The sequence below is a fragment of the Somniosus microcephalus genome, chromosome 15 (genome assembly GCF_052327205.1).
Source record: "Somniosus microcephalus isolate GS21.2 chromosome 15, FLI_Smic_1.0, whole genome shotgun sequence".
Classification (NCBI taxonomy): Eukaryota; Metazoa; Chordata; class Chondrichthyes; order Squaliformes; family Somniosidae; genus Somniosus; species Somniosus microcephalus.
In genome coordinates, this window is record NC_141001.1 from 449,209 (window position 1) to 521,297 (window position 72,089).

A 72,089-nucleotide genomic window follows, 5' to 3' on the forward strand; every position below is an offset into this window, starting at 1 on the left:
CATTCACATTGGGGACGGAATTCTGGATGGGAATGTATTCGGCCGCCTTACCGCGGCTTGGGGTGCTCCATTCCCGGATGGGGAACCGAGTTGGGGTCGTCAAATGGCCTTTGTGCAGTTACTGAAACACTGGTTACTGAGTTGTCGAGGTCAGAGCGACAAATGAATAACCAAGCCAGCAACTGATTAACTGAAAACTTGTCATTCACATTTGGGACGGAATTCTGGATGGTAATGTATTCGGCCGCCTTACCGGGGTTGGGGTGCTCCATTCCCGCTTGGGAAACCGAGTTGGGGTTGTCAAATGGCCTTTGTGCAGTTTCTGAAACACTGGTTAATGAGTTGTCGAGGTCAGAGCGACAAATGATCAACCAAGCAGGCAACTGATTAACCGAATACTTGTCATTCACATTGGGGACGGAATTCTGTATGGGAATGTATTCGGCCACCTTACCGGGGCTTGGGGTGCTCCATTCCCGCTTGGGGAACCGAGTTGTGGTCGTCAAATGGCCTTTGTGCAGTTTCTGAAACACTGGTGAATGAGTTGTCGAGGTCAGAGCGACAAATGATTAAACAAGGAGGCAAATGATTAACTGAATACTTCTCATTCACATTGGGGACGGAATTGTGGATGGGAATGTATTCGGCCGCCTTATCGGGGCTTGGGGTGCTCCATTCCCGCTTGGGGAACCGAGTTGTGGTCGTCATGGCCTTTGTGCAGTTTCTGAAACACTGGTTAATAATTTGTCGAGGTGAGAGCGACTATAGAAAAACCAAGGAGGCAACTGATTAACTGAATACTTGTCATTCACATTGGGGATGGAATTCTGGATGGGAATGTATTCGACCACCTTACCGGGGCTTGGGGTGCTCCACTCCCGCTTGGGGAACCGAGTTGTGGTCGTCAAATGGCCTTTGTGCAGTTTCTGAAACACTGGTTTATGAGTTGTCGAGGTCAGAGCGACAAATGAATAACCAAGCAGGCAACTGATCAACTGAATACTTGTCATTCACATTGAGGACGGAATTCTGAATGGGAATGTATTCGGCCGCCTTACCGGGGCTTGGGGTGCTCCAGTCCCGCTTGGGGAACCGAGTTGGGGTCGTCAAATGGCCTTTGTACAGTTTCTGAAACACTGGTTAATGAGTTGTCGAGGTCAGAGCGACAAATGATTCACCAAGCAGGCAACTGATCAACTGAATACTTGTCATTCACATTGGGGACAGTATTCTGGATGGGAATGTATTCGGCCGCCTTACCGGGGCTTGGGGTGCTCCATTCCCGCTTGGGGAACCGAGTTGGGGTCGTCAATTGGCCTTTGTGCAGTTTCTGAAACACTGGTTACTGAGTTGTCGAGGTCAGAGCGACAAATGAGTAACCAAGCAGGCAACTGATTAACTGAAAACTTGTCATTCACAGTTGGGACGGAATTCTGCATGGGAATGTATTCGGCCACCTTACCGGGGCTTGGGGTGCTCCATTCCCGCTTGGGGAACCGAGTTGGGGTCGTCAAATGGCCTTTGTGCAGTTTCTGAAACACTGGTTAATGAGTTGTCGAGGTCAGAGCGACAAATGACTAACCAAGCAGGCAACTGACTAACTGAAAACTTGTCATTCACATTTGGGACGGAATTCTGGATGGGAATGTATTCGGCCGCCTTACCGGGGCTTGGGGTGCTCCATTCCCGCTTGGGTAACCGAGTTGGTGTCGTCAAATGGCCTTTGTGCAGTTTCTGAAACACTGGTAAATGAGTTGTCGAGGTCAGAGCGACAAATGATTCACCAAGCAGGCAACTGATTAACTGAAAAGTTGTCATTCACATTGGGGACGGAATTCTGGATGGGAATGCACTGGGCCGCCATACCGGGGCTTGGGGTGCTCCATTCCTGGATGGGGAACCGAGTTGGGGTCGTCAAATGGCCTTTGTGCAGTTTCTGACACACTGGTTACTGAGTTCTCGAGGTCAGAGCGACAAATGAGTAACCAAGGAGGCAACTGAGTAACTGAATACATGTCATTCACATTGGGGACGGAATTCTGGATGGGAATGTATTCGGCCGCCTTACCGGGGCTTGGGGTGCTCCATTCCCGCTTGGGGAATCGAGTTGTGGTCGTCAAATGGCCTTTGTGCAGTTTCTGAAACACTGGTTACTGAGTTGTCGAGGTCAGAGCGACAAATGACAAACCAAGGAGGCAACTGATTAACTGAATACTTGTCATTCACATTGGGGACGGAATTCTGGATGGGAATGTATTCGGCCGCCTTACCGGGGCTTGGGGTGCTCCCTTCCCGCTTGGGGAACCGAGTTGTGGTCGTCATGGCCTTTGTGCAGTTTCTGAAACACTGGTTAATAATTTGTCGAGGTGAGAGCGACTAATGAAAAACCAAGGAGGCAACTGATTAACTGAATACTTGTCATTCACATTGGGGACGGAATTCTGGATGGGAATGTATTCGGCCACCTTACCGGGGCTTGGGGTGCTCCATTCCCGCTTGGTGAACCGAGTTGGGGTCGTCAAATGGCCTTTGTGCAGTTTCTGAAACACTGGTTACTGAGTTGTCGAGGTCAGAGTGACAAATGATCAACCAAGCAGGCAACTGAGTAACTGAAAACTTTTCATTCACATTTGGGACGGAATTCTGGATGGGAATGTATTCGGCCCCCTTACCGGGTCTTGGGGTGCTCCATTCCCGCTTGGGGAACCGAGTTGTGGTCGTCAAATGGCCGTTGTGCTGTTTCTGAAACACTGGTTAATGAGTTGTCGAGGTCAGAGCGACAAATGTGTAACCAAGGAGGCAACTGAGTAACTGAATACTTGTCATTCACATTGGGGATGGAATTCTGGATGGGAATGTATTCGGCCGCCTTACCGGGGCTGGGGGTGCTCCATTCCCGCTTGGGGAATCGAGTTTTGGTCGTCAAACGGCCATTGTGCAGTTTCTGAAACACTGGTTGATGAGTTGTCGAGGTCAGAGCGACAAATGGGTAACCAAGCAGGCAACTGATTAACTGAATACTTGTCATTCACATTGGGGACGGAATTCTGGATGGGAATGTATTCGGCCGCCTTACCGGGGCTTGGGGTGCTCCATTCCCGCTTGGGGAACCGAGTTGTGGTCGTCAAATGGCCTTTGTGCAGTTTCTGAAAAATTGGTTTGTGAGTTGTCGAGGTCAGAGCGACAAATGATAAACCAAGGAGGCAACTGATTAACTGAATACTTGTCATTCACATTGGGGACGGAATTCTGGATGGGAATGTATTCGGCCGCCTTACCAGGGCTTGGGGTGCTCCATTCCCGCTTGGGGAACCGAGTTGTGGTCGTCATGGCCTTTGTGCAGTTTCTGAAACACTGGTTAATAATTTGTCGAGGTGAGAGCGACTAATGAAAAACCAAGGAGGCAACTGATTAACTGAATACTTGTCATTCACATTGGGGATGGAATTCTGGATGGGAATGTATTCGACCGCCTTACCGGAGCTTGGGGTGCTCCACTCCCGCTTGGGGAACCGAGTTGTGGTCGTCAAATGGCCTTTGTGCAGTTTCTGAAACACTGGTTTATGAGTTGTCGAGGTCAGAGCGACAAATGATTAAACAAGCAGGCAACTGATTCACTGAAAACTTGTCATTCACATTTGGGACGGAGTTCTGGATGGGAATGTAATCGGCCGCCTTACCGGGGCTTGGGGTGCTCCATTCCCACTTGGGGAACCGAGTTGGGGTCGTCAAATGGCCTTTGTGCAGTTTCTGAAACATTCGTTAATGAGTTGTCGAGGTCAGAGCGACAAATGATTAACCAAGCAGGCAACTGATCAACTGAATACTTGTCATTCACATTGAGGACGGAATTCTGAATGGGAATGTATTCGGCCGCCTTACCGGGGCTTGGGGTGCTCCAGGCCCGCTTGGGGAACCGAGTTGGGGTCGTCAAATGGCCTTTGTACAGTTTCTGAAACACTGGTTAATGAGTTGTCGAGGTCAGAGCGACAAATGATTCACCAAGCAGGCAACTGATCAACTGAATACTTGTCATTCACATTGGGGACAGTATTCTGGATGGGAATGTATTCGGCCGCCTTACCGGGGCTTGGGGTGCTCCATTCCTGCTTGGGGAACCGAGTTGGGGTCGTCAATTGGCCTTTGTGCAGTTTGTGAAACACTGGTTACTGAGTTGTCGAGGTCAGAGCGACAAATGAGTAACCAAGCAGGCAACTGATTAACTGAAAACTTGTCATTCACATTTGGGACGGAATTCTGGATGGGAATGTATTCGGCCGCCTTACCAGGGCTTGGGGTGCTCCATTCCCGCTTGGGGAACCGAGTTGGGGTCGTCAAATGGCCTTTGTGCAGTTTCTGAAACACTGGTAAATGAGTTGTCGAGGTCAGAGCGACAAATGATGAACCAAGCAGGCAACTGATTAACTGAAAACTTGTCATTCACATTGGGGACGGAATTCTGGATGGGAATGTACTCGGCCGCCATACCGGGGCTTGGGGTGCTCCATTCCCGGATGGGGAACCGAGTTGGGGTCGTCAAATGGCCTTTGTGCAGTTTCTGACACACTGCTTACTGAGTTGTCGAGGTCAGAGCGACAAATGATGAAACAAGCAGGCAACTGAGTAACTGAATACTTGTCATTCACATTGGGGATGGAATTCTGGATGGGAATGTATTCGGCCGCCTTACCGGAGCTGGGGGTGCTCCATTCCCGCTTGGGGAATCGAGTTGTGGTCGTCAAACGGCCATTGTGCAGTTTCTGAAACACTGGTTGATGAGTTGTCGAGGTCAGAGCGACAAATGGGTAACCAAGCAGGCAACTGATTAACTGAAAACTTGTCATTCACATTTGGGATGGAATTCTGGATGGGAATGTATTCGGCCGCCTTACCGGGGCTTGGGGTGCTCCATTCCCGCTTGGGGAACCGAGTTGTGGTCGTCAAATGGCCTTTGTGCAGTTTCTGAAACACTGGTTTATGAGTTGTCAAGGTCAGAGCGACAAATGAGTAACCAAGCAGGCAACTGATTAACTGAAAACTTGTCATTCACATTTGGGACGGAATTCTGGATGGGAATGTATTCGGCCGCCTTACCGGGGCTTGGGGTGCTCCATTCCCGCTTGAGGAACCGAGTTGGGGTCGTCAAATGGCCTTTGTGCAGTTTCTGAAACACTGGTTCATGAGTTGTCGAGGTCAGAGCGACAAATGATTTACCAAGCAGGCAACTGATTAACTGAATACTTGTCATTCACATTGGGGACGGAATTCTGGATGGGAATGTATTCGGTCACCTTACCGGGGCTTGGGGTGCTCCATTCCCGCTTGGGGAACCGAGTTGGGGTCGTCAAATGGCATTTGTGCAGTTTCTGAAACACTGGTTAATGAGTTGTCGAGGTCAGAGCGACAAATGAGTAACCAAGCAGGCAACTGATTAACTGAAAATTTGTCATTCACATTTGGGATGGAATTCTGGATGGGAATGTATTCGGCCTCCTTACCGGGGCTTGGGGTGCTCCATTCCCGCTTGGGAAACCGAGTTGGGGTCGTCAAATGGCCTTTGTGCAGTTTCTGAAACAGTGGTTGATGAGTTGTCGAGGTCAGAGCGACAAATGTTTAACCAAGCAGGCAACTGATTAACTGAATACTTGACATTCACATTGGGGACGGAATTCTGGATGGAAATTTATTCGGCCGCCTTACCGGGGCTTGGGGTGCTCCATTCCCGCTTAGGGAACCGAGTTGTGGTCGTCAATTGGCCATTGTGCAGTTTCTGGAACACTGGTTGATGAGTTGTCGAGGTCAGAGCGACAAATGATTAACCAAGGAGGCAACTGAATAACTGAATATTTGTCATTCACATTGGGGACGGAATTCTGGATGGGAATGTATTCGGCCGCCTTACCGGGGCTTGGTGTGCTCCATTCCCGCTTGGGGAACTGAGTTGTTGTCGTCAAATGGCCTTTGTGCAGTTTCTGAAACACTGGTTACTGAGTTGTCGAGGTCAGAGCGACAAATGACTAACCAAGGAGGCAACTGATAAACTGAATACTTGTCATTCACATTGGGGACGGAATTCTGGATGGGAATGTATTCGGCCACCTTACCGGGGCTTGGGGAGCTCCATTCCCGCTTGGGGAACCGAGTTGGGGTCGTCAAATGGCCTTTGTGCAGTTTCTGAAACACTGGTTAATGAGTTGTCGAGGTCAGAGCGACAAATGATTAATCAAGCAGGCAACTGAGTAACTGAAAACTTTTCATTCACATTTGGGACAAATTCTGGATGGGTATGTATTCGGCCGCCTTACCGGGGATGGGGTGATCCATTCCCGCTTGGGGAGCCGAGTTGGGGTCGTCAAATGGCCTTTGTGCAGTTTGTGAAACACTGGTTAATGAGTTGTCGAGGTCAGAGCGACAAATGATTAACCAAGCAGGCAACTGATTAACTGAATACTTGTCATTCACATTGGGGACGGAATTCTGGATGGGAATGTATTCGGCCCCCTTACCGGGTCTTGCGGTGCTCCATTCCCGCTTGGGGAACCGAGTTGTGGTCGTCAAATGGCCGTTGTGCTGTTTCTGAAACACTGGTTAATGAGTTGTCGAGGTCAGAGCGACAAATGAGTAACCAAGGAGGCAACTGAGTAACTGAATACCTGTCATTCACATTGGGGACGGAATTCTGGATGGGAATGTATTCGGCCGCCTTACCGGGGCTTGGGGTGCTCCATTCCCGCTTGGGGAACTGAGTTGTGGTCGTCAAATGGCCTTTGTGCAGTTTCTGAAACACTGGTTACTGAGTTGTCGAGGTCAGAGCGACAAATGATAAACCAAGGAGGCAACTGATCAACTGAATACTTGTCCTTCACATTGGGGACGGAATTCTGGATGGGAATGTATTCGGCCGCCTTACCGGGGCTTGGGGTGCTCCATTCCCGCTTGGGGAACCGAGTTGTGGTCGTCATGGCCTTTGTGCAGTTTCTAAAACACTGGTTAATAATTTGTCGAGGTGAGAGCGACTAATGAAAAACCAAGGAGGCAACTGATTAACTGAATACTTGTCATTCACATTGGGGATGTAATTCTGGATGGGAATGTATTCGACCGCCTTACCGGGGCTTGGGGTGCTCCACTCCCGCTTGGCGAACCGAGTTGTGGTCGTCAAATGGCCTTTGTGCAGTTTCTGAAACACTGGTTTATGAGTTGTCGAGGTCAGAGCGACAAATGATTAAACAAGCAGGCAACTGATTAACTGAAAACTTGTCATTCACATTTGGGACGGAGTTCTGGATGGGAATGTATTCGGCCGCCTTACCGGGGCTTGGGGTGCTCCATTCCCACTTGGGGAACCGAGTTGGGGTCGTCAAATGGCCTTTGTGCAGTTTCTGAAACATTCGTTAATGAGTTGTCGAGGTCAGAGCGACAAATGAGTAACCAAGCAGGCAACTGATTAACTGAAAACTTGTCATTCAAATTTGGGACGGAATTCTGGATGGGAATGTATTCGGCCGCCTTACCGGGGCTTGGGGTGCTCCATTCCCGCTTGGGGAACCGAGTTGGGGTCGTCAAATGGCCATTGTGCAGTTTCTGAAACACTGGTTAATGAGTTGTCGAGGTCAGAGCGACAAATGACTAACCAAGCAGGCAACTGACTAACTGAAAACTTGTCATTCATATTTGGGACGGAATTCTGGATGGGAATGTATTCGGTCGCCTTACCGGGGCTTGGGGTGCTCCATTCCCGCTTGGGTAACCGAGTTGGGGTCGTCAAATGGCCTTTGTGCAGTTTCTGAAACACTGGTAAATGAGTTGTCGATGTCAGAGCGACAAATGATTAACCAAGCAGGCAACTGATTAACTGAAAACTTGTCATTCACATTGGGGACGGAATTCTGGATGGGAATGTACTCGGCCGCCATACCGGGGCTTGGGGTGCTCCATTCCCGGATGGGGAACCGAGTTGGGGTCGTCAAATGGCCTTTGTGCAGTTTCTGACTCACTGCTTACTGAGTTGTCGAGGTCAGAGCGACAAATGATTAAACAAGCAGGCAACTGAGTAACTGAATACTTGTCATTCACATTGGGGACGGAATTCTGGATGGGAATGTATTCGGCCGCCTTACCGGGGCTGGGGGTGCTCCATTCCCGCTTGGGGAATCGAGTTGTGGTCGTCAAACGGCCATTGTGCAGTTTCTGAAACACTGGTTGATGAGTTGTCGAGGTCAGAGCGACAAATGGTTAACCAAGCAGGCAACTGATTAACTGAATACTTGTCATTCACATTGGGGACGGAATTCTGGATGGGAATTTATTCGGCAGCCTTACCGGGGCTTGGGGTGCTCCATTCCCGCTTGGGGAACCGAGTTGTGGTCGTCAAATGGCCTTTGTGCAGTTTCTGAAAAATTGGTTTGTGAGTTGTCGAGGTCAGAGCGACAAATGATTAACCAAGCAGGCAACTGATTAACTGAAAACTTGTCATTCACATTTGGGACGGAATTCTGGATGGGAATGTATTCGGCCGCCTTACCGGGGCTTGGGGAGCTCCATTCCCGCTTGGGGAACCGAGTTGGGGTCGTCAAATGGCCTTTGTGCAGTTTCTGAAACACTGGTTAATAATTTGTCGAGGTGAGAGCGACTAATGAAAAACCAAGGAGGCAACTGATTAACTGAATACTTGTCATTCACATTGGGGATGTAATTCTGGATGGGAATGTATTCGACCGCCTTACCGGGGCTTGGGGTGCTCCACTCCCGCTTGGCGAACCGAGTTGTGGTCGTCAAATGGCCTTTGTGCAGTTTCTGAAACACTGGTTTATGAGTTGTCGAGGTCAGAGCGACAAATGATTAAACAAGCAGGCAACTGATTAACTGAAAACTTGTCATTCACATTTGGGACGGAGTTCTGGATGGGAATGTATTCGGCCGCCTTACCGGGACTTGGGGTGCTCCATTCCCACTTGGGGAACCGAGTTGGGGTCGTCAAATGGCCTTTGTGCAGTTTCTGAAACATTCGTTAATGAGTTGTCGAGGTCAGAGCGACAAATGAGTAACCAAGCAGGCAACTGATTAACTGAAAACTTGTCATTCAAATTTGGGACGGAATTCTGGATGGGAATGTATTCGGCCGCCTTACCGGGGCTTGGGGTGCTCCATTCCCGCTTGGGGAACCGAGTTGGGGTCGTCAAATGGCCATTGTGCAGTTTCTGAAACACTGGTTAATGAGTTGTCGAGGTCAGAGCGACAAATGACGAACCAAGCAGGCAACTGACTAACTGAAAACTTGTCATTCACATTTGGGACGGAATTCTGGATGGGAATGTATTCGGTCGCCTTACCGGGGCTTGGGGTGCTCCATTCCCGCTTGGGTAACCGAGTTGGGGTCGTCAAATGGCCTTTGTGCAGTTTCTGAAACACTGGTAAATGAGTTGTCGATGTCAGAGCGACAAATGATTAACCAAGCAGGCAACTGATTAACTGAAAACTTGTCATTCACATTGGGGACGGAATTCTGGATGGGAATGTACTCGGCCGCCATACCGGGGCTTGGGGTGCTCCATTCCCGGATGGGGAACCGAGTTGGGGTCGTCAAATGGCCTTTGTGCAGTTTCTGACTCACTGCTTACTGAGTTGTCGAGGTCAGAGCGACAAATGATGAATCAAGCAGGCAACTGATTAACTGAATACTTGTCATTCACATTGGGGACGCAATTCTGGATGGGAATGTATTCGGCCGCCTTACCGGGGCTTGGGGTGCTCCATTCCCGCTTGGGGAACCGAGTTGGGGTCGTCAAATGGCCTTTGTGCAGTTTCTGAAACACTGGTTTATGAGTTGTCAAGGTCAGAGCGACAAATGATTAACCAAGCAGGCAACTGATTAACTGAATACTTGTCATTCACATTGGGGAAGGAATTCTGGATGGCAATGTATTCGGCCGCCTTACCGGGGCTTGGGGTGCTCCATTCCCGCTTGGGGAACCGAGTTGGGGTCGTCAAATGGCATTTGTGCAGTTTCTGAAACACTGGTTAATGAGTTGTCGAGGTCAGAGCGACAAATGAGTAACCAAGCAGGCAACTGATTAACTGAAAATTTGTCATTCACATTTGGGATGGAATTCTGGATGGGAATGTATTCGGCCGCCTTACCGGGGCTTGGGGTGCTCCATTCCCGCTTGGGAAACCGAGTTGGGGTCGTCAAATGGCCTTTGTGCAGTTTCTGAAACAGTGGTTGATGAGTTGTCGAGGTCAGAGCGACAAATGTTTAACCAAGCAGGCAACTGATTAACTGAATACTTGACATTCACATTGGGGACGGAATTCTGGATGGGAATTTATTCGGCCGCCTTACCGGGGCTTGGGGTGCTCCATTCCCGCTTGGGGAACCGAGTTGTGGTCGTCAAATGGCCATTGTGCAGTTTCTGAAACACTGGTTGATGAGTTGTCGTGGTCAGAGCGACAAATGATTAACCAAGGAGGCAACTGAATAACTGAATATTTGTCATTCACATTGGGGACGGAATTCTGGATGGGAATGTATTCGGCCGCCTTACCGGGGCTTGGTGTGCTCCATTCCCGCTTGGGGAACTGAGTTGTTGTCGTCAAATGGCCTTTGTGCAGTTTCTGAAACACTGGTTACTGAGTTGTCGAGGTCAGAGCGACAAATGTCTAACCAAGGAGGCAACTGATAAACTGAATACTTGTCATTCACATTGGGGACGGAATTCTGGATGGGAATGTATTCGGCCACCTTACCGGGGCTTGGGGTGCTCCATTCCCGCTTGGGGAACCGAGTTGGGGTCGTCAAATGGCCTTTGTGCAGTTTCTGAAACACTGGTTAACGAGTTGTCGAGGTCAGAGCGACAAATGATTAATCAAGCAGGCAACTGAGTAACTGAAAACTTTTCATTCACATTTGGGACGGAATTCTGGATGGGTATCTATTCGGCCGCCTTACCGGGGATGGGGTGCTCCATTCCCGCTTGGGGAACCGAGTTGGGGTCGTCAAATGGCCTTTGTGCAGTTTGTGAAACACTGGTTAATGAGTTGTCGAGGTCAGAGCGACAAATGATTAACCAAGCAGGCAACTGATTAACTGAATACTTGTCATTCACATTGGGGACGGAATTCTGGATGGGAATGTATTCGGCCCCCTTACCGGGTCTTGGGGTGCTCCATTCCCGCTTGGGGAACCGAGTTGTGTTCGTCAAATGGCCGTTGTACTGTTTCTGAAACACTGGTTAATGAGTTGCCGAGGTCAGAGCGACAAATGAGTAACCAAGGAGGCAACTGAGTAACTGAATACTTGTCATTCACATTGGGGACGGAATTCTGGATGGGAATGTATTCGGCCGCCTTACCGGGGCTTGGGGTGCTCCATTCCCGCTTGGGGAACCGAGTAGTGGTCGTCAAATGGCCTTTGTGCAGTTTCTGAAACACTGGTTACTGAGTTGTCGAGGTCAGAGCGACAAATGATAAACCAAGGAGGCAACTGATTAACTGAATACTTGTCATTCACATTGGGGATGGAATTCTGGATGGGAATGTATTCGACCGCCTTACCAGGGCTTGGGGTGCTCCATTCCCACTTGGGGAACCGAGTTGTGGTCGTCAAATGGCCTTTGTGCAGTTTCTGAAACACTGGTTTATGAGTTGTCGATGTCAGAGCGACAAATGATTAAACAAGCAGGCAACTGATTAACTGAAAACTTGTCATTCACATTTGGGACGGAGTTCTGGATGGGAATGTATTCGGCCGCCTTACCGGGGCTTGGGGTGCTCCATTCCCGCTTGGGGAACCGAGTTGGGGTCGTCAAATGGCCTTTGTGCAGTTTCTGAAACATTCGTTAATGAGTTGTCGAGGTCAGAGCGACAAATGATTAACCAAGCAGGCAACTGATCAACTGAATACTTGTCATTCACATTGAGGACGGAATTCTGAATGGGAATGTATTCGGCCGCCTTCCCGGGGCTTGGGGTGCTCCATTCCCGCTTGGGGAACCGAGTTGGGGTCGTCAAATGGCCATTGTGCAGTTTCTGAAACACTGGTTACTGAGTTGTCGAGGTCAGAGTGACAAATGAGTAACCAAGCAGGCAACTGATTAACTGAAAACTTGTCATTCACATTTGGGACGGAATTCTGGATGGGAATGTATTCGGCCGCCTTACCGGGGCTTGGGGTGCTCCATTCCCGCTTGGGGAATCGAGTTGGGGTCGTCAAATGGCCTTTGTGCAGTTTCTGAAACACTGGTTAATGAGTTGTCGAGGTCAGAGCGACAAATGACTAACCAAGCAGGCAACTGACTAACTGAAAACTTGTCATTCTCATTTGGGACGGAATTCTGGATGGGAATGTATTCGGCCGCCTTACCGGGGCTTGGGGTGCTCCATTCCCGCTTGGGTAACCGAGTTGGTGTCGTCAAATGGCCTTTGTGCTGTTTCTGAAATATTGGTAAATGAGTTGTCGAGGTCAGAGCGACAAATGATTAACCAAGCAGGCAACTGATTAACTGAAAATTTGTCATTCACATTGGGGACGGAATTCTGGATGGGAATGTACTCGGCCGCCTTACCGGGGCTTGGGGTGCTCCATTCCCGGATGGGGAACCGAGTTGTGGTCGTCAAATGGCCTTTGTGCAGTTTCTGAAACACTGGTTGATGAGTTGTCGAGGTCAGAGCGACAAATGATTAAACAAGCAGGCAACTGATGAACTGAATACTTGTCATTCACATTGGGGTCGGAATTCTGGATGGGAATTTATTCGGCCGCCTTACCGGGGCTTGGGGTGCTCCATTCCCGCTTGGGGAACCGAGTTGTGGTCGTCAAATGGCCTTTGTGCAGTTTCTGAAAAATTGGTTTGTGAGTTGTCGAGGTCAGAGCGACAAATGATTAACCAAGCAGGCAACTGAATAACTGAAAACTTGTCATTCACATTTGGGACGGAATTCTGGATGGGAATGTATTCGGCCGCCTTACCGGGGCTTGGGGAGCTCCACTCCCGCTTGGGGAACCGAGTTGGGGTCGTCAAATGGCCTTTGTGCAGTTTCTGAAACATTGGTTCATGAGTTGTCGAGGTCAGAGCGACAAATGATGAACCAAGCAGGCAACTGATTAACTGAATACTTGTCATTCACATTGGGGACGGAATTCTGGATGGGAATGTATTGGGCCGCCTTACCGGGGCTTGGGGTGCTCCTTTCCCGCTTGGGGAACCGAGTTGGGGTCGTCAAATGGCCTTTGTGCAGTTTCTGAAACACTGGTTACTGAGTTGTCGAGGTCAGAGCGACAAATGAGTAACCAAGCAGGCAACTGATGAACTGAAAATTTGTCATTCACATTTGGGACGGAATTCTGGATGGGAATGTATTCGGCCGCATTACCGGGGCTTGGGGTGCTCCATTCCCGCTTGGGGAACCGAGTTGGGGTCGTCAAATGGCCTTTGTGCAGTTTCTGAAACACTGGTGAATGAGTTGTCGAGGTCAGAGCGACAAATGATTAACCAAGCAGGCAAATGAATAACTGAATACTTGTCATTCACATTGGGGATGGAATTCTGGATGGGAATGTATTCGGCCGCCTTACCAGGGCTTGGGGTGCTCCATTCCCGGATGGGGAACCGAGTTGGGATCGTCAAATGGCCTTTGTGCAGTTACTGAAACACTGGTTAATGAGTTGTCGAGGTCAGAGCGACAAATGAATAACCAAGCAGGCAACTGATGAACTGAAAACTTGTTATTCACATTTGGGACGGAATTCTGGATGGTAATGTATTCGGCCGCCTTACCGGGGCTTGGGGTGCTCCATTCCCGCTTGGGAGACCGAGTTGTTGTCGTCAAATGGCCTTTGTGCAGTTTCTGAAACACTGGTTAATGAGTTGTCGAGGTCAGAGCGACAAATGATTAACCAAGCAACAACTGATTAACTGAATACTTGTCATTCACATTGGGGACGGAATTCTGGATGGGAATTTATTCGGCCGCCTTACCGGGGCTTGGGGTGCTCCATTCCCGATTGGGGAACCGAGTTGTGGTCGTCAAATGGCCTTTGTGTCGTTTCTGAAACACTGGTTAATGAGCTGTCGAGGTCAGAGCGACAAATGATTAACCAAGCAGGCAACTGATTAACTGAATACTTATCCTTCACATTGGGGACGGAATTCTGGATGGGAATGTATTCGGCAGCCTTACCGGTGCTTGGGGTGCTCCATTCTCGCTTGGGAAACCGAGTTGGGGTCGTCAAATGGCCTTTGTGCAGTTTCTGAAACAGTGGTTAATGAGTTGTCGAGGTCAGAGCGACAAATGATTTACCAAGCAGGCAACTGATTAACTGAATACTTGTCATTCACATTGGGGACGGAATTCTGGATGGGAATTTATTCCGCCACCTTACCGGGGCTTGGGGTGCTCCATTCCCGCTTGGGGAACCGAGTTGTGGTCGTCAAATGGCCTTTGTGCAGTTTCTGAAACACTGGTTATTGAGTTGTCGAGGTCAGAGCGACAAATGATTAACCAAGGAGGCAACTGATGAACTGAATACTTGTCATTCACTTTGGGGACGGAATTCTGGATGGGAATGTATTCCGCCCCCTTACCGGGTCTTGGGGTGCTCCATTCCCGCTTGGCGAACTGAGTTGTGGTCGTCAAATGGCCTTTGTGCTGTTTCTGAAACACTGGTTAATGAGTTGTCGAGGTCAGAGCGACAAATGATTAACCAAGGAGGCAACTGAGTAACTGAATCCTTGTCATTCACATTGGGGACGGAATTCTGGATGGGAATGTATTCGGCCGCCTTACCGGGGCTTGGGGTGTTCCATTCCCGCTTGGGGAACCGAGTTGTGGTCGTCAAATGGCCTTTGTGCAGTTTCTGAAACATTGGTTAATGAGTTGTCGAGGTCAGAGTGACAAATGAGTAACCAAGCAGGCAACTGATGAACTGAAAATTTGTCATTCACATTTGGGACGGAATTCAGGATGGGAATGTATTCGGCCGCCTTACCGGGGCTTGGGCTGCTCCATTCCCGCTTGGGGAACCGAGTTGGGATCGTCAAATGGCCTTTGTGCAGTTTCTGAAACACTGGTAAATGAGTTGTCGAGGTCAGAGCGACAAATGATTAACCAAGCAGGCAAATGAATAACTGAATACTTGTCATTCACATTGGGGACGGAATTCTGGATGGGAATGTATTCGGCCGCCTTACCGGGGCTTGGGGTGCTCCATTCCCGGATGGGGAACCGAGTTGGGGTCATCAAATGGCCTTTGTGCAGTTACTGAAACACTGGTTAATGAGTTGTCGAGGTCAGAGCGACAAATGAATAACCAAGCAGGCAACTGATGAACTGAAAACCTGTGATTCACATTTGGGACGGAATTCTGGATGGTAATGTATTCGGCCGCCTTACTGGGGCTTGGGGTGCTCCATTCCAGCTTGGGAGACCGAGTTGGTGTCGTCAAATGGCCTTTGTGCAGTTTCTGAAACACTGGTTAATGAGTTGTCGAGGTCAGAGCGACAAATGATTCACCAAGCAACAACTGATTAACTGAATACTTGTCATTCACATTGGGGACGGAATTCTGGATGGGAATTTATTCGGCCGCCTTAACGGGGCTTGGGGTGCTCCATTCCCGCTTGTGGAACCGAGTTGTGGTCGTCAAATGGCCTTTGTGTAGTTTCTGAAACACTGGTTAATGAGCTGTCGAGGTCAGAGCGACAAATGATTAACCAAGCAGGCAACTGATTAACTGAATACTTGTCATTCACATTGGGGACGGAATTCTGGATGGGAATGTATTCGGCCGCCTTACCGGGGCTTGGGGTGCTCCATTCTTGCTTGGGAAACCGAGTTGGTATCGTCAAATGGCCTTTGTGCAGTTTCTGAAACACTGGTTAATGAGTTGTCGAGGTCAGAGCGACAAATGATTTACCAAGCAGGCAACTGATTAACTGAATACTTGTCATTCACATTGGGGACGGAATTCTGGATGTGAATTTATTCGGCCGCCTTACCGGGGCTTGGGGTGCTCCATTCCCGCTTGGGGAACCGAGTTGTAGTCGTCAAATTGCCTTTGTGCAGTTTCTGAAACACTGGTTATTGAGTTGTCGAGGTCAGAGCGACAAATGATTAACCAAGGAGGCAACTGAGGAACTGAATACTTGTCATTCACTTTGGGGACGGAATTCTGGATGGGAATGTATTCCGCCCCCTTAGCGGGTCTTGGGGTGCTCCATTCCCGCTTGGCGAACCGAGTTGTGGTCGTCAAATGGCCTTTGTGCTGTTTCTGAAACACTGGTTAATGAGTTGTCGAGGTCAGAGCGACAAATGATTAACCAAGGAGGCAACTGAGTAACTGAATACTTGTCATTCACATTGGGGACGGAATTCTGGATGGGAATGTATTCGGCCGCCTTACCGGGGCTTGGAGTGCTCCATTCCCGCTTGGGGAACCGAGTTGTGGTCGTCAAATGGCCTTTGTGCAGTTTCTGAAACACTGGTGAATGAGTTGTCGAGGTGAGAGCGACAAATGATAAACCAAGGAGGCAACTGAATAACTGAATACTTGTCATTCACATTGGGGACGGAATTCTGGATGGGAATGTATTCGGCCGCCTTACCGGGGCTTGGGGTGCTCCATTCTCGCTTGGGAAACCGAGTTGGGGTCGTCAAATGGCCTTTGTGCAGTTTCTGAAACAGTGGTTAATGAGTTGTCGAGGTCAGAGCGACAAATGATTTACCAAGCAGGCAACTGATTAACTGAATACCTGTCATTCACATTGGGGACGGAATTCTGGATGGGAATTTATTCCGCCGCCTTACCGGGGCTTGGGGTGCTCCATTCCCGCTTGGGGAACCGAGTTGTGGTCGTCAAATGGCCTTTGTGCAGTTTCTGAAACACTGGTTAATGAGTTGTCGAGGTCAGAGCGACAAATGATTAACCAAGGAGGCAACTGAGTAACTGAATCCTTGTCATTCACATTGGGGACGGAATACTGGATGGGAATGTATTCGGCCGCCTTACCGGGGCTTGGGGTGTTCCATTCCCGCTTGGGGAACCGAGTTGTGGTCGTCAAATGGCCTTTGTGCAGTTTCTGAAACATTGGTTAATGAGTTGTCGAGGTCAGAGTGACAAATGAGTAACCAAGCAGGCAACTGATGAACTGAAAATTTGTCATTCACATTTGGGACGGAATTCAGGATGGGAATGTATTCGGCCGCCTTACCGGGGCTTGGGCTGCTCCATTCCCGCTTGGGGAACCGAGTTGGGATCGTCAAATGGCCTTTGTGCAGTTTCTGAAACACTGGTAAATGAGTTGTCGAGGTCAGAGCGACAAATGATTAACCAAGCAGGCAAATGAATAACTGAATACTTGTCATTCACATTGGGGACGGAATTCTGGATGGGAATGTTTTCGGCCGCCTTACCGGGGCTTGGGGTGCTCCATTCCCGGATGGGGAACCGAGTTGGGGTCATCAAATGGCCTTTGTGCAGTTACTGAAACACTGGTTAATGAGTTGTCGAGGTCAGAGCGACAAATGAATAACCAAGCAGGCAACTGATGAACTGAAAACTTGTGATTCACATTTGGGACGGAATTCTGGATGGTAATGTATTCGGCCGCCTTACTGGGGCTTGGGGTGCTCCATTCCAGCTTGGGAGACCGAGTTGGTGTCGTCAAATGGCCTTTGTGCAGTTTCTGAAACACTGGTTAATGAGTTGTCGAGGTCAGAGCGACAAATGATTCACCAAGCAACAACTGATTAACTGAATACTTGTCATTCACATTGGGGACGGAATTCTGGATGGGAATTTATTCGGCCGCCTTAACGGGGCTTGGGGTGCTCCATTCCCGCTTGTGGAACCGAGTTGTGGTCGTCAAATGGCCTTTGTGTAGTTTCTGAAACACTGGTTAATGAGCTGTCGAGGTCAGAGCGACAAATGATTAACCAAGCAGGCAACTGATTAACTGAATACTTGTCATTCACATTGGGGACGGAATTCTGGATGGGAATGTATTCGGCCGCCTTACCGGGGCTTGGGGTGCTCCATTCTTGCTTGGGAAACCGAGTTGGTATCGTCAAATGGCCTTTGTGCAGTTTCTGAAACACTGGTTAATGAGTTGTCGAGGTCAGAGCGACAAATGATTTACCAAGCAGGCAACTGATTAACTGAATACTTGTCATTCACATTGGGGACGGAATTCTGGATGTGAATTTATTCGGCCGCCTTACCGGGGCTTGGGGTGCTCCATTCCCGCTTGGGGAACCGAGTTGTGGTCGTCAAATTGCCTTTGTGCAGTTTCTGAAACACTGGTTATTGAGTTGTCGAGGTCAGAGCGACAAATGATTAACCAAGGAGGCAACTGAGGAACTGAATACTTGTCATTCACTTTGGGGACGGAATTCTGGATGGGAATGTATTCCGCCCCCTTAGCGGGTCTTGGGGTGCTCCATTCCCGCTTGGCGAACCGAGTTGTGGTCGTCAAATGGCCTTTGTGCTGTTTCTGAAACACTGGTTAATGAGTTGTCGAGGTCAGAGCGACAAATGATTAACCAAGGAGGCAACTGAGTAACTGAATACTTGTCATTCACATTGGGGACGGAATTCTGGATGGGAATGTATTCGGCCGCCTTACCGGGGCTTGGAGTGCTCCATTCCCGCTTGGGGAACCGAGTTGTGGTCGTCAAATGGCCTTTGTGCAGTTTCTGAAACACTGGTGAATGAGTTGTCGAGGTGAGAGCGACAAATGATAAACCAAGGAGGCAACTGAATAACTGAATACTTGTCATTCACATTGGGGACGGAATTCTGGATGGGAATGTATTCGGCCGCCTTACCGGGGCTTGGGGTGCTCCATTCTCGCTTGGGAAACCGAGTTGGGGTCGTCAAATGGCCTTTGTGCAGTTTCTGAAACAGTGGTTAATGAGTTGTCGAGGTCAGAGCGACAAATGATTTACCAAGCAGGCAACTGATTAACTGAATACTTGTCATTCACATTGGGGACGGAATTCTGGATGGGAATTTATTCCGCCGCCTTATCGGGGCTTGGGGTGCTCCATTCCCGCTTGGGGAACCGAGTTGTGGTCGTCAAATGGCCTTTGTGCAGTTTCTGAAACACTGGTTATTGAGTTGTCGAGGTCAGAGCGACAAATGATTAACCAAGGAGGCAACTGATGAACTGAATACTTGTCATTCACTTTGGGGACGGAATTCTGGATGGGAATGTATTCCGCCCCCTTACCGGGTCTTGGGGTGCTCCATTCCCGCTTGGCGAACTGAGTTGTGGTCGTCAAATGGCCTTTGTGCTGTTTCTGAAACACTGGTTACTGAGTTGTCGAGGTCAGAGCGACAAATGATTAACCAAGGAGGCAACTGAGTAACTGAATCCTTGTCATTCACATTGGGGACGGATTTCTGGATGGGAATGTATTCGGCCGCCTTACCGGGGCTTGGGGTGTTCCATTCCCGCTTGGGGATCCGAGTTGTGGTCGTCAAATGGCCTTTGTGCAGTTTCTGAAACATTGGTTAATGAGTTGTCGAGGTCAGAGTGACAAATGAGTAAGCAAGCAGCAACTGATGAACTGAAAATTTGTCATTCACATTTGGGACGGAATTCAGGATGGGAATGTATTCGGCCGCCTTACCGGGGCTTGGGCTGCTCCATTCCCGCTTGGGGATCCGAGTTGGGATCGTCAAATGGCCTTTGTGCAGTTTCTGAAACACTGGTAAATGAGTTGTCGAGGTCAGAGCGACAAATGATTAACCAAGCAGGCAAATGAATAACTGAATACTTGTCATTCACATTGGCGACGGAATTCTGGATGGGAATGTATTCGGCCGCCTTACCGGGGCTTGGGGTGCTCCATTCCCGGATGGGGAACCGAGTTGGGGTCATCAAATGGCCTTTGTGCAGTTACTGAAACACTGGTTAATGAGTTGTCGAGGTCAGAGCGACAAATGAATAACCAAGCAGGCAACTGATGAACTGAAAACTTGTGATTCACATTTGGGACGGAATTCTGGATGGTAATGTATTCGGCCGCCTTACTGGGGCTTGGGGTGCTCCATTCCAGCTTGGGAGACCGAGTTGGTGTCGTCAAATGGCCTTTGTGCAGTTTCTGAAACACTGGTTAATGAGTTGTCGAGGTCAGAGCGACAAATGATTCACCAAGCAACAACTGATTAACTGAATACTTGTCATTCACATTGGGGACGGAATTCTGGATGGGAATTTATTCGGCCGCCTTAACGGGGCTTGGGGTGCTCCATTCCCGCTTGTGGAACCGAGTTGTGGTCGTCAAATGGCCTTTGTGTAGTTTCTGAAACACTGGTTAATGAGCTGTCGAGGTCAGAGCGACAAATGATTAACCAAGCAGGCAACTGATTAACTGAATACTTGTCATTCACATTGGGGACGGATTTCTGGATGGGAATGTATTCGGCCGCCTTACCGGGGCTTGGGGTGCTCCATTCTTGCTTGGGAAACCGAGTTGGTATCGTCAAATGGCCTTTGTGCAGTTTCTGAAACACTGGTTAATGAGTTGTCGAGGTCAGAGCGACAAATGATTTACCAAGCAGGCAACTGATTAACTGAATACTTGTCATTCACATTGGGGACGGAATTCTGGATGTGAATTTATTCGGCCGCCTTACCGGGGCTTGGGGTGCTCCATTCCCACTTGGGGAACCGAGTTGTAGTCGTCAAATTGCCTTTGTGCAGTTTCTGAAACAGTGGTTATTGAGTTGTCGAGGTCAGAGCGACAAATGATTAACCAAGGAGGCAACTGAGGAACTGAATACTTGTCATTCACATTGGGGACGGAATTCTGGATGGGAATGTATTCGGCCGCCTTACCGGGGCTTGGAGTGCTCCATTCCCGCTTGGGGAACCGAGTTGTGGTCGTCAAATGGCCTTTGTGCAGTTTCTGAAACACTGGTGAATGAGTTGTCGAGGTGAGAGCGACAAATGATAAACCAAGGAGGCAACTGAATAACTGAATACTTGTCATTCACATTGGGGACGGAATTCTGGATGGGAATGTATTCGGCCGCCTTACCGGGGCTTGGGGTGCTCCATTCCCGGAAGGGGAACCGAGTTGGGGTCGTCAAATGGCCTTTGTGCAGTTACTGAAACACTGGTTAATGAGTTGTCGAGGTCAGAGCGACAAATGAATAACCAAGCAGGCAACTGATGAACTGAAAACTTGTCATTCACATTTGGGACAGAATTCTGGATGGTAATGTATTCGGCCACCTTACCGGGGCTTGGGTTGCTCCATTCCAGCTTGGGAGACCGAGTTGGTGTCGTCAAATGGCCTTTGTGCAGTTTCTGAAACAGTGGTTAATGAGTTGTCGAGGTCAGAGCGACAAATGATTAACCAAGCAACAACTGATTAACTGAATACTTGTCATTCACATTGGGGACGGAATTCTGGATCGGAATTTATTCGGCCGCCTTACCGGGGCTTGGGGTGCTCCATTCCCGCTTGGGGAACCGAGTTGTGGTCGTCAAATGGCCTTTGTGTAGTTTCTGAAACACTGGTTAATGAGCTGTCGAGGTCAGAGCGACAATTGAGTAACCAAGCAGGCAACTGATTAACTGAATACTTGTCATTCACATTGGGGACGGAATTCTGGATGGGAATGTATTCGGCCGCCTTACCGGGGCTTGGGGTGCTCCATTCTCGCTTGGGAAACCGAGCTGGGGTCGTCAAATGGCCTTTGTGCAGTTTCTGAAACACTGGTTACTGAGTTGTCGAGGTCAGAGCGACAAATGATTTACCAAGCAGGCAACTGATTAACTGAATACTTGTCATTCACATTGGGGATGGAATTCTGGATGGGAATGTATTCGGCCGCCTTACCGGGGCTTGGGGTGCTCCATTCCCGGATGGGGAACCGAGTTGGGATCGTCAAATGGCCTTTGTGCAGTTACTGAAACACTGGTTAATGAGTTGTCGAGGTCAGAGCGACAAATGAATAACCAAGCAGGCAACTGATGAACTGAAAACTTGTTATTCACATTTGGGACGGAATTCTGGATGGTAATGTATTCGGCCGCCTTACCGGGGCTTGGGGTGCTCCATTCCCGCTTGGGAGACCGAGTTGTTGTCGTCAAATGGCCTTTGTGCAGTTTCTGAAACACTGGTTAATGAGTTGTCGAGGTCAGAGCGACAAATGATTAACCAAGCAACAACTGATTAACTGAATACTTGTCATTCACATTGGGGACGGAATTCTGGATGGGAATTCATTCGGCCGCCTTACCGGGGCTTGGGGTGCTCCATTCCCGATTGGGGAACCGAGTTGTGGTCGTCAAATGGCCTTTGTGTCGTTTCTGAAACACTGGTTAATGAGCTGTCGAGGTCAGAGCGACAAATGATTAACCAAGCAGGCAACTGATTAACTGAATACTTATCATTCACATTGGGGACGGAATTCTGGATGGGAATGTATTCGGCCGCCTTACCGGTGCTTGGGGTGCTCCATTCTCGCTTGGGAAACCGAGTTGGGGTCGTCAAATGGCCTTTGTGCAGTTTCTGAAACAGTGGTTAATGAGTTGTCGAGGTCAGAGCGACAAATGATTTACCAAGCAGGCAACTGATTAACTGAATACTTGTCATTCACATTGGGGACGGAATTCTGGATGGGAATTTATTCCGCCGCCTTACCGGGGCTTGGGGTGCTCCATTCCCGCTTGGGGAACCGAGTTGTGGTCGTCAAATGGCCTTTGTGCAGTTTCTGAAACACTGGTTATTGAGTTGTCGAGGTCAGAGCGACAAATGATTAACCAAGGAGGCAACTGATGAACTGAATACTTGTCATTCACTTTGGGGACGGAATTCTGGATGGGAATGTATTCCGCCCCCTTACCGGGTCTTGGGGTGCTCCATTCCCGCTTGGCGAACTGAGTTGTGGTCGTCAAATGGCCTTTGTGCTGTTTCTGAAACACTGGTTAATGAGTTGTCGAGGTCAGAGCGACAAATGATTAACCAAGGAGGCAACTGAGTAACTGAATACTTGTCATTCACATTGGGGACGGAATTCTGGATGGGAATGTATTCGGCCGCCTTACCGGGGCTTGGGGTGTTCCATTCCCGCTTGGGGAACCGAGTTGTGGTCGTCAAATGGCCTTTGTGCAGTTTCTGAAACATTGGTTAATGCGTTGTCGAGGTCAGAGTGACAAATGAGTAACCAAGCCGGCAACTGATGAACTGAAAATTTGTCATTCACATTTGGGACGGAATTCAGGATGGGAATGTATTCGGCCGCCTTACCGGGGCTTGGGCTGCTCCATTCCCGCTTGGGGAACCGAGTTGGGGTCGTCAAATGGCCTTTGTGCAGTTTCTGAAACACTGGTAAATGAGTTGTCGAGGTCAGAGCGACAAATGATTAACCAAGCAGGCAAATGAATAACTGAATACTTGTCATTCACATTGGGGACGGAATTCTGGATGGGAATGTATTCGGCCGCCTTACCGGGGCTTGGGGTGCTCCATTCCCGGATGGGGAACCGAGTTGGGGTCATCAAATGGCCTTGGTGCAGTTACTGAAACACTGGTTAATGAGTTGTCGAGGTCAGAGCGACAAATGAATAACCAAGCAGGCAACTGATGAACTGAAAACCTGTGATTCACATTTGGGACGGAATTCTGGATGGTAATGTATTCGGCCGCCTTACTGGGGCTTGGGGTGCTCCATTCCAGCTTGGGAGACCGAGTTGGTGTCGTCAAATGGCCTTTGTGCAGTTTCTGAAACACTGGTTAATGAGTTGTCGAGGTCAGAGCGACAAATGATTCACCAAGCAACAACTGATTAACTGAATACTTGTCATTCACATTGGGGACGGAATTCTGGATGGGAATTTATTCGGCCGCCTTAACGGGGCTTGGGGTGCTCCATTCCCGCTTGTGGAACCGAGTTGTGGTCGTCAAATGGCCTTTGTGTAGTTTCTGAAACACTGGTTAATGAGCTGTCGAGGTCAGAGCGACAAATGATTAACCAAGCAGGCAACTGATTAACTGAATACTTGTCATTCACATTGGGGACGGAATTCTGGATGGGAATGTATTCGGCCGCCTTACCGGGGCTTGGGGTGCTCCATTCTTGCTTGGGAAACCGAGTTGGTATCGTCAAATGGCCTTTGTGCAGTTTCTGAAACACTGGTTAATGAGTTGTCGAGGTCAGAGCGACAAATGATTTACCAAGCAGGCAACTGATTAACTGATTACTTGTCATTCACATTGGGGACGGAATTCTGGATGGGAATTTATTCGGCCGCCTTACTGGGGCTTGGGGTGCTCCATTCCCGCTTGGGGAACCGAGTTGTAGTCGTCAAATTGCCTTTGTGCAGTTTCTGAAACACTGGTTATTGAGTTGTCGAGGTCAGAGCGACAAATGATTAACCAAGGAGGCAACTGAGGAACTGAATACTTGTCATTCACTTTGGGGACGGAATTCTGGATGGGAATGTATTCCGCCCCCTTAGCGGGTCTTGGGGTGCTCCATTCCCGCTTGGCGAACCGAGTTGTGGTCGTCAAATGGCCTTTGTGCTGTTTCTGAAACACTGGTTAATGAGTTGTCGAGGTCAGAGCGACAAATGATTAACCAAGGAGGCAACTGAGTAACTGAATACTTGTCATTCACATTGGGGACGGAATTCTGGATGGGAATGTATTCGGCCGCCTTACCGGGGCTTGGAGTGCTCCATTCCCGCTTGGGGAACCGAGTTGTGGTCGTCAAATGGCCTTTGTGCAGTTTCTGAAACACTGGTGAATGAGTTGTCGAGGTGAGAGCGACAAATGATAAACCAAGGAGGCAACTGAATAACTGAATACTTGTCATTCACATTGGGGACGGAATTCTGGATGGGAATGTATTCGGCCGCCTTACCGGGGCTTGGGGTGCTCCATTCCCGGAAGGGGAACCGAGTTGGGGTCGTCAAATGGCCTTTGTGCAGTTACTGAAACACTGGTTAATGAGTTGTCGAGGTCAGAGCGACAAATGATTAACCAAGCAGGCAACTGATTAACTGAATACTTATCATTCACATTGGGGACGGAATTCTGGATGGGAATGTATTCGGCCGCCTTACCGGTGCTTGGGGTGCTCCATTCTCGCTTGGGAAACCGAGTTGGGGTCGTCAAATGGCCTTTGTGCAGTTTCTGAAACAGTGGTTAATGAGTTGTCGAGGTCAGAGCGACAAATGATTTACCAAGCAGGCAACTGATTAACTGAATACTTGTCATTCACATTGGGGACGGAATTCTGGATGGGAATTTATTCCGCCGCCTTACCGGGGCTTGGGGTGCTCCATTCCCGCTTGGGGAACCGAGTTGTGGTCGTCAAATGGCCTTTGTGCAGTTTCTGAAACACTGGTTATTGAGTTGTCGAGGTCAGAGCGACAAATGATTAACCAAGGAGGCAACTGATGAACTGAATACTTGTCATTCACTTTGGGGACGGAATTCTGGATGGGAATGTATTCCGCCCCCTTACCGGGTCTTGGGGTGCTCCATTCCCGCTTGGCGAACTGAGTTGTGGTCGTCAAATGGCCTTTGTGCTGTTTCTGAAACACTGGTTAATGAGTTGTCGAGGTCAGAGCGACAAATGATTAACCAAGGAGGCAACTGAGTAACTGAATACTTGTCATTCACATTGGGGACGGAATTCTGGATGGGAATGTATTCGGCCGCCTTACCGGGGCTTGGGGTGTTCCATTCCCGCTTGGGGAACCGAGTTGTGGTCGTCAAATGGCCTTTGTGCAGTTTCTGAAACATTGGTTAATGCGTTGTCGAGGTCAGAGTGACAAATGAGTAACCAAGCCGGCAACTGATGAACTGAAAATTTGTCATTCACATTTGGGACGGAATTCAGGATGGGAATGTATTCGGCCGCCTTACCGGGGCTTGGGCTGCTCCATTCCCGCTTGGGGAACCGAGTTGGGGTCGTCAAATGGCCTTTGTGCAGTTTCTGAAACACTGGTAAATGAGTTGTCGAGGTCAGAGCGACAAATGATTAACCAAGCAGGCAAATGAATAACTGAATACTTGTCATTCACATTGGGGACGGAATTCTGGATGGGAATGTATTCGGCCGCCTTACCGGGGCTTGGGGTGCTCCATTCCCGGATGGGGAACCGAGTTGGGGTCATCAAATGGCCTTTGTGCAGTTACTGAAACACTGGTTAATGAGTTGTCGAGGTCAGAGCGACAAATGAATAACCAAGCAGGCAACTGATGAACTGAAAACCTGTGATTCATATTTGGGACGGAATTCTGGATGGTAATGTATTCGGCCGCCTTACTGGGGCTTGGGGTGCTCCATTCCAGCTTGGGAGACCGAGTTGGTGTCGTCAAATGGCCTTTGTGCAGTTTCTGAAACACTGGTTAATGAGTTGTCGAGGTCAGAGCGACAAATGATTCACCAAGCAACAACTGATTAACTGAATACTTGTCATTCACATTGGGGACGGAATTCTGGATGGGAATTTATTCGGCCGCCTTAACGGGGCTTGGGGTGCTCCATTCCCGCTTGTGGAACCGAGTTGTGGTCGTCAAATGGCCTTTGTGTAGTTTCTGAAACACTGGTTAATGAGCTGTCGAGGTCAGAGCGACAAATGATTAACCAAGCAGGCAACTGATTAACTGAATACTTGTCATTCACATTGGGGACGGAATTCTGGATGGGAATGTATTCGGCCGCCTTACCGGGGCTTGGGGTGCTCCATTCTTGCTTGGGAAACCGAGTTGGTATCGTCAAATGGCCTTTGTGCAGTTTCTGAAACACTGGTTAATGAGTTGTCGAGGTCAGAGCGACAAATGATTTACCAAGCAGGCAACTGATTAACTGAATACTTGTCATTCACATTGGGGACGGAATTCTGGATGGGAATTTATTCGGCCGCCTTACTGGGGCTTGGGGTGCTCCATTCCCGCTTGGGGAACCGAGTTGTAGTCGTCAAATTGCCTTTGTGCAGTTTCTGAAACACTGGTTATTGAGTTGTCGAGGTCAGAGCGACAAATGATTAACCAAGGAGGCAACTGAGGAACTGAATACTTGTCATTCACTTTGGGGACGGAATTCTGGATGGGAATGTATTCCGCCCCCTTAGCGGGTCTTGGGGTGCTCCATTCCCGCTTGGCGAACCGAGTTGTGGTCGTCAAATGGCCTTTGTGCTGTTTCTGAAACACTGGTTAATGAGTTGTCGAGGTCAGAGCGACAAATGATTAACCAAGGAGGCAACTGAGTAACTGAATACTTGTCATTCACATTGGGGACGGAATTCTGGATGGGAATGTATTCGGCCGCCTTACCGGGGCTTGGAGTGCTCCATTCCCGCTTGGGGAACCGAGTTGTGGTCGTCAAATGGCCTTTGTGCAGTTTCTGAAACACTGGTGAATGAGTTGTCGAGGTGAGAGCGACAAATGATAAACCAAGGAGGCAACTGAATAACTGAATACTTGTCATTCACATTGGGGACGGAATTCTGGATGGGAATGTATTCGGCCGCCTTACCGGGGCTTGGGGTGCTCCATTCCCGGAAGGGGAACCGAGTTGGGGTCGTCAAATGGCCTTTGTGCAGTTACTGAAACACTGGTTAATGAGTTGTCGAGGTCAGAGCGACAAATGAATAACCAAGCAGGCAACTGATGAACTGAAAACTTGTCATTCACATTTGGGACAGAATTCTGGATGGTAATGTATTCGGCCACCTTACCGGGGCTTGGGTTGCTCCATTCCAGCTTGGGAGACCGAGTTGGTGTCGTCAAATGGCCTTTGTGCAGTTTCTGAAACAGTGGTTAATGAGTTGTCGAGGTCAGAGCGACAAATGATTAACCAAGCAACAACTGATTAACTGAATACTTGTCATTCACATTGGGGACGGAATTCTGGATCGGAATTTATTCGGCCGCCTTACCGGGGCTTGGGGTGCTCCATTCCCGCTTGGGGAACCGAGTTGTGGTCGTCAAATGGCCTTTGTGTAGTTTCTGAAACACTGGTTAATGAGCTGTCGAGGTCAGAGCGACAAATGATTAACCAAGCAGGCAACTGATTAACTGAATACTTGTCATTCACATTGGGGACGGAATTCTGGATGGGAATGTATTCGGCCGCCTTACCGGGGCTTGGGGTGCTCCATTCTCGCTTGGGAAACCGAGCTGGGGTCGTCAAATGGCCTTTGTGCAGTTTCTGAAACACTGGTTACTGAGTTGTCGAGGTCAGAGCGACAAATGATTTACCAAGCAGGCAACTGATTAACTGAATACTTGTCATTCACATTGGGGATGGAATTCTGGATGGGAATTTATTCGGCCGCCTTACCGGGGCTTGGGGTACTCCATTCCCGCTTGGGGAACCGAGTTGTGGTCGTCAAATGGCCTTTGTGCAGTTTCTGAAACACTGGTTATTGAGTTGTCGAGTTCAGAGCGACAAATGATTAACCAAGGAGGCAACTGATGAACTGAATACTTGTCATTCACTTTGGGGACGGAATTCTGAATGGGAATGTATTCCGCCCCCTTAGCGGGTCTTGGGGTGCTCCATTCCCGCTTGGTGAACCGAGTTGTGGTCGTCAAATGGCCTTTGTGCTGTTTCTGTAACAGTGGTTAATGAGTTGTCGATGTCAGAGCGACAAATGATTAACCAAGGAGGCAACTGAGTAACTGAATACTTGTCATTCACATTGGGGACGGAATTCTGGATGGGAATGTATTCGGCCGCCTTACCGGGGCTTGGGGTGCTCCATTCCCGCTTGGGGAACCGAGTTGTGGTCGTCAAATGGCCTTTGTGCAGTTTCTGAAACACTGGTTAATGAGTTGTCGAGGTGAGAGCGACAAATGATAAACCAAGGAGGCAACTGAATAACTGAATACTTGTCATTCACATTGGGGATGGAATTCTGGATGGGACTGTATTTGGCCACCTTACCGGGGCTTGGGGTGCTCCATTCCAGGTGGGGAACCGAGTTGTGGTCGTCAAATGGCCTTTGTGCAGTTTCTGAAAAATTGGTTTGTGAGTTGTCGAGGTCAGAGCGACAAATGATTAACCAAGCAGGCAACTGATTAACTGAAAACTTGTCATTCACATTTGGGACGGAATTCTGGATGGGAATGTATTCGGCCGCCTTACCGGGGCTTGGGGAGCTCCATTCCCGCTTGGGGAACCGAGTTGGGGTCGTCAAATGGCCTTTGTGCAGTTTCTGAAATATTGGTTCATGAGTTGTCGAGGTCAGAGCGACAAATGATTAACCAAGCAGGCAACTGATTAACTGAATACTTGTCATTCACATTGGGGACGGAATTCTGGATGGGAATGTATTCGGCCGCCTTACCGGGGCTTGGGGTGCTCCATTCTCGCTTGGGAAACCGAGCTGGGGTCGTCAAATGGCCTTTGTGCAGTTTCTGAAACACTGGTTACTGAGTTGTCGAGGTCAGAGCGACAAATGATTTACCAAGCAGGCAACTGATTAACTGAATACTTGTCATTCACATTGGGGATGGAATTCTGGATGGGAATTTATTCGGCCGCCTTACCGGGGCTTGGGGTACTCCATTCCCGCTTGGGGAACCGAGTTGTGGTCGTCAAATGGCCTTTGTGCAGTTTCTGAAACACTGGTTATTGAGTTGTCGAGTTCAGAGCGACAAATGATTAACCAAGGAGGCAACTGATGAACTGAATACTTGTCATTCACTTTGGGGACGGAATTCTGAATGGGAATGTATTCCGCCCCCTTAGCGGGTCTTGGGGTGCTCCATTCCCGCTTGGTGAACCGAGTTGTGGTCGTCAAATGGCCTTTGTGCTGTTTCTGTAACACTGGTTAATGAGTTGTCGATGTCAGAGCGACAAATGATTAACCAAGGAGGCAACTGAGTAACTGAATACTTGTCATTCACATTGGGGACGGAATTCTGGATGGGAATGTATTCGGCCGCCTTACCGGGGCTTGGGGTGCTCCATTCCCGCTTGGGGAACCGAGTTGTGGTCGTCAAATGGCCTTTGTGGAGTTTCTGAAACACTGGTTAATGAGTTGTCGAGGTGAGAGCGACAAATGATAAACCAAGGAGGCAACTGAATAACTGAATACTTGTCATTCACATTGGGGATGGAATTCTGGATGGGAATGTATTTGGCCACCTTACCGGGGCTTGGGGTGCTCCATTCCCGCTTGGGGAACCGAGTTGTGGTCGTCAAATGGCCTTTGTGCAGTTTCTGAAAAATTGGTTTGTGAGTTGTCGAGGTCAGAGCGACAAATGATTAACCAAGCAGGCAACTGATTAACTGAAAACTTGTCATTCACATTTGGGACGGAATTCTGGATGGGAATGTATTCGGCCGCCTTACCGGGGCTTGGGGAGCTCCATTCCCGCTTGGGGAACCGAGTTGGGGTCGTCAAATGGCCTTTGTGCAGTTTCTGAAATATTGGTTCATGAGTTGTCGAGGTCAGAGCGACAAATGATGAACCAAGCAGGCAACTGATTAACTGAATACTTGTCATTCACATTTGGGACGGAATTCTGGATGGGAATGTATTCGGCCGCCTTACCGGGGCTTGGGGTGCTCCATTCCCGCTTGGGGAACCGAGTTGGTGTCGTCAACTGGCCTTTGTGCAGTTTCTGAAACACTGGTAAATGAGTTGTCGAGGTCAGAGCGACAAATGATTAACCAAGCAGGCAAATGAATAACTGAATACTTGTCATTCACATTGGGGATGGAATTCTGGATGGGAATGTATTCGGCCGCCTTACCGGGGCTTGGGGTGCTCCATTCCCGGATGGGGAACCGAGTTGGGGTCGTCAAATGGCCTTTGTGCAGTTACTGAAACACTGGTTCATGAGTTGTCGAGGTCAGAGCGACAAATGAATAAACAAGCAGGCAACTGATGAACTGAAAACTTGTAATTCACATTTGGGACAGAATTCTGGATGGTAATGTATTCGGCCGCCTTACCGGGGCTTGGGGTGCTCCATTCCCGCTTGGGAGACCGAGTTGGTGTCGTCAAATGGCCTTTGTGCAGTTTCTGAAACACTGGTTAATGAGTTGTCGAGGTCAGAGCGACAAATGATTAACCAAGCAACAACTGATTAACTGACTACTTGTCATTCACATTGGGGACGGAATTCTGGATGGGAATTTATTCGGCCGCCTTACCGGGGCTTGAGGTGCTCCATTCCCGCTTGGGGAACCGAGTTGTGGTCGTCAAATGGCCTTTGTGTAGTTTCTGAAACACTGGTTAGTGAGCTGTCGAGGTCAGAGCGACAAATGATTAACCAAGCAGGCAACTGATTAACTGAATACTTGTCATTCACATTGGGGACGGAATTCTGGATGGGAATGTATTCGGCCGCCTTACCGAGGCTTTGGATGCTCCATTCTCGCTTGGGAAACCGAGTTGGGGTCGTCAAATGGCCTTTGTGCAGTTTCTGAAACAGTGGTTACTGAGTTGTCGAGGTCAGAGCGACAAATGATTTACCAAGCAGGCAACTGATTAACTGAATACTTGTCATTCACATTGGGGACGGAATTCTGGATGGGAATTTATTCGGCCGCATTACCGGGGCTTGGGGTGCTCCATTCCCGCTTGGGGAACCGAGTTGTGGTCGTCAAATGGCCTTTGTGCAGTTTCTGACACATTGGTTATTGAGTTGTCGAGGTCAGAGCGACAAATCATTAACCAAGGAGGCAACTGATGAACTGAATACTTGTCATTCACTTTGGGGACGGAATTCTGGATGGGAATGTATTCCGCCCCCTTACCAGGTCTTGGGGTGCTCCATTCCCTCTTGGCGAACCGAGTTGTGGTCGTCAAATGGCCTTTGTGCTGTTTCTGAAACACTGGTTAATGAGTTGTCGAGGTCAGAGCGACAAATGATTAACCAAGGAGGCAACTGAGTAACTGAATACTTGTCATTCACATTGGGGACGGAATTCTGGATGGGAATGTATTCGGCCGCCTTACCGGGGCTTGGGGTGCTCCATTCCCGCTTGGGGAACCGAGTTGTGGTCGTCACATGGCCTTTGTGCAGTTTCTGAAACACTGGTTACTGAGTTGTCGAGGTGAGAGCGACAAATGGTAAACCATGGAGGCGACTGAATAACTGAATACTTGTCATTCACATTGGGGACGGAATTCTGGATGGGAATGTATTCGGCCGCCTTACCGGGGCTTGGGGTGCTCCATTCCCGCTTGGGGAATCGAGTTGTGGTCGTCAAATGGCCTTTGTGCAGTTTCTGAAACACTGGTTAATAATTTGTCGAGGTGAGAGCGACTAATGAAAAACCAAGGAGGCAACTGATTAACTGAATACTTGTCATTCACATTGGGGATGGAATTCTGGATGGCAATGTATTCGACCGCCTTACCGGGGCTTGGGGTGCTCCATTCCCGCTTGGGGAACCGAGTTGTGGTCGTCAAATTGCCTTTGTGCAGTTTCTGAAACACTGGTTTATGAGTTGTCGATGTCAGAGCGACAAATGATTAAACAAGCAGGCAACTGATTAACTGAAAACTTGTCATTCACATTTGGGACGGAGTTCTGGATGGGAATGTATTCGGCCGCCTTACCGGGTCTTGGGGTGCTCCATTCCCGCTTGGGGAACCGAGTTGGGGTCGTCAAATGGCCTTTGTGCAGTTTCTGAAACAGTGGTTACTGAGTTGTCGAGGTCAGAGCGACAAATGATTTACCAAGCAGGCAACTGATTAACTGAATACTTGTCATTCACATTGGGGACGGAATTCTGGATGGGAATTTATTCGGCCGCATTACCGGGGCTTGGGGTGCTCCATTCCCGCTTGGGGAACCGAGTTGTGGTCGTCAAATGGCCTTTGTGCAGTTTCTGAAACATTGGTTATTGAGTTGTCGAGGTCAGAGCGACAAATGATTAACCAAGGAGGCAACTGATGAACTGAATACTTGTCATTCACTTTGGGGACGGAATTCTGGATGGGAATGTATTCCGCCCCCTTACCAGGTCTTGGGGTGCTCCATTCCCTCTTGGCGAACCGAGTTGTGGTCGTCAAATGGCCTTTGTGCTGTTTCTGAAACACTGGTTAATGAGTTGTCGAGGTCAGAGCGACAAATGATTAACCAAGGAGGCAACTGAGTAACTGAATACTTGTCATTCACATTGGGGACGGAATTCTGGATGGGAATGTATTCGGCCGCCTTACCGGGGCTTGGGGTGCTCCATTCCCGCTTGGGGAACCGAGTTGTGGTCGTCACATGGCCTTTGTGCAGTTTCTGAAACACTGGTTACTGAGTTGTCGAGGTGAGAGCTACAAATGGTAAACCATGGAGGCGACTGAATAACTGAATACTTGTCATTCACATTGGGGACGGAATTCTGGATGGGAATGTATTCGGCCGCCTTACCGGGGCTTGGGGTGCTCCATTCCCGCTTGGGGAATCGAGTTGTGGTCGTCAAATGGCCTTTGTGCAGTTTCTGAAACACTGGTTAATAATTTGTCGAGGTGAGAGCGACTAATGAAAAACCAAGGAGGCAACTGATTAACTGAATACTTGTCATTCACATTGGGGATGGAATTCTGGATGGCAATGTATTCGACCGCCTTACCGGGGCTTGGGGTGCTCCATTCCCGCTTGGGGAACCGAGTTGTGGTCGTCAAATTGCCTTTGTGCAGTTTCTGAAACACTGGTTTATGAGTTGTCGATGTCAGAGCGACAAATGATTAAACAAGCAGGCAACTGATTAACTGAAAACTTGTCATTCACATTTGGGACGGAGTTCTGGATGGGAATGTATTCGGCCGCCTTACCGGGTCTTGGGGTGCTCCATTCCCGCTTGGGGAACCGAGTTGGGGTCGTCAAATGGCCTTTGTGCAGTTTCTGAAACATTCGTTAATGAGTTGTCGAGGTCAGAGCGACAAATGAATAACCAAGCAGGCAACTGATCAACTGAATACTTGTCATTCACATTGAGGACGGAATTCTGAATGGGAATGTATTCGGCCGCCTTACCGGGGCTTGGGGTGCTCCAGTCCTGCTTGGGGAACCGAGTTGTGGTCGTCAAATGGCCTTTGTGCAGTTTCTGAAACACTGGTTAATGAGTTGTCGAGGTCAGAGCGACAAAATACTAACCAAGCAGGCAACTGACTAACTGAAAACTTGTCATTCTCATTTGGGACGGAATTCTGGATGGGAATGTATTCGGCCGCCTTACCGGGGCTTGGGGTGCTCCATTCCCGCTTGGGTAACCGAGTTGGTGTCGACAAATGGCCTTTGTGCAGTTTCTGAAACATTGGTAAATGAGTTGTCGAGGTCAGAGCGACAAATGATGAACCAAGCAGGCAACTGATTAACTGAATACTTGTCATTCACATTTGGGACGGAATTCTGGATGGGAATGTATTCGGCCGCCTTACCGGGGCTTGGGGTGCTCCATTCCTGCTTGGGGAACCGAGTTGTGGTCGGCAAATGGCCTTTGTGTAGTTTCTGAAACACTGGTTAATGAGCTGTCGAGGTCAGAGCGACAAATGATTAACCAAGCAGGCAACTGATTAACTGAATACTTGTCATTCACATTGGGGACGGAATTCTGGATGGGAATGTATTCGGCCGCCTTACCGGGGCTTGGGGTGCTCCATTCTCGCTTGGGAAACCGAGCTGGGGTCGTCAAATGGCCTTTGTGCAGTTTCTGAAACACTGGTTACTGAGTTGTCGAGGTCAGAGCGACAAATGATTTACCAAGCAGGCAACTGATTAACTGAATACTTGTCATTCACATTGGGGATGGAATTCTGGATGGGAATTTATTCGGCCGCCTTACCGGGGCTTGGGGTACTCCATTCCCGCTTGGGGAACCGAGTTGTGGTCGTCAAATGGCCTTTGTGCAGTTTCTGAAACACTGGTTATTGAGTTGTCGAGTTCAGAGCGACAAATGATTAACCAAGGAGGCAACTGATGAACTGAATACTTGTCATTCACTTTGGGGACGGAATTCTGAATGGGAATGTATTCCGCCCCCTTAGCGGGTCTTGGGGTGCTCCATTCCCGCTTGGTGAACCGAGTTGTGGTCGTCAAATGGCCTTTGTGCTGTTTCTGTAACACTGGTTAATGAGTTGTCGATGTCAGAGCGACAAATGATTAACCAAGGAGGCAACTGAGTAACTGAATACTTGTCATTCACATTGGGGACGGAATTCTGGATGGGAATGTATTCGGCCGCCTTACCGGGGCTTGGGGTGCTCCATTCCCGCTTGGGGAACCGAGTTGTGGTCGTCAAATGGCCTTTGTGCAGTTTCTGAAACACTGGTTAATGAGTTGTCGAGGTGAGAGCGACAAATGATAAACCAAGGAGGCAACTGAATAACTGAATACTTGTCATTCACATTGGGGATGGAATTCTGGATGGGAATGTATTTCGCCACCTTACCGGGGCTTGGGGTGCTCCATTCCCGCTTGGGGAACCGAGTTGTGGTCGTCAAATGGCCTTTGTGCAGTTTCTGAAAAATTGGTTTGTGAGTTGTCGAGGTCAGAGCGACAAATGATTAACCAAGCAGGCAACTGATTAACTGAAAACTTGTCATTCACATTTGGGACGGAATTCTGGATGGGATGTATTCGGCCGCCTTACCGGGGCTTGGGGAGCTCCATTCCCGCTTGGGGAACCGAGTTGGGGTCGTCAAATGGCCTTTGTGCAGTTTCTGAAATATTGGTTCATGAGTTGTCGAGGTCAGAGCGACAAATGATGAACCAAGCAGGCAACTGATTAACTGAATACTTGTCATTCACATTTGGGACGGAATTCTGGATGGGAATGTATTCGGCCGCCTTACCGGGGCTTGGGGTGCTCCATTCCCGCTTGGGGAACCGAGTTGGTGTCGTCAACTGGCCTTTGTGCAGTTTCTGAAACACTGGTAAATGAGTTGTCGAGGTCAGAGCGACAAATGATTAACCAAGCAGGCAAATGAATAACTGAATACTTGTCATTCACATTGGGGATGGAATTCTGGATGGGAATGTATTCGGCCGCCTTACCGGGGCTTGGGGTGCTCCATTCCCGGATGGGGAACCGAGTTGGGGTCGTCAAATGGCCTTTGTGCAGTTACTGAAACACTGGTTCATGAGTTGTCGAGGTCAGAGCGACAAATGAATAAACAAGCAGGCAACTGATGAACTGAAAACTTGTCATTCACATTTGGGACGGAATTCTGGATGGTAATGTATTCGGCCGCCTTACCGGGGCTTGGGGTGCTCCATTCCCGCTTGGGAGACCGAGTTGGTGTCGTCAAATGGCCTTTGTGCAGTTTCTGAAACACTGGTTAATGAGTTGTCGAGGTCAGAGCGACAAATGATTAACCAAGCAACAACTGATTAACTGACTACTTGTCATTCACATTGGGGACGGAATTCTGGATGGGAATTTATTCGGCCGCCTTACCGGGGCTTGAGGTGCTCCATTCCCGCTTGGGGAACCGAGTTGTGGTCGTCAAATGGCCTTTGAGTAGTTTCTGAAACACTGGTTAGTGAGCTGTCGAGGTCAGAGCGACAAATGATTAACCAAGCAGGCAACTGATTAACTGAATACTTGTCATTCACATTGGGGACGGAATTCTGGATGGGAATGTATTCGGCCGCCTTACCGAGGCTTTGGGTGCTCCATTCTCGCTTGGGAAACCGAGTTGGGGTCGTCAAATGGCCTTTGTGCAGTTTCTGAAACAGTGGTTACTGAGTTGTCGAGGTCACAGCGACAAATGATTTACCAAGCAGGCAACTGATTAACTGAATACTTGTCATTCACATTGGGGACGGAATTCTGGATGGGAATTTATTCGGCCGCATTACCGGGGCTTGGGGTGCTCCATTCCCGCTTGGGGAACCGAGTTGTGGTCGTCAAATGGCCTTTGTGCAGTTTCTGAAACATTGGTTATTGAGTTGTCGAGGTCAGAGCGACAAATGATTAACCAAGGAGGCAACTGATGAACTGAATACTTGTCATTCACTTTGGGGACGGAATTCTGGATGGGAATGTATTCCGCCCCCTTACCAGGTCTTGGGGTGCTCCATTCCCTCTTGGCGAACCGAGTTGTGGTCGTCAAATGGCCTTTGTGCTGTTTCTGAAACACTGGTTAATGAGTTGTCGAGGTCAGAGCGACAAATGATAAACCAAGGAGGCAGCTGAGTAACTGAATACTTGTCATTCACATTGGGGACGGAATTCTGGATGGGAATGTATTCGGCCGCCTTACCGGGGCTTGGGGTGCTCCATTCCCGCTTGGGGAACCGAGTTGTGGTCGTCACATGGCCTTTGTGCAGTTTCTGAAACACTGGTTACTGAGTTGTCGAGGTGAGAGCGACAAATGGTAAACCATGGAGGCGACTGAATAACTGAATACTTGTCATTCACATTGGGGACGGAATTCTGGATGGGAATGCATTCGGCCGCCTTACCGGGGCTTGGGGTGCTCCATTCCCGCTTGGGGAATCGAGTTGTGGTCGTCAAATGGCCTTTGTGCAGTTTCTGAAACACTGGTTAATAATTTGTCGAGGTGAGAGCGACTAATGAAAAACCAAGGAGGCAACTGATTAACTGAATACTTGTCATTCACATTGGGGATGGAATTCTGGATGGCAATGTATTCGACCGCCTTACCGGGGCTTGGGGTGCTCCATTCCCGCTTGGGGAACCGAGTTGTGGTCGTCAAATTGCCTTTGTGCAGTTTCTGAAACACTGGTTTATGAGTTGTCGATGTCAGAGCGACAAATGATTAAACAAGCAGGCAACTGATTAACTGAAAACTTGTCATTCACATTTGGGACGGAGTTCTGGATGGGAATGTATTCGGCCGCCTTACCGGGGCTTGGGGTGCTCCATTCCCGCTTGGGGAACCGAGTTGGGGTCGTCAAATGGCCTTTGTGCAGTTTCTGAAACATTCGTTAATGAGTTGTCGAGGTCAGAGCGACAAATGAATAACCAAGCAGGCAACTGATCAACTGAATACTTGTCATTCACATTGAGGACGGAATTCTGAATGGGAATGTATTCGGCCGCCTTACCGGGGCTTGGGGTGCTCCAGTCCTGCTTGGGGAACCGAGTTGTGGTCGTCAAATGGCCTTTGTGCAGTTTCTGAAACACTGGTTAATGAGTTGTCGAGGTCAGAGCGACAAATGACTAACCAAGCAGGCAACTGACTAACTGAAAACTTGTCATTCTCATTTGGGACGGAATTCTGGATGGGAATGTATTCGGCCGCCTTACCAGGGCTTGGGGTGCTCCATTCCCGCTTGGGTAACCGAGTTGGTGTCGACAAATGGCCTTTGTGCAGTTTCTGAAACATTGGTAAATGAGTTGTCGAGGTCAGAGCGACAAATGATTAACCAAGCAGGCAACTGATTAACTGAAAACTTGTCATTCACATTGGGGACGGAATTCTGGATGGGAATGTACTCGGCCGCCTTACCGGGGCTTGGGGTGCTCCATTCCCGGATGGGGAACCGAGTTGGGGTCGTCAAATGGCCTTTGTGCAGTTTCTGACACAATGGTTACTGAGTTGTCGAGGTCAGAGCGACAAATGATTAAACAAGCAGGCAACTGAGTAACTGAATACTTGTCATTCACATTGGGGATGGAATTCTGGATGGGAATGTATCCGGCCGCCTTACCGGGGCTGGGGGTGCTCCATTCCCGCTTGGGGAACCGAGTTGTGGTCGTCAAACGGCCATTGTGCAGTTTCTGAAACACTGGTTGATGAGTTGTCGAGGTCAGAGCGACAAATGGTTAACCAAGCAGGCAACTGATGAACTGAATACTTGTCATTCACATTGGGGACGGAATTCTGGATGGGAATTTATTCGGCCGCCTTACCGGGGCTTGGGGTGCTCCATTCCCGCTTGGGGAACCGAGTTGTGGTCGTCAAATGGCCTTTGTGCAGTTTCTGAAAAATTGGTTTGTGAGTTGTCGAGGTCAGAGCGACAAATGATTAACCAAGCAGGCAACTGATGAACTGAAAATTTGTCATTCACATTTGGGACGGAATTCTGGATGGGAATGTATTCGGCCGCATTACCGGGGCTTGGGGTGCTCCATTCCCGCTTGGGGAACCGAGTTGGGGTCGTCAAATGACCTTTGTGCAGTTTCTGAAACACTGGTAAATGAGTTGTCGAGGTCAGAGCGACAAATGATTAACCAAGCAGGCAAATGAATAACTGAATACTTGTCATTCACATTGGGGATGGAATTCTGGATGGGAATGTATTCGGCCGCCTTACCGGGGCTTGGGGTGCTCCATTCCCGGATGGGGAACCGAGTTGGGATCGTCAAATGGCCTTTGTGCAGTTACTGAAACACTGCTTAATGAGTTGTCGAGGTCAGAGCGACAAATGAATAACCAAGCAGGCAACTGATGAACTGAAAACTTGTTATTCACATTTGGGACGGAATTCTGGATGGTAATGTATTCGGCCGCCTTACCGGGGCTTGGGGTGCTCCATTCCCGCTTGGGAGACCGAGTTGTTGTCGTCAAATGGCCTTTGTGCAGTTTCTGAAACACTGGTTAATGAGTTGTCGAGGTCAGAGCGACAAATGATTAACCAAGCAACAACTGATTAACTGAATACTTGTCATTCACATTGGGGACGGAATTCTGGATGGGAATTTATTCGGCCGCCTTACCGGGGCTTGGGGTGCTCCATTCCCGATTGGGGAACCGAGTTGTGGTCGTCAAATGGCCTTTGTGTCGTTTCTGAAACACTGGTTAATGAGCTGCCGAGGTCAGAGCGACAAATGATTATCCAAGCAGGCAACTGATTAACTGAATACTTATCATTCACATTGGGGACGGAATTCTGGATGGGAATGTATTCGGCCGCCTTACCGGGGCTTGGGGTGCTCCATTCTCGCTTGGGAAACCGAGTTGGGGTCGTCAAATGGCCTTTGTGCAGTTTCTGAAACAGTGGTTAATGAGTTGTCGAGGTCAGAGCGACAAATGATTTACCAAGCAGGCAACTGATTAACTGAATACTTGTCATTCACATTGGGGACGGAATTCTGGATGGGAATTTATTCCGCCACCTTACCGGGGCTTGGGGTGCTCCATTCCCGCTTGGGGAACCGAGTTGTGGTCGTCAAATGGCCTTTGTGCAGTTTCTGAAACACTGGTTATTGAGTTGTCGAGGTCAGAGCGACAAATGATTAACCAAGGAGGCAACTGATGAACTGAATACTTGTCATTCACTTTGGGGACGGAATTCTGGATGGGAATGTATTCCGCCCCCTTACCGGGTCTTGGGGTGCTCCATTCCCGCTTGGCGAACCGAGTTGTGGTCGTCAAATGGCCTTTGTGCTGTTTCTGAAACACTGGTTGATGAGTTGTCGAGGTCAGAGCGACAAATGATTAACCAAGGAGGCAACTGAGTAACTGAATACTTGTCATTCACATTGGGGACGGAATTCTGGATGGGAATGTATTCGGCCGCCTTACCGGGGCTTGGGATGTTCCATTCCCGCTTGGGGAACCGAGTTGTGGTCGTCAAATGGCCTTTGTGCAGTTTCTGAAACATTGGTTAATGAGTTGTCGAGGTCAGAGCGACAAATGAGTAACCAAGCAGGCAACTGATGAACTGAAAATTTGTCATTCACATTTGGGACGGAATTCAGGATGGGAATGTATTCGGCCGCCTTACCGGGGCTTGGGCTGCTCCATTCCCGCTTGGGGAACCGAGTTGTGGTCGTCAAATGGCCTTTGTGCAGTTTCTGAAACACTGGTAAATGAGTTGTCGAGGTCAGAGCGACAAATGATCAACCAAGCAGGCAAATGAATAACTGAATACTTGTCATTCACATTGGGGACGGAATTCTGGATGGGAATGTATTCGGCCGCCTTACCGGGGCTTGGGGTGCTCCATTCCCGGATGGGGAACCGAGTTGGGGTCATCAAATGGCCTTTGTGCAGTTACTGAAACACTGGTTAATGAGTTGTCGAGGTCAGAGCGACAAATGAATAACCAAGCAGGCAACTGATGAACTGAAAATTTGTGATTCACATTTGGGACGGAATTCTGGATGGTAATGTATTCGGCCGCCTTACCGGGGCTTGGGGTGCTCCATTCCAGCTTGGGAGACCGAGTTGGTGTCGTCAAATGGCCTTTGTGCAGTTTCTGAAACACTGGTTAATGAGTTGTCGAGGTCAGAGCGACAAATGATTCACCAAGCAACAACTGATTAACTGAATACTTGTCATTCACATTGGGGACGGAATTCTGGATGGGAATTTATTCGGCCGCCTTAACGGGGCTTGGGGTGCTCCATTCCCGCTTGTGGAACCGAGTTGTGGTCGTCAAATGGCCTTTGTGTAGTTTCTGAAACACTGGTTAATGAGCTGTCGAGGTCAGAGTGACAAATGATTAACCAAGCAGGCAACTGATTAACTGAATACTTGTCATTCACATTGGGGACGGAATTCTGGATGGGAATGTATTCGGCCGCCTTACCGGGCAGGGCTTGGGGTGCTCCATTCTCGCTTGGGAAACCGAGTTGGTGTCGTCAAATGGCCTTTGTGCAGTTTCTGAAACACTGGTTAATGAGTTGTCGAGGTCAGAGCGACAAATGATTTACCAAGCAGGCAACTGATTAACTGAATACTTGTCATTCACATTGGGGACGGAATTCTGGATGGGAATTTATTCGGCCGCCTTACCGGGGCTTGGGTTGCTCCATTCCCGCTTGGGGAACCGAGTTGTAGTCGTCAAATTGCCTTTATGCAGTTTCTGAAACACTGGTTATTGAGTTGTCGAGGTCAGAGCGACAAATGATTAACCAAGGAGGCAACTGATGAACTGAATACTTGTCATTCACTTTGGGGACGGAATTTTGGATGGGAATGTATTCCGCCCCCTTAGCGGGTCTTGGGGTGCTCCATTCCCGCTTGGCGAACCGAGTTGTGGTCGTCAAATGGCCTTTGTGCTGTTTCTGAAACACTGGTTAATGAGTTGTCGAGGTCAGAGCGACAAATGATTAACCAAGGAGGCAACTGAATAACTGAATACTTGTCATTCACATTGGGGACGGAATTCTGGATGGGAATGTATTCGGCCGCCTTACCGGGGCTTGGAGTGCTCCATTCCCGCTTGGGGAACCGAGTTGTGGTCGTCAAATGGCCTTTGTGCAGTTTCTGAAACACTGGTGAATGAGTTGTCGAGGTGAGAGCGACAAATGATAAACCAAGGAGGCAACTGAATAACTGAATACTTGTCATTCACATTGGGGACGGAATTCTGGATGGGAATGTATTCGGCCGCCTTACCGGGGCTTGGGGTGCTCCATTCCCGGATGGGGAACCGAGTTGGGGTCGTCAAATGGCCTTTGTGCAGTTACTGAAACATTGGTTAATGAGTTGTCGAGGTCAGAGCGACAAATGAATAACCAAGCAGGCAACTGATGAACTGAAAACTTGTCATTCACATTTGGGACGGAATTCTGAATGGTAATGTATTCGGCCACCTTACCGGGGCTTGGGGTGCTCCATTCCAGCTTGGGAGTCCGAGTTGGTGTCGTCAAATGGCCTTTGTGCAGTTTCTGAAACAGTGGTTAATGAGTTGTCGAGGTCAGAGCGACAAATGATAATCCAAGCAACAACTGATTAACTGAATACTTGTCATTCACATTGGGGACGGAATTCTGGATCGGAATTTATTCGGCCGCCTTACCGGGGCTTGGGGTGCTCCATTCCCGCTTGGGGAACCGAGTTGTGGTCGTCAAATGGCCTTTGTGTAGTTTCTGAAACACTGGTTAATGAGCTGTCGAGGTCAGAGCGACAAATGATTAACCAAGCAGGCAACTGAGTAACTGAATACTTGTCATTCACATTGGGGACGGAATTCTGGATGGGAATGTATTCGGCCGCCTTACCGGGGCTTGGGGTGCTCCATTCTCGCTTGGGAAACCGAGCTGGGGTCGTCAAATGGCCTTTGTGCAGTTTCTGAAACACTGGTTAATGAGTTGTCGAGGTCAGAGCGACAAATGATTTACCAAGCAGGCAACTGATTAACTGAATACTTGTCATTCACATTGGGGATGGAATTCTGGATGGAAATTTATTCGGCCGCCTTACCGGGTCTTGGGGTACTCCATTCCCGCTTGGGGAACCGAGTTGTGGTCGTCAAATGGCCTTTGTGCAGTTTCTGAAACACTGGTTATTGAGTTGTCGAGTTCAGAGCGACAAATGATTAACCAAGGAGGCAACTGATGAACTGAATACTTGTCATTCACTTTGGGGACGGAATTCTGAATGGGAATGTATTCCGCCCCCTTAGCGGGTCTTGGGGTGCTCCATTCCCGCTTGGTGAACCGAGTTGTGGTCGTCAAATGGCCTTTGTGCTGTTTCTGTAACACTGGTTAATGAGTTGTCGATGTCAGAGCGACAAATGATTAACCAAAGAGGCAACTGAGTAACTGAATACTTGTCATTCACATTGGGGACGGAATTCTGGATGGGAATGTATTCGGCCGCCTTACCGGGGCTTGGGGTGCTCCATTCCCGCTTGGGGAACCGAGTTGTGGTCGTCAAATGGCCTTTGTGCAGTTTCTGAAAAATTGGTTTGTGAGTTGTCGAGGTCAGAGCGACAAATGATTAACCAAGCAGGCAACTGATTAACTGAAAACTTGTCATTCACATTTGGGACGGAATTCTGGATGGGAATGTATTCGGCCGCCTTACCGGGGCTTGGGGAGCTCCATTCCCGCTTGGGGAACCGAGTTGGGGTCGTCAAATGGCCTTTGTGCAGTTTCTGAAACATTGGTTCATGAGTTGTCGAGGTCAGAGCGACAAATGATGAACCAAGCAGGCAACTGATTAACTGAATACTTGACATTCACATTGGGGACGGAATTCTGGATGGGTATGTATTCGGCCGCCTTACCGGGGCTTGGGGTGCTCCATTCCTGCTTGGGGAACCGAGTTGGGGTCGTCAAATGGCCTTTGTGCAGTTTCTGAAACACTGGTTAATGAGTTGTCGAGGTCAGAGCGACAAATGAGAAACCAAGCAGGCAACTGATGAACTGAAAATTTGTCATTCACATTTGGGACGGAATTCTGGATGGGAATGTATTCGGCCGCCTTACCGGGGCTTGGGGTGCTCCATTCCCGCTTGGGGAACCGAGTTGGTGTCGTCAACTGGCCTTTGTGCAGTTTCTGAAACACTGGTAAATGAGTTGTCGAGGTCAGAGCGACAAATGATTAACCAAGCAGGCAAATGAATAACTGAATACTTGTCATTCACATTGGGGATGGAATGTTGGATGGGAATGTATTCGGCCGCCTTACCGGGGCTTGGGGTGCTCCATTCCCGGATGGGGAACCGAGTTGGGGTCGTCAAATGGCCTTTGTGCAGTTACTGAAACACTGGTTCATGAGTTGTCGAGGTCAGAGCGACAAATGAATAAACAAGCAGGCAACTGATGAACTGAAAACTTGTCATTCACATTTGGGACGGAATTCTGGATGGTAATGTATTCGGCCGCCTTACCGGGGCTTGGGGTGCTCCATTCCCGCTTGGGAGACCGAGTTGGTGTCGTCAAATGGCCTTTGTGCAGTTTCTGAAACACTGGTTACTGAGTTGTCGAGGTCAGAGCGACAAATGATTAACCAAGCAACAACTGATTAACTGACTACTTGTCATTCACATTGGGGACGGAATTCTGGATGGGAATTTATTCGGCCGCCTTACCGGGGCTTGAGGTGCTCCATTCCCGCTTGGGGAACCGAGTTGTGGTCGTCAAATGGCCTTTGTGTAGTTTCTGAAACACTGGTTAGTGAGCTGTCGAGGTCAGAGCGACAAATGATTAACCAAGCAGGCAACTGATTAATTGAATACTTGTCATTCACATTGGGGACGGAATTCTGGATGGGAATGTATTCGGCCACCTTACCGGGGCTTGGGGTGCTCCATTCTCGCTTGGGAAACCGAGTTGGGGTCGTCAAATGGCCTTTGTGCAGTTTCTGAAACAGTGGTTACTGAGTTGTCGAGGTCAGAGCGACAAATGATTTACCAAGCAGGCAACTGATTAACTGAATACTTGTCATTCACATTGGGGACGGAATTCTGGATGGGAATTTATTCGGCCGCATTACCGGGGCTTGGGGTGCTCCATTCCCGCTTGGGGAACCGAGTTGTGGTCGTCAAATGGCCTTTGTGCAGTTTCTGAAACACTGGTTATTGAGTTGTCGAGGTCAGAGCGACAAATGATTAACCAAGGAGGCAACTGATGAACTGAATACTTGTCATTCACTTTGGGGACGGAATTCTGGATGGGAATGTATTCCGCCCCCTTACCAGGTCTTGGGGTGCTCCATTCCCTCTTGGCGAACCGAGTTGTGGTCGTCACATGGCCTTTGTGCTGTTTCTGAAACACTGGTTATTGAGTTGTCGAGGTCAGAGCGACAAATGATTAACCAAGGAGGCAACTGAGTAACTGAATACTTGTCATTCACATTGGGGACGGAATTCTGGATGGGAATGTATTCGGCCGCCTTACCGGGGCTTGGGGTGCTCCATTCCCGCTTGGGGAACCGAGTTGTGGTCGTCACATGGCCTTTGTGCAGTTTCTGAAACACTGGTTACTGAGTTGTCGAGGTGAGAGCGACAAATGGTAAACCATGGAGGCGACTGAATAACTGAATACTTGTCATTCACATTGGGGACGGAATTCTGGATGGGAATGTATTCGGCCGCCTTACCGGGGCTTGGGGTGCTCCATTCCCGCTTGGGGAATCGAGTTGTGGTCGTCAAATGGCCTTTGTGCAGTTTCTGAAACATTGGTTTATGAGTTGTCGAGGTCAGAGCGACAAATGATTAACCAAGCAGGCAACTGATTAACTGAAAACTTGTCATTCACATTTGGGACAGAATTCTGGATGGGAATGTATTCGGCCGCCTTACCGGGGCTTGGGGAGCTCCATTCCCGCTTGGGGAACCGAGTTGGGGTCGTCAAATGGCCTTTGTGCAGTTTCTGAAACACTGGTTCATGAGTTGTCGAGGTCAGAGCGACAAATGATGAACCAAGCAGGCAACTGATTAACTGAATACTTGTCATTCACATTGGGGATGGAATTCTGGATGGGAATGTATTCGGCCGCCTTACCGGGGCTTGGGGTGCTCCATTCCCGCTTGGGGAACCGAGTTGGGGTCGTCAAATGGCCTTTGTGCAGTTTCTGAAACACTGGTTAATGAGTTGTCGAGGTCAGAGCGACAAATGATAAACCAAGCAGGCAACTGATTAACTGAAAACATGTCATTCACATTTGGAACGGATTTCTGGATGGGAATGTATTCGGCCGCCTTACCGGGGCTTGGGGAGCTCCATTCCCGCTTGGGGAACCGAGTTGGGGTCGTCAAATGGCCTTTGTGCAGTTTCTGAAACACTGGTTCATGAGTTGTCGAGGTCAGAGCGACAAATGATGAACCAAGCAGGCAAATGATTAACTGAATACTTGTCATTCACATTGGGGATGGAATTCTGGATGGGAATGTATTCGGCCGCCTTACCGGGGCTTCGGGTGCTCCATTCCCGCTTGGGGAACCGAGTTGGGGTCGTCAAATGGCCTTTGTGCAGTTTCTGAAACACTGGTTAATGAGTTGTCGAGGTCAGAGCGACAAATGAGTAACCAAGCAGGCAACTGATGAACTGAAAATTTGTCATTCACATTTGGGACGGAATTCTGGATGGGAATGTATTTGGCCGCCTTACGAGGGCTTGGGGTGCTCCATTCCCGCTTGGGAGACCGAGTTGGTGTCGTCAAATGGGCTTTGTGCAGTTTCTGAAACACTGGTAAATGAGTTGTCGAGGTCAGAGCGACAAATGATTAACCAAGCAGGCAAGTGAATAACTGAATACTTGTCATTCACATTGGGGACGGAATTCTGGATGGGAATGTATTCGGCCGCCTTACCGGGGCTTGGGGTGCTCCATTCCTGGATGGGGAACCGAGTTGTGGTCGTCAAATGGCCTTTGTGCAGTTACTGAAACACTGGTTACTGAGTTGTCGAGGTCAGAGCGACAAATGAATAACCAAGCAGGCAACTGATTAACTGAAAATTTGTCATTCACATTTGGGACGGAATTCTGGATGGGAATGTATTCGGCCGCCTTACCGGGGCTTGGGGTGCTCCATTCCCGCTTGGGGAACCGAGTTGGGGTCGTCAAATGGCCTTTGTGCAGTTTCTGAAACAGTGGTGAATGAGTTGTCGAGGTCAGAGCGACAAATGAGTAACCAAGCAGGCAACTGATTAACTGAAAATTTGTCATTCATATTTGGGATGGAATTCTGGATGGGAATGTACTCGGCCGCCTTACCGGGGCTTGGGGTGCTCCATTCCCGCTTGGGAAACCGAGTTGGGGTCGTCAAATGGCCTTTGTGCAGTTTCTGAAACAGTGGCTGATGAGTTGTCGAGGTCAGAGCGACAAATGATTAACCAAGCAGGCAACTGAGTAACTGAATACTTGTCATTCACATTGGGGACGGAATTCTGGATGGGAATTTATTCGGCCGTCTTACCGGGGCTTGGGGTGCTCCATTCCCGCTTGGGGAACCGAGTTGTGGTCGTCAAATGGCCTTTGTGCAGTTTCTGAAACACTGGTTGATGAGTTGTCGAGGTCAGAGCGACAAATGATTAACCAAGGAGGCAACTGAATAACTGAATATTTGTCATTCACATTGGGGACGGAATTCTGGATGGGAATGTATTCGGCCGCCTTACCGGGGCTTGGGGTGCTCCATTCCCGCTTGGGGAACCGAGTTGGGGTCGTCAAATGGCCTTTGTGCAGTTTCTGAAACACTGGTTAATGAGTTGTCGAGGTCAGAGCGACAAATGATTAACCAAGCAGGCAACTGAGTAACTGAAAACTTTTCATTCACATTTGGGACGGAATTCTGGATGGGAATGTATTCGGCCGCCTTACCGGGGATGGGGTGCTCCATTCCCGCTTGGGGAACCGAGTTGGGGTCGTCAAATGGCCTTTGTGCAGTTTCTGAAACACTGGTTAATGAGTTGTCGAGGTCAGAGCGACAAATGATTAACCAAGCAGGCAACTGATTAACTGAATACTTGTCATTCACATTGGGGACGGAATTCTGGATGGGAATATATTCGGCCCCCTTACCGGGTCTTGGGGTGCTGCATTCCCGCTTGGGGAACCGAGTTGTGGTCGTCAAATGGCCGTTGTGCTGTTTCTGAAACACTGGTTAATGAGTTGTCGAGGTCAGATCGACAAATGATAAACCAAGGAGGCAACTGAGTAAATGAATACTTGTCATTCACATTGGGGACGGAATTCTGGATGGGAATGTATTCGGCCGCCTTACCGGGGCTTGGGGTGCTCCATTCCCACTTGGGAAACCGAGTTGGGGTCGTCAAAAGGCCTTTGTGCAGCTTCTGAAACAGTGGTTACTGAGTTGTCGAGGTCAGAGCGACAAATGATAAACCAAGGAGGCAACTGAATAACTGAATACTTGTCATTCACATTGGGGACGGAATTCTGGATGGGAATGTATTCGGCCGCCTTACCGGGGCTGGGGGTGCTCCATTCCTGCTTGGGGAACAGAGTTGTGGTCGTCAAATGGCCTTTGTGCAGTTTCTGAAACAATGGTTTATGAGTTGTCGAGATCAGAGCGACAAATGATTAACCAAGGAGGCAATTGATCAACTGAATACTTGTCATTCACATTGGGGACGGAGTTCTGGATGGGAATGTATTCGGCCCCTTTACCGGGGCTTGGAGTGCTCCATTCCCACTTGGGGAACCGAGTTGTGGTCGTCAAATGGCCTTTGTGCTGTTTCTGAAACACTGGTTAATGAGTTGTCGAGGTCAGAGCGACAAATGACTAACCAAGGAGGCAACTGAGTCACTGAATACTTGTCATTCACATTGGGGACGGAATTCTGGGTGGGAATGTATTCGGCTGCCTTACCGGGGCTTGGGGTGCTCCAGTCCCGCTTGGGGAACCGAGTTGTGGTCGTCAAATGGCCTTTGTGCGGTTTCTGAAACACTGGTTAATGAGTTTTCGAGGTCAGAGCGACAAATGATAAACCAAGGAGGCAACTGATTAACTGAATACTTGTCATTCACATAGGGGCGGAATTCTGGATGGGAATTTATTCGGCCGCCTTACCGGGGCTTGGGCTGCTCCATTCCCGCTTGGGGAACCGAGTTGTGGTCGTCAAATGGCCTTTGTGCTGTTTCTGAAACACTGGTTAATGAGTTGTCGAGGTCAGAGCGACAAATGACTCACCAAGGAGGCAACTGAGTCACTGAATACTTGTCATTCACATTGGGGACGGAATTCTGGATGGGAATGTATTCGGCCTCCTGACCGGGTCTTGGGGTGCTCCATTCCCGCTTGGGGAACCGAGTTCTGGTCGTCAAATGGCCGTTGTGCTGTTTCTGAAACACTGGTTAATGAGTTGTCGAGGTCAGAGCGACAAATGTGTAACCAAGGAGGCAACTGGGTAACTGAATACTTGTCATTCACATTGGGGACGGAATTCTGGATGGGAATGTATTCGGCCGCCTTACCGGGGCTTGGGGTGCTCCATTCCCGCTTGGGAAACCGAGTTGGGGTCGTCAAAAGGCCTTTGTGCAGTTTCTGAAACGCTGGTTACTGAGTTGTCGAGGTCAGAGCGACAAATGATAAAACAAGGAGGCAACTGAATAACAGAATACTTGTCATTCACATTGGGGACGGAATTCTGGATGGGAATGTGTTCGGCCGCCTTACCGGGGCTGGGGGTCCTCCATTCCTGCTTGGGGAACAGAGTTGTGGTCGTCAAATGGCCTTTGTGCAGTTTCTGAAACAATGGTTTATGAGTTGTCGAGGTCAGAGCGACAAATGATTAACCAAGGAGGCAACTGATCAACTGAATACTTGTCATTCACATTGGGGACGGAGTTCTGGATGGGAATGTATTCGGCCCATTTACCGGGGCTTGGAGTGCTCCATTCCCGCTTGGGGAACCGAGTTGTGGTCGTCAAATGGCCTTTGTGCTGTTTCTGAAACACTGGTTAATGAGTTGTCGAGGTCAGAGCGACAAATGACTAACCAAGGAGGCAACTGAGTCACTGAACACTTGTCATTCACATTGGGGACGGAATTCTGGGTGGGAATGTATTCGGCTGCCTTACCGGGGCTTGGGGTGCTCCAGTCCCGCTTGGGGAACCGAGTTGTGGTCGTCAAATGGCCTTTGTGCGGTTTCTGAAACACTGGTTAATGAGTTTTCGAGGTCAGAGCGACAAATGATAAACCAAGGAGGCAACTGATTAACTGAATACTTGTCATTCACATTGGGGCGGAATTCTGGGTGGGAATGTATTCGGCTGCCTTACCGGGGCTTGGGCTGCTCCATTCCCGCTTGGGGAACCGAGTTGTGGTCGTCAAATGGCCTTTGTGCTGTTTCTGAAACACTGGTTAATGAGTTGTCGAGGTCAGAGCGACAAATGACTAACCAAGGAGGCAACTGAGTCACTGAATACTTGTCATTCACATTGGGGACGGAATTCTGGGTGGGAATGTATTCGGCTGCCTTACCGGGGCTTGGGGTGCTCCAGTCCCGCTTGGGGAACCGAGTTGTGGTCCTCAAATGGCCTTTGTGCGGTTTCTGAAACACTGGTTAATGAGTTTTCGAGGTCAGAGCGACAAATGATAAACCAAGGAGGCAACTGATTAACTGAATACTTGTCATGCACATTGGGGACGGAATTCTGGATGGGAATGTATTCGGCCGCCTTACCGGGGCTTGGGGTGCTCCATTCCCGCTTGGGGAACCGAGTTGTGGTCGTCAAATGGCCTTTGTGCTGTTTCTGAAACACTGGTTCATGAGTTGACGAGGTCAGAGCGACAAGTGATTAACCAAGGAGGCAACTGATTAACTGAATACTTGTCATTCACATTGGGGACGGAGTCTTGGATGGGAATGTATTCGGCCGCCTTACCGGGACTTGGGGTGCTCCATTCCCGCTTGGGGAACCGAGTTGGGGTCGTCAAATGGCCTTTGTGCAGTTTCTGAAACGGTGGTTAATGAGTTGTCGAGGTCAGAGCGACAAATGATCAACCAAGCAGGCAACTGAATAACTGAAAACTTGTCATTCACATTTGGGACGGAATTCTGGATGGGAATGTATTCGGCCGCCTTACCGGGGCTTGGGGTGCTCCAGTCCCGCTTGGGGAACCGAGTTGGGGTCGTCAAATGGCCTTTGTACAGTTTCTGAAACACTGGTTAATGAGTTGTCGAGGTCAGAGCGACAAATGATTAACCAAGCAGGCAACTGATCAACTGAATACTTGTCATTCACATTGGGGACGGTATTCTGGATGGGAATGTATTCGGCCGCCTTACCGGGGCTTGGGGTGCTCCATTCCCTCTTGGGGAACCGAGTTGGGGTCGTCAAATGGCCTTTGTGCAGTTTCTGAAACAGTGGTTACTGAGTTGTCGAGGTCAGAGCGACAAATGAGTAACCAAGCAGGCAACTGATTAACTGAAAACTTGTCATTCACATTTGGGACGGAATTCTGGATGGGAATGTATTCGGCCATCTTACCGGGGCTTGAGGTCCTCCATTCCCGCTTGGGGAACCGAGTTGGGGTCGTCAAATGGCCTTTGTGCAGTTTCTGAAACAGTGGTTAATGAGTTGTCGAGGTCAGAGCGACAAATGACTCACCAAGGAGGCAACTGAGTCACTGAATACTTGTCATTCACATTGGGGACGGAATTCTGGATGGGAATGTATTCGGCCTCCTTACCGGGTCTTGGGGTGCTCCATTCCCGCTTGGGGAACCGAGTTCTGGTCGTCAAATGGCCGTTGTGCTGTTTCTGAAACACTGGTTAATGAGTTGTCGAGGTCAGAGCGACAAATGTGTAACCAAGGAGGCAACTGGGTAACTGAATACTTGTCATTCACATTGGGGACGGAATTCTGGATGGGAATGTATTCGGCCGCCTTACCGGGGCTTGGGGTGCTCCATTCCCGCTTGGGAAACCGAGTTGCGGTCGTCAAAAGGCCTTTGTGCAGTTTCTGAAACGCTGGTTACTGAGTTGTCGAGGTCAGAGCGACAAATGATAAAACAAGGAGGCAACTGAATAACAGAATACTTGTCATTCACATTGGGGACGGAATTCTGGATGGGAATGTGTTCGGCCGCCTTACCGGGGCTGGGGGTCCTCCATTCCTGCTTGGGGAACAGAGTTGTGGTCGTCAAATGGCCTTTGTGCAGTTTCTGAAACAATGGTTTATGAGTTGTCGAGGTCAGAGCGACAAATGATTAACCAAGGAGGCAACTGATCAACTGAATACTTGTCATTCACATTGGGGACGGAGTTCTGGATGGGAATGTATTCGGCCCATTTACCGGGGCTTGGAGTGCTCCATTCCCGCTTGGGGAACCGAGTTGTGGTCGTCAAATGGCCTTTGTGCTGTTTCTGAAACACTGGTTAATGAGTTGTCGAGGTCAGAGCGACAAATGACTAACCAAGGAGGCAACTGAGTCACTGAACACTTGTCATTCACATTGGGGACGGAATTCTGGGTGGGAATGTATTCGGCTGCCTTACCGGGGCTTGGGGTGCTCCAGTCCCGCTTGGGGAACCGAGTTGTGGTCGTCAAATGGCCTTTGTGCGGTTTCTGAAACACTGGTTAATGAGTTTTCGAGGTCAGAGCGACAAATGATAAACCAAGGAGGCAACTGATTAACTGAATACTTGTCATTCACATTGGGGCGGAATTCTGGGTGGGAATGTATTCGGCTGCCTTACCGGGGCTTGGGCTGCTCCATTCCCGCTTGGGGAACCGAGTTGTGGTCGTCAAATGGCCTTTGTGCTGTTTCTGAAACACTGGTTAATGAGTTGTCGAGGTCAGAGCGACAAATGACTAACCAAGGAGGCAACTGAGTCACTGAATACTTGTCATTCACATTGGGGACGGAATTCTGGGTGGGAATGTATTCGGCTGCCTTACCGGGGCTTGGGGTGCTCCAGTCCCGCTTGGGGAACCAAGTTGTGGTCCTCAAATGGCCTTTGTGCGGTTTCTGAAACACTGGTTAATGAGTTTTCGAGGTCAGAGCGACAAATGATAAACCAAGGAGGCAACTGATTAACTGAATACTTGTCATGCACATTGGGGACGGAATTCTGGATGGGAATGTATTCGGCCGCTTTACCGGGGCTTGGGGTGCTCCATTCCCGCTTGGGGAACCGAGTTGTGGTCGTCAAATGGCCTTTGTGCTGTTTCTGAAACACTGGTTCATGAGTTGACGAGGTCAGAGCGACAAGTGATTAACCAAGGAGGCAACTGATTAACTGAATACTTGTCATTCACATTGGGGACGGAGTCTTGGATGGGAATGTATTCGGCCGCCTTACCGGGGCTTGGGGTGCTCCATTCCCGCTTGGGGAACCGAGTTGGGGTCGTCAAATGGCCTTTGTGCAGTTTCTGAAACAGTGGTTACTGAGTTGTCGAGGTCAGAGCGACAAATGAGTAACCAAGCAGGCAACTGATTAACTGAAAACTTGTCATTCACATTTGGGACGGAATTCTGGATGGGAATGTATTCGGCCATCTTACCGGGGCTTGAGGTCCTCCATTCCCGCTTGGGGAACCGAGTTGGGGTCGTCAAATGGCCTTTGTGCAGTTTCTGAAACAGTGGTTAATGAGTTGTCGAGGTCAGAGCGACAAATGACTAACCAAGCAGGCAACTGAATAACTGAAAGCTTGTCATTCACATTTGGGACGTAATTCTGGATGGGAATGTATTCGGCCGCCTTACCGGTGCTTGGGGTGCTCCATTCCCGCTTGGGTAACCGAGTTGGGGTCGTCAAATGGCCTTTGTGCAGTTTCTGAAACACTGGTAAATGAGTTGTCGAGGTCAGAGCGACAAATGATTAACCAAGCAGGCAACTGATTTACTGCAAACTTGTCATTCACATTTGGGACGGAATTCTGGATGGTAATGTATTCGGCTGCCTTACCGGGCCTTGGGGTGCTCCATTCCCGCTTGGGGAACCGAGTTGGGGTCGTCAAATGGCCTTTGTGCAGTTTCTGAAACATTGGTTACTGAGTTGTCGAGGTCAGAGCGACAAATGATTAAACAAGCAAGCAACTGAGTAACTGAATACTTGTCATTCACAATGGGGACGGAATTCTGGATGGGAATGTATTCGGCCGCCTTACCGGGGCTTGGGGTGCTCCATTCCCGCTTGGGGAACCGAGTTGTGGTCGTCAAATGGCCTTTGTGCAGTTTCTGAAACACTGGTTTATGAGTTGTCGAGGTCAGAGCGACAAATGAGTAACCAAGCAGGCAACTGATTAACTGAAAACTTGTCATTCGCATTTGGGACGGAATTCTGGATGGGAATGTATTCGGCCGCCTTACCAGTGCTTGGGGAGCTCCATTCCCGCTTGGGGAACCGAGTTGGGGTCGTCAAGTGGCCTTTGTGCAGTTTCTGAAACATTAGTTCATGAGTTGTCGAGGTCAGAGCGACAAATGATTAACCAAGCAGGCAACTGATTAACTGAATACTTGTCATACACATTGGGGACGGAATTCTGGATGGGAATATATTCGGCCCCCTTACCGGGTCTTGGGGTGCTCCATTCCCGCTTGGGGAACCGAGTTGTGGTCGTCAAATGGCCGTTGTGCTGTTTCTGAAACACTGGTTAATGAGTTGTCGAGGTCAGAGCGACAAATGATAAACCAAGGAGGCAACTGAGTAACTGAATACTTGTCATTCACATTGGGGACGGAATTCTAGATGGGAATGTATTCGGCCGCCTTACCGGGGCTTGGGGTGCTCCATTCCCGCTTGGGAATCCGAGTTGGGGTCGTCAAAAGGCCTTTGTGCAGCTTCTGAAACACTGGTTACTGAGTTGTCGAGGTCAGAGCGACAAATGATAAACCAAGGAGGCAACTGAATAACTGAATACTTGTCATTCACATTGGGGACGGAATTCTGGATGGGAATGTATTCGGCCGCCTTACCGGGGCTGGGGGTGCTCCATTCATGCTTGGGGAACAGAGTTGTGGTCGTCAAATGGCCTTTGTGCAGTTTCTGAAACAATGGTTTATGAGTTGTCGAGGTCAGAGCGACAAATGATTAACCAAGGAGGCAATTGATCAACTGAATACTTGTCATTCACATTGGGGACGGAGTTCTGGATGGGAATGTATTCGGCCCCTTTACCGGGGCTTGGAGTGCTCCATTCCCGCTTGGGGAACCGAGTTGTGGTCGTCAAATGGCCTTTGTGCTGTTTCTGAAACACTGGTTAATGAGTTGTCGAGGTCAGAGCGACAAATGACTAACCAAGGAGGCAACTGAATCACTGAATACTTGTCATTCACATTGGGGACGGAATTCTGGGTGGGAATGTATTCGGCTGCCTTACCGGGGCTTGGGGTGCTCCAGTCCCGCTTGGGGAACCGAGTTGTGGTCGTCAAATGGCCTTTGTGCGGTTTCTGAAAGACTGGTTAATGAGTTTTCGAGGTCAGAGCGACAAATGATAAACCAAGGAGGCAACTGATTAACTGAATACTTGTCATTCACATTGGGGCGGAATTCTGGGTGGGAATGTATTCGGCTGCCTTACCGGGGCTTGGGCTGCTCCATTCCCGCTTGGGGAACCGAGTTGTGGTCGTCAAATGGCCTTTGTGCTGTTTCTGAAACACTGGTTAATGAGTTGTCGAGGTCAGAGCGACAAATGACTAACCAAGGAGGCAACTGAGTCACTGAATACTTGTCATTCACATTGGGGACGGAATTCTGGGTGGGAATGTATTCGGCTGCCTTACCGGGGCTTGGGGTGCTCCAGTCCCGCCTGGGGAACCGAGTTGTGGTCCTCAAATGGCCTTTGTGCTGTTTCTGAAACACTGGTTCATGAGTTGACGAGGTCAGAGCGACAAATGATTAACCAAGGAGGCAACTGATTAACTGAATACTTGTCATTCACATTGGGGACGGAGTCTTGGATGGGAATGTATTCGGCCGCCTTACCGGGACTTGGGGTGCTCCATTCCCGCTTGGGGAACCGAGTTGGGGTCGTCAAATGGCCTTTGTGCAGTTTCTGAAACGGTGGTTAATGAGTTGTCGAGGTCAGAGCGACAAATGATTAACCAAGCAGGCAACTGAATAACTGAAAACTTGTCATTCACATTTGGGACGGAATTCTGGATGGGAATGTATTCGGCCGCCTTACCGGGGCTTGGGGTGCTCCAGTCCCGCTTGGGGAACCGAGCTGGGGTCGTCAAATGGCCTTTGTACAGTTTCTGAAACACTGGTTAATGAGTTGTCGAGGTCAGAGCGACAAATGATTAACCAAGCAGGCAACTGATCAACTGAATACTTGTCATTCACATTGGGGACGGTATTCTGGATGGGAATGTATTCGGCCGCCTTACCGGGGCTTGGGGTGCTCCATTCCCGCTTGGGGAACCGAGTTGGGGTCGTCAAATGGCCTATGTGCAGTTTCTGAAACAGTGGTTACTGAGTTGTCGAGGTCAGAGCGACAAATGAGTAACCAAGCAGGCAACTGATTAACTGAAAACTTGTCATTCACATTTGGGACGGAATTCTGGATGGGAATGTATTCGGCCATCTTACCGGGGCTTGAGGTCCTCCATTCCCGCTTGGGGAACCGAGTTGGGGTCGTCAAATGGCCTTTGTGCAGTTTCTGAAACAGTGGTTAATGAGTTGTCGAGGTCAGAGCGACAAATGACTAACCAAGCAGGCAACTGAATAACTGAAAGCTTGTCATTCACATTTGGGACGGAATTCTGGATGGGAATGTATTCGGCCGCCTTACCGGTGCTTCGGGTGCTCCATTCCCGCTTGGGTAACCGAGTTGGGGTCGTCAAATGGCCTTTGTGCAGTTTCTGAAACACTGGTAAATGAGTTGTCGAGGTCAGAGCGACAAATGATTAACCAAGCAGGCAACTGATTTACTGAAAACTTGGCATTCACATTTGGGACGGAATTCTGGATGGTAATGTATTCGGCTGCCTTACCGGGGCTTGGGGTGCTCCATTCCCGCTTGGGGAACCGAGTTGGGGTCGTCAAATGGCCTTTGTGCAGTTTCTGAAACATTGGTTACTGAGTTGTCGAGGTCAGAGCGACAAATGATTAAACAAGCAAGCAACTGAGTAACTGAATACTTGTCATTCACATTGGGGACGGAATTCTGGATGGGAATGTATTCGGCCGCCATACCGGGGCTTGGGGTGCTCCATTCCCGCTTGGGGAACCGAGTTGTGGTCGTCAAATGGCCTTTGTGCAGTTTCTGAAACACTGGTTTATGAGTTGTCGAGGTCAGAGCGACAAATGAGTAACCAAGCAGGCAACTGATTAACTGAAAACTTGTCATTCACATTTGGGACGGAATTCTGGATGGGAATGTATTCGGCCGCCTTACCGGTGCTTGGGGAGCTCCATTCCCGCTTGGGGAACCGAGTTGGGGTCGTCAAGTGGCCTTTGTGCAGTTTCTGAAACATTAGTTCATGAGTTGTCGAGGTCAGAGCGACAAATGATTAACCAAGCAGGCAACTGATTAACTGAATACTTGTCAAACACATTGGGGACGGAATTCTGGATGGGAATATATTCGGCCCCCTTACCGGGTCTTGGGGTGCTCCATTCCCGCTTGGGGAACCGAGTTGTGGTCGTCAAATGGCCGTTGTGCTGTTTCTGAAACACTGGTTAATGAGTTGTCGAGGTCAGAGCGACAAATGATAAACCAAGGAGGCAACTGAGTAACTGAATACTTGTCATTCACATTGGGGACGGAATTCTAGATGGGAATGTATTCGGCCGCCTTACCGGGGCTTGGGGTGCTCCATTCCCGCTTGGGAAACCGAGTTGGGGTCGTCAAAAGGCCTTTGTGCAGCTTCTGAAACACTGGTTACTGAGTTGTCGAGGTCAGAGCGACAAATGATAAACCAAGGAGGCAACTGAATAACTGAATACTTGTCATTCACATTGGGGACGGAATTCTGGATGGGAATGTATTCGGCCGCCTTACCGGGGCTGGGGGTGCTCCATTCATGCTTGGGGAACAGAGTTGTGGTCGTCAAATGGCCTTTGTGCAGTTTCTGAAACAATGGTTTATGAGTTGTCGAGGTCAGAGCGACAAATGATTAACCAAGGAGGCAATTGATCAACTGAATACTTGTCATTCACATAGGGGCGGAATTCTGGATGGGAATTTATTCGGCCGCCTTACCGGGGCTTGGGCTGCTCCATTCCCGCTTGGGGAACCGAGTTGTGGTCGTCAAATGGCCTTTGTGCTGTTTCTGAAACAGTGGTTAATGAGTTGTCGAGGTCAGAGCGACAAATGACTCACCAAGGAGGCAACTGAGTCACTGAATACTTGTCATTCACATTGGGGACGGAATTCTGGATGGGAATGTATTCGGCCTCCTTACCGGGTCTTGGGGTGCTCCATTCCCGCTTGGGGAACCGAGTTCTGGTCGTCAAATGGCCGTTGTGCTGTTTCTGAAACACTGGTTAATGACTTGTCGAGGTCAGAGCGACAAATGTGTAACCAAGGAGGCAACTGGGTAACTGAATACTTGTCATTCACATTGGGGACGGAATTCTGGATGGGAATGTATTCGGCCGCCTTACCGGGGCTTGGGGTGCTCCATTCCCGCTTGGGGAACCGAGTTGTGTTCGTCAAATGGCCTTTGCGCAGTTTCTGAAACACTGGTTAATGAGTTGTCGAGGTCAGAGCGACAAATGATAAACCAAGGAGGCAACTGATTAACTGAATACTTGTCATTCACATTGGGGACGGAATTCTGGATGGGAATGTATTCGGCCGCCTTACCGGGGCTTGGGGTGCTCCATTCCCGCTTGGGAAACCGTGTTGGGGTCGTCAAAAGGCCTTTGTGCAGTTTCTGAAACACTGGTTACTGAGTTGTCGAGGTCAGAGCGACAAATGATAAAACAAGGAGGCAACTGAATAACAGAATACTTGTCATTCACATTGGGGACGGAATTCTGGATGGGAATGTATTCGGCCGCCTTACCGGGGCTGGGGGTCCTCCATTCCTGCTTGGGGAACAGAGTTGTGGTCGTCAAATGGCCTTTGTGCAGTTTCTGAAACAATGGTTTATGAGTTGTCGAGGTCAGAGCGACAAATGATTAACCAAGGAGGCAACTGATCAACTGAATACTTGTCATTCACATTGGGGACGGAGTTCTGGATGGGAATGTATTCGGCCCATTTACCGGGGCTTGGAGTGCTCCATTCCCGCTTGGGGAACCGAGTTGTGGTCGTCAAATGGCCTTTGTGCTGTTTCTGAAACACTGGTTAATGAGTTGTCGAGGCCAGAGCGACAAATGACTAACCAAGGAGGCAACTGAGTCACTGAATACTTGTCATTCACATTGGGGACGGAATTCTGGGTGGGAATGTATTCGGCTGCCTTACCGGGGCTTGGGGTGCTCCAGTCCCGCTTGGGGAACCGAGTTGTGGTCGTCAAATGGCCTTTGTGCGGTTTCTGAAACACTGGTTAATGAGTTTTCGAGGTCAGAGCGACAAATGATAAACCAAGGAGGCAACTGATTAACTGAATACTTGTCATTCACATTGGGGCGGAATTCTGGATGGGAATGTATTCGGCTGCCTTACCGGGGCTTGGGCTGCTCCATTGCCGCTTGGGGAACCGAGTTGTGGTCGTCAAATGGCCTTTGTGCTGTTTCTGAAACACTGGTTAATGAGTTGTCGAGGTCAGAGCGACAAATGACTAACCAAGGAGGCAACTGAGTCACTGAATACTTGTCATTCACATTGGGGACGGAATTCTGGATGGGAATGTATTCGGCCGCCTTACCGGGGCTTGGGGTGCTCCATTCCCGCTTGGGGAGCCGAGTTGTGGTCGTCAAATGGCCTTTGTGCTGTTTCTGAAACACTGGTTCATGAGTTGTCGAGGTCAGAGCGACAAATGATTAACCAAGGAGGCAACTGATTAACTGAATACTTGTCATTCACATTGGGGACGGAGTCTTGGATGGGAATGTATTCGGCCGCCTTACCGGGACTTGGGGTGCTCCATTCCCGCTTGGGGAACCGAGTTGGGGTCGTCAAATGGCATTTGTGCAGTTTCTGAAACGGTGGTTAATGAGTTGTCGAGGTCAGAGCGACAAATGATTAACCAAGCAGGCAACTGATTAACTGAAAACTTGTCATTCACATTTGGGACGGAATTCTGGATGGGAATGTATTCGGCCGCCTTACCGGGGCTTGGGGTGCTCCAGTCCCGCTTGGGGAACCGAGTTGGGGTCGTCAAATGGCCTTTGTACAGTTTCTGAAACACTGGTTAATGAGTTGTCGAGGTCAGAGCGACAAATGATTAACCAAGCAGGCAACTGATCAACTGAATACTTGTCATTCACATTGGGGACGGTATTCTGGATGGGAATGTATTCGGCCGCCTTACCGGGGCTTGGGGTGCTCCATTCCCGCTTGGGGAACCGAGTTGGGGTCGTCAAATGGCCTTTGTGCAGTTTCTGAAACAGTCGTTACTGAGTTGTCGAGGTCAGAGCGACAAATGAGTAACCAAGCAGGCAACTGATTAACTGAAAACTTGTCATTCACATTTGGGACGGAATTCTGGATGGGAATGTATTCGGCCGCCTTACCGGTGCTTGGGGTGCTCCATTCCCGCTTGGGTAACCGAGTTGGGGTCGTCAAATGGCCTTTGTGCAGTTTCTGAAACACTGGTAAATGAGTTGTCGAGGTCAGAGCGACAAATGATTAACCAAGCAGGCAACTGATTTACTGAAAACTTGTCATTCACATTTGGGACGGAATTCTGGATGGTAATGTATTCGGCCGCCTTACCGGGGCTTGGGGTGCTCCATTCCCGCTTGGGGAACCGAGTTGGGGTCGTCAAATGGCCTTTGTGCAGTTTCTGAAACATTGGTTACTGAGTTGTCGAGGTCAGAGCGACAAATGATTAAACAAGAAAGCAACTGAGTAACTGAATACTTGTCATTCACATTGGGGACGGAATTCTGGATGGGAATGTATTCGGCCGCCTTACCGGGGCTTGGGGTGCTCCATTCCCGCTTAGGGAACCGAGTTGTGGTCGTCAAATGGCCTTTGTGCAGTTTCTGAAACACTGGTTTCTGAGTTGTCGAGGTCAGAGCGACAAATGAGTAACCAAGCAGGCAACTGATTAACTGAAAACTTGTCATTCACATTTGGGACGGAATTCTGGATGGGAATGTATTCGGCCGCCTTACCGGGGCTTGGGGTGCTCCATTCCCGCTTGGGGAACCGAGTTGGGGTCGTCAAGTGGCCTTTGTGCAGTTTCTGAAACATTAGTTCATGAGTTGTCGAGGTCAGAGCGACAAATGATTAACCAAGCAGGCAACTGATTAACTGAATACTTGTCATACACATTGGGGACGGAATTCTGGATGGGAATGTATTCGGCCGCCTTACCGGGGCTTGGGGTGCTCCATTCCCGCTTGGGGAACCGAGTTGGGGTCGTCAAATGGCCTGTGTGCAGTTTCTGAAACAGTGGTTAATGAGATGTCGAGGTCAGAGCGACAAATGAGTAACCAAGCAGGCAACTGATTAACTGAAAATTTGTCATTCATATTTGGGACGGAATTCTGGATGGGAATGTATTCGGCCGCCTTACCGGGGCTTGGGGAGCTCCATTCCCGCTTGGGGAACCGAGTTGTGGTCGTCAAATGGCCTTTGTGCTGTTTCTGAAACACTGGTTAATGAATTGTCGAGGTCAGAGCGACAAATGACTAACCAAGGAGGCAACTGAGTCACTGAATACTTGTCATTCACATTGGGGACGGAATTCTGGGTGGGAATGTATTCGGCTGCCTTACCGGGGCTTGGGGTGCTCCAGTCCCGCTTGGGGAACCGAGTTGTGGTCCTCAAATGGCCTTTGTGCGGTTTCTGAAACACTGGTTAATGAGTTTTCGAGGTCAGAGCGACAAATGATAAACCAAGGAGGCAACTGATTAACTGAATACTTGTCATGCACATTGGGGACGGAATTCTGGATGGGAATGTATTCGGCCGCCTTACCGGGGCTTGGGGTGCTCCATTCCCGCTTGGGGAACCGAGTTGTGGTCGTCAAATGGCCTTTGTGCTGTTTCTGAAACACTGATTCATGAGTTGTCGAGGTCAGAGCGACAAATGATTAACCAAGGAGGCAACTGATTAACTGAATACTTGTCATTCACATTGGGGACGGAGTCTTGGATGGGAATGTATTCGGCCGCCTTACCGGGACTTGGGGTGCTCCATTCCCGCTTGGGGAACCGAGTTGGGGTCGTCAAATGGCATTTGTGCAGTTTCTGAAACGGTGGTTAATGAGTTGTCGAGGTCAGAGCGACAAATGATTAACCAAGCAGGCAACTGATTAACTGAAAACTTGTCATTCACATTTGGGACGGAATTCTGGATGGGAATGTATTCGGCCGCCTTACCGGGGCTTGGGGTGCTCCATTCCCGCTTGGGGAACCGAGTTGGGGTCGTCAAATGGCCTTTGTGCAGTTTCTGAAACAGTCGTTACTGAGTTGTCGAGGTCAGAGCGACAAATGAGTAACCAAGCAGGCAACTGATTAACTGAAAACTTGTCATTCACATTTGGGACGGAATTCTGGATGGGAATGTATTCGGCCATCTTACCGGGGCTTGGGGTCCTCCATTCTCGCTTGGGGAACCGAGTTGGGGTCGTCAAATGGCCTTTGTGCAGTTTCTGAAACAGTGGTTAATGAGTTGTCGAGGTCAGAGCGACAAATGACGAACCAAGCAGGCAACTGAATAACTGAAAGCTTGTCATTCACATTTGGGACGGAATTCTGGATGGGAATGTATTCGGCCGCCTTACCGGTGCTTGGGGTGCTCCATTCCCGCTTGGGTAACCGAGTTGGGGTCGTCAAATGGCCTTTGTGCAGTTTCTGAAACACTGGTAAATGAGTTGTCGAGGTCAGAGCGACAAATGATTAACCAAGCAGGCAACTGATTTACTGAAAACTTGTCATTCACATTTGGGACGGAATTCTGGATGGTAATGTATTCGGCCGCCTTACCGGGGCTTGGGGTGCTCCATTCCCGCTTGGGGAACCGAGTTGGGGTCGTCAAATGGCCTTTGTGCAGTTTCTGAAACATTGGTTACTGAGTTGTCGAGGTCAGAGCGACAAATGATTAAACAAGCAAGCAACTGAGTAACTGAATACTTGTCATTCACATTGGGGACGGAATTCTGGATGGGAATGTATTCGGCCGCCTTACCCGGGCTTGGGGTGCTCCATTCCCGCTTGGGGAACCGAGTTGTGGTCGTCAAATGGCCTTTGTGCAGTTTCTGAAACACTGGTTTATGAGTTGTCGAGGTCAGAGCGACAAATGAGTAACCAAGCAGGCAACTGATTAACTGAAAACTTGTCATTCACATTTGGGACGGAATTCTGGATGGGAATGTATTCGGCCGCCTTACCGGGGCTTGGGGTGCTCCATTCCCGCTTGGGGAACCGAGTTGGGGTCGTCAAGTGGCCTTTGTGCAGTTTCTGAAACATTAGTTCATGAGTTGTCGAGGTCAGAGCGACAAATGATTAACCAAGCAGGCAACTGATTAACTGAATACTTGTCATACACATTGGGGACGGAATTCTGGATGGGAATGTATTCGGCCGCCTTACCGGGGCTTGGGGTGCTCCATTCCCGTTTGGGGAACCGAGTTGGGGTCGTCAAATGGCCTGTGTGCAGTTTCTGAAACAGTGGTTAATGAGTTGTCGAGGTCAGAGCGACAAATGAGTAACCAAGCAGGCAACTGATTAACTGAAAATTTGTCATTCATATTTGGGACGGAATTCTGGATGGGAATTTATTCGGCCGCCTTACCGGGGCTTGGGGTGCTCCATTCCCGCTTGGGAAACCGAGTTGGGGTCGTCAAATGGCATTTGTGCAGTTTCTGAAACAGTGGTTGATGAGTTGTCGAGGTCAGAGCGACAAATGATTAACCAAGCAGGCAACTGATTCACTGAATACTTGTCATTCACATTGGGGACGGTTTTCTGGATGGGAATTTATTCGGCCGCCTTACCGGGGCTTGGGGTGCTCCATTCCCGCTTGGGGAACCGAGTTGTGGTCGTCAAATGGCCTTTGTGCAGTTTCTGAAACACTGGTTACTGAGTTGTCGAGGTCAGAGCGACAAATGACTAACCAAGGAGGCAACTGATAAACTGAATACTTGTCATTCACATTGGGGACGGAATTCTGGATGGGAATGTATTCGGCCGCCTTACCGGGGTTGGGGTGCTCCATTCCCGCTTGGGGAACCGAGTTGGGGTCGTCAAATGGCCTTTGTGCAGTTTCTGAAACAGTGGTTAATGAGTTGTCGAGGTCAGAGCGACAAATGATTAACCAAGCAGGCAACTGAGTAACTGAAAACTTTTCATTCACATTTGGGACGGAATTCTGGATGGGAATGTATTCGGCCGCCTTACCGGGGCTTGGGGTGCTCCATTCCCGCTTGGGAAACCGAGTTGGGGTCGTCAAATGGCATTTGTGCAGTTTCTGAAACAGTGGTTGATGAGTTGTCGAGGTCAGAGCGACAAATGATTAACCAAGCAGGCAACTGATTAACTGAATACTTGTCATTCACATTGGGGACGGAATTCTGGATGGGAATATATTCGGCCCCCTTACCGGGTCTTGGGGTGCTCCATTCCCGCTTGGGGAACCGAGTTGTGGTCGTCAAATGGCCGTTGTGCTGTTTCTGAAACATTGGTTAATGAGTTGTCGAGGTCAGAGCGACAAATGATAAACCAAGGAGGCAACTGATTAACTGAATACTTGTCATTCACATTGGGGACGGAATTCTGGATGGGAATGTATTCGGCCGCCTTACCGGGGCTTGGGGTGCTCCATTCCCGCTTGGGAAACCGAGTTGGGGTCGTCAAAAGGCCTTTGTGCAGTTTCTGAAACACTGGTTACTGAGTTGTCGAGGTCAGAGCGACAAATGATAAACCAAGGAGGCAACTGAATAACTGAATACTTGTCATTCACATTGGGGACGGAATTCTGGATGGGAATGTATTCGGCCGCCTTACCGGGGCTGGGGGTGCTCCATTCCTGCTTGGGGAACAGAGTTGTGGTCGTCAAATGGCCTTTGTGCAGTTTCTGAAACAATGGTTTATGAGTTGTCGAGGTCAGAGCGACAAATGATTAACCAAGCAGGCAACTGATCAACTGAATACTTGTCATTCACATTGGGGACGGAGTTCTGGATGGGAATGTATTCGGCCCCTTTAGCAGGGCTTGGAGTGCTCCATTCCCGCTTGGGGAACCGAGTTGTGGTCGTCAAATGGCCTTTGTGCTGTTTCTGAATCACTGGTTAATGAGTTGTCGAGGTCAGAGCGACAAATGACTAACCAAGGAGGCAACTGAGTCACTGAATACTTGTCATTCACATTGGGGACGGAATTCTGGGTGGGAATGTATTCGGCTGCCTTACCGGGGCTTGGGGTGCTCCAGTCCCGCTTGGGGAACCGAGTTGTGGTCGTCAAATGGCCTTTGTGCGGTTTCTGAAACACTGGTTAATGAGTTTTCGAGGTCAGAGCGACAAATGATAAACCAAGGAGGCAACTGATTAACTGAATACTTGTCATTCACATTGGGGCGGAATTCTGGATGGGAATGTATTCGGCCGCCTTACCGGGGCTTGGGCTGCTCCATTCCCGCTTGGGGAACCGAGTTGTGGTCGTCAAATGGCCTTTGTGCTGTTTCTGAAACACTGTTTAATGAGTTGTCGAGGTCAGAGCGACAAATGACTAACCAAGGAGGCAACTGTGTCACTGAATACTTGTCATTCACATTGGGGACGGAATTCTGGATGGGAATGTATTCGGCCCCCTTACCGGGTCTTGGGGTGCTCCATTCCCGCTTGGGGAACCGAGTTGTGGTCGTCAAATGGCCGTTGTGCTGTTTCTGAAACACTGGTTAATGAGTTGTCGAGGTCAGAGCGACAAATGAGTAACCAAGGAGGCAACTGGGTAACTGAATACTTGTCATTCACATTGGGGACGGAATTCTGGATGGGAATGTATTCGGCCGCCTTACCGGGGCTTGGGGTGCTCCATTCCCGCTTGGGGAACCGAGTTGTGGTCGTCAAATGGCCTTTGTGCAGTTTCTGAAACACTGGTTACTGAGTTGTCGAGGTCAGAGCGACAAATGATAAACCAAGGAGGCAACTGATTAACTGAATACTTGTCATTCACATTGGGGACGGAATTCTGGATGGGAATGTATTCGGCCGCCTTACCGGGGCTTGGGGTGCTCCATTCCCGCTTGGGAAACCGAGTTGGGGTCGTCAAAAGGCCTTTGTACAGTTTCTGAAACACTGGTTAATGAGTTGTCGAGGTCAGAGCGACAAATGATTAACCAAGCAGGCAACTGATCAACTGAATACTTGTCATTCACATTGGGGACGGTATTCTGGATGGGAATGTATTCGGCCGCCTTACCGGGGCTTGGGGTGCTCCATTCCCGCTTGGGGAACCGAGTTGGGGTCGTCAAATGGCCTTTGTGCAGTTTCTGAAACAGTCGTTACTGAGTTGTCGAGGTCAGAGCGACAAATGAGTAACCAAGCAGGCAACTGATTAACTGAAAACTTGTCATTCACATTTGGGACGGAATTCTGGATGGGAATGTATTCGGCCATCTTACCGGGGCTTGGGGTCCTCCATTCCCGCTTGGGGAACCGAGTTGGGGTCGTCAAATGGCCTTTGTGCAGTTTCTGAAACAGTGGTTAATGAGTTGTCGAGGTCAGAGCGACAAATGACTAACCAAGCAGGCAACTGAATAACTGAAACCTTGTCATTCACATTTGGGACGGAATTCTGGATGGGAATGTATTCGGCCGCCTTACCGGTGCTTGGGGTGCTCCATTCCCGCTTGGGTAACCGAGTTGGGGTCGTCAAATGGCCTTTGTGCAGTTTCTGAAACACTGGTAAATGAGTTGTCGAGGTCAGAGCGACAAATGATTAACCAAGCAGGCAACTGATTTACTGAAAACTTGTCATTCACATTTGGGACGGAATTCTGGATGGTAATGTATTCGGCCGCCTTACCGGGGCTTGGGGTGCTCCATTCCCGCTTGGGGAACCGAGTTGGGGTCGTCAAATGGCCTTTGTGCAGTTTCTGAAACATTGGTTACTGAGTTGTCGAGGTCAGAGCGACAAATGATTAAACAAGCAAGCAACTGAGTAACTGAATACTTGTCATTCACATTGGGGACGGAATTCTGGATGGGAATGTATTCGGCCGCCTTACCGGGGCTTGGGGTGCTCCATTCCCGCTTGGGGAACCGAGTTGTGGTCGTCAAATGGCCTTTGTGCAGTATCTGAAACACTGGTTTATGAGTTGTCGAGGTCAGAGCGACAAATGAGTAACCAAGCAGGCAACTGATTAACTGAAAACTTGTCATTCACATTTGGGACGGAATTCTGGATGGGAATGTATTCGGCCGCCTTACCGGGGCTTGGGGTGCTCCATTCCCGCTTGGGGAACCGACTTGGGGTCGTCAAGTGGCCTTTGTGCAGTTTCTGAAACATTAGTTCATGAGTTGTCGAGGTCAGAGCGACAAATGATTAACCAAGCAGGCAACTGATTAACTGAATACTTGTCATACACATTGGGGACGGAATTCTGGATGGGAATGTATTCGGCCGCCTTACCGGGGCTTGGGGTGCTCCATTCCCGCTTGGGGAACCGAGTTGTGGTCGTCAAATGGCCTTTGTGCAGTATCTGAAACACTGGTTTATGAGTTGTCGAGGTCAGAGCGACAAATGAGTAACCAAGCAGGCAACTGATTAACTGAAAACTTGTCATTCACATTTGGGACGGAATTCTGGATGGGAATGTATTCGGCCATCTTACCGGGGCTTGGGGTCCTCCATTCCCGCTTGGGGAACCGAGTTGGGGTCGTCAAATGGCCTTTGTGCAGTTTCTGAAACAGTGGTTAATGAGTTGTCGAGGTCAGAGCGACAAATGACTAACCAAGCAGGCAACTGAATAACTGAAAGCTTGTCATTCACATTTGGGACGGAATTCTGGATGGGAATGTATTCGGCCGCCTTACCGGTGCTTGGGGAGCTCCATTCCCGCTTGGGTAACCGAGTTGGGGTCGTCAAATGGCCTTTGTGCAGTTTCTGAAACAGTGGTAAATGAGTTGTCGAGGTCAGAGCGACAAATGATTAACCAAGCAGGCAACTGATTTACTGAAAACTTGTCATTCACATTTGGGACGGAATTCTGGATGGTAATGTATTCGGCCTCCTTACCGGGGCTTGGGGTGCTCCATTCCCGCTTGGGGAACCGAGTTGGGGTCGTCAAATGGCCTTTGTGCAGTTTCTGAAACATTGGTTACTGAGTTGTCGAGGTCAGAGCGACAAATGATTAAACAAGCAAGCAACTGAGTAACTGAATACTTGTCATTCACATTGGGGACGGAATTCTGGATGGGAATGTATTCGGCCGCCTTACCGGGGCTTGGGGTGCTCCATTCCCGCTTGGGGAACCGAGTTGTGGTCGTCAAATGGCCTTTGTGCAGTATCTGAAACACTGGTTTATGAGTTGTCGAGGTCAGAGCGACAAATGAGTAACCAAGCAGGCAACTGATTAACTGAAAACTTGTCATTCACATTTGGGACGGAATTCTGGATGGGAATGTATTCGGCCGCCTTACCGGGGCTTGGGGTGCTCCATTCCCGCTTGGGGAACCGAGTTGGGGTCGTCAAGTGGCCTTTGTGCAGTTTCTGAAACATTAGTTCATGAGTTGTCGAGGTCAGAGCGACAAATGATTAACCAAGCAGGCAACTGATTAACTGAATACTTGTCATACACATTGGGGACGGAATTCTGGATGGGAATGTATTCGGCCGCCTTACCGGGGCTTGGGGTGCTCCATTCCCGCTTGGGGAACCGAGTTGGGGTCGTCAAATGGCCTGTGTGCAGTTTCTGAAACAGTGGTTAATGAGTTGTCGAGGTCAGAGCGACAAATGAGTAACCAAGCAGGCAACTGATTAACTGAAAATTTGTCATTCATATTTGGGACGGAATTCTGGATGGGAATGTATTCGGCCGCCTTACCGGGGCTTGGGGTGCTCCATTCCCGCTTGGGAAACCGAGTTGGGGTCGTCAAATGGCCTTTGTGCAGTTTCTGAAACAGTGGTTGATGAGTTGTCGAGGTCAGAGCGACAAATGATTAACCAAGCAGGCAACTGACTAACTGAATACTTGTCATTCACATTGGGGACGGTTTTCTGGATGGGAATTTATTCGGCCGCCTTACCGGGGCTTGGGGTGCTCCATTCCCGCTTGGGGAACCGAGTTGTGGTCGTCAAATGGCCTTTGTGCAGTTTCTGAAACACTGGTTGATGAGTTGTCGAGGTCAGAGCGACAAATGATTAACCAAGGAGGCAACTGAATAACTGAATATTTGTCATTCACATTGGGGACGGAATTCTGGATGGGAATGTATTCGGCCGCCTTACCGGGGCTTGGTGTGCTCCATTCCCGCTTGGGGATCTGAGTTGTGGTCGTCAAATGGCCTTTGTGCAGTTTCTGAAACACTGGTTACTGAGTTGTCGAGGTCAGAGCGACAAATGACTAACCAAGGAGGAAACTGATAAACTGAATACTTGTCATTCACATTGGGGACGGAATTCTGGATGGGAATGTATTCGGCCGCCTTACCGGGGTTGGGGTGCTCCATTCCCGCTTGGGGAACCGAGTTGGGGTCGTCAAATGGCCTTTGTGCAGTTTCTGAAACAGTGGTTAATGAGTTGTCGAGGTCAGAGCGACAAATGATTAACCAAGCAGGCAACTGAGTAACTGAAAACTTTTCATTCACATTTGGGACGGAATTCTGGATGGGAATGTATTCGGCCACCTTACCGGGGATGGGGTGCTCCATTCCCGCTTGGGGAACCGAGTTGGGGTCGTCAAATGGCCTTTGTGCAGTTTCTGAAACACTGGTTAATGAGTTGTCGAGGTCAGAGCGACAAATGAGTAACCAAGCAGGCAACTGATTAACTGAATACTTGTCATTCACATTGGGGACGGAATTCTGGATGGGAATATATTCGGCCCCCTTACCGGGTCTTGGGGTGCTCCATTCCCGCTTGGGGAACCGAGTTGTGGTCGTCAAATGGCCGTTGTGCTGTTTCTGAAACATTGGTTAATGAGTTGTCGAGGTCAGAGCGACAAATGATAAACCAAGGAGGCAACTGATTAACTGAATACTTGTCATTCACATTGGGGACGGAATTCTGGATGGGAATGTATTCGGCCGCCTTACCGGGGCTTGGGGTGCTCCATTCCCGCTTGGGAAACCGAGTTGGGGTCGTCAAAAGGCCTTTGTGCAGTTTCTGAAACACTGGTTACTGAGTTGTCGAGGTCAGAGCGACAAATGATAAACCAAGGAGGCAACTGAATAACTGAATACTTGTCATTCACATTGGGGACGGAATTCTGGATGGGAATGTATTCGGCCGCCTTACCGGGGCTGGGGGTGCTCCATTCCTGCTTGGGGAACAGAGTTGTGGTCGTCAAATGGCCTTTGTGCAGTTTCTGAAACAATGGTTTATGAGTTGTCGAGGTCAGAGCGACAAATGATTAACCAAGGAGGCAACTGATCAACTGAATACTAGTCATTCACATTGGGGACGGAGTTCTGGATGGGAATGTATTCGGCCCCTTTAGCGGGGCTTGGAGTGCTCCATTCCCGCTTGGGGAACCGAGTTGTGGTCGTCAAATGGCCTTTGTGCTGTTTCTGAAACACTGGTTACTGAGTTGTCGAGGTCAGAGCGACAAATGACTAACCAAGGAGGCAACTGAGTCACTGAATACTTGTCATTCACATTGGGGACGGAATTCTGGGTGGGAATGTATTCGGCTGCCTTACCGGGGCTTGGGGTGCTCCAGTCCCGCTTGGGGAACCGAGTTGTGGTCGTCAAATGGCCTTTGTGCGGTTTCTGAAACACTGGTTAATGAGTTTTCGAGGTCAGAGCGACAAATGATAAACCAAGGAGGCAACTGATTAACTGAATACTTGTCATTCACATTGGGGCGGAATTCTGGATGGGAATGTATTCGGCCGCCTTACCGGGGCTTGGGCTGCTCCATTCCCGCTTGGGGAACCGAGTTGTGGTCGTCAAATGGCCTTTGTGCTGTTTCTGAAACACTGGTTAATGAGTTGTCGAGGTCAGAGCGACAAATGACTAACCAAGGAGGCAACTGTGTCACTGAATACTTGTCATTCACATTGGGGACGGAATTCTGGATGGGAATGTATTCGGCCCCCTTACCGGGTCTTGGGGTGCTCCATTCCCGCTTGGGGAACCGAGTTGTGGTCGTCAAATGGCCGTTGTGCTGTTTCTGAAACACTGGTTAATGAGTTGTCGAGGTCAGAGCGACAAATGAGTAACCAAGGAGGCAACTGGGTAACTGAATACTTGTCATTAACATTGGGGACGGAATTCTGGATGGGAATGTATTCGGCCGCCTTACCGGGGCTTGGGGTGCTCCATTCCCGCTTGGGGAACCGAGTTGTGGTCGTCAAATGGCCTTTGTGCAGTTTCTGAAACACTGGTTAATGAGTTGTCGAGGTCAGAGCGACAAATGATAAACCAAGGAGGCAACTGATTAACTGAATACTTGTCATTCACATTGGGGACGGAATTCTGGATGGGAATGTATTCGGCCGCCTTACCGGGGCTTGGGGTGCTCCATTCCCGCTTGGGAAACCGAGTTGGGGTCGTCAAAAGGCTTTTGTGCATTTTCTGAAACACTGGTTACTGAGTTGTCGAGGTCAGAGCGACAAATGATAAACCAAGGAGGCAACTGAATAACTGAATACTTGTCATTCACATTGGGGACGGAGTTCTGGATGGGAATGTATTCGGCCCCTTTACAGGGGCTTGGAGTGCTCCATTCCCGCTTGGGGAACCGAGTTGTGGTCGTCAAATGGCCTTTGTGCAGTTTCTGAAACATTAGTTCATGAGTTGTCGAGGTCAGAGCGACAAATGATTAACCAAGCAGGCAACTGATTAACTGAATACTTGTCATACACATTGGG